This window comes from Ranitomeya variabilis, chromosome 5 (genome assembly GCF_051348905.1).
Source record: "Ranitomeya variabilis isolate aRanVar5 chromosome 5, aRanVar5.hap1, whole genome shotgun sequence".
Lineage (NCBI taxonomy): Eukaryota > Metazoa > Chordata > Amphibia > Anura > Dendrobatidae > Ranitomeya > Ranitomeya variabilis.
The window spans coordinates 420,519,577-420,591,665 of record NC_135236.1 but is presented as its reverse complement, the minus strand read 5'-3'; positions in this window follow the sequence as shown (position 1 = coordinate 420,591,665).

Here is a 72,089-nt window from a genome sequence, read left to right as displayed (position 1 = left end):
CTTTATTATACAGTGAGAATCCCTGATCTTTAAATACTACCATAAGACGCCCATAGAACTTCTCGGCAGTCCAGGATATATTGGTGCCTTGGGGTTAAGGGGCATAGGGCTTACAGTTGGGAGTAGAGGCTTAATTTCCTGGGGAGGGACCATATTATCTAGCAGGGAGACCCCCTGTTCCAGATCATCATTTTTAATTGTTTGCTTTACCGACACATTAATCTCAGTCACTTTCTCAGTTCCTTCTTGCACCACAAAACATCCAGCTTTTGTCATAGTAATAGACAACTTTCCTTTTTTCAACATAATTCACTTCCTCTGTTGATCCTCAATTTGCTATATATCAACCACTCAACTTGAAGCAGGTGAATCTTTTACTAATCTTTCAATTACACTGATAATCAAACAATCTCTTACAAATTTCCTTCTAAAACTAGGTACCATATTTCAACTATTGTTTAAACACAAATCTCCCAGCGTGGCAGAAAATATAGAGAAACTTAGAATACGAGAGGCACAGCAGAGATAAGAAAAATCACAGCATTCCTCAACACAGAGAAAGCAATAGCGCAGCTGTTGGACTCCCCCCTCCCATCGGGTATTTTAGAGATAAACACAGAAACGGAATACAGCAGTTCTCAGACTTAATTAATTTCTACAAAACCTTCATCACACAATTCACATACCAGAACACCTTAGAAAAAACCATAATTGAGAATATTTTCCTTGTCTTTGGGCTAACAATATCAGATTCATCACACAAATTCAAAGTCTTCTTTTCCTTCCACGGAAACTGATTCTCCTTTAGAGCTAAATATCCTTACTTAGTCGTGCATAGTACTAGAGCGGCCGTATAGTCTATTCCACTGGGTCTACCTGTTCCCCGCTGGGACAACCCAAAAACGTTGTACTCAGTGAAAGGAGGAGGGCGTCTTAGACTTTCCCTCCGGACACCTCTGGACATATATAAATATATAATTCCTGAGTTACGCATCCTACCCAATCTTCGATCACCTCACCGCGCCTGATTCTAACAGTGATCAGGAATTCAGGATATTTTGACTATAAAGAGAATTACATCACTGGTCAATCTGGGGTGTTCGTCCCTTATGAGGTACAGTTCAAGCACTGGGCTCCCAACGGAACTACACCTCTATATGATTCCACCCAAAAATCACCCCACCATCGGGGACAAACCTCAGATCCTCTTTGCAGCAACAAACACAGGAAAACCACACCAAACGGTCAGTCTGGACGGTATAACTGCCAACTAACTGTGGTTGTTGTGGGGGATGATCAGTCCCAATTTTCCAGTGCCTGTGTCCGGTTCGAGGGTCCTTTGTCTTGTTGTCCTCTGGGGGGCAGAGGCGTTCCTGTTTGGGGCCCCACGTTTTTGGGCGCCAACTGTTGAGGGAGGATCTAAATTGATCCTTCACGGTTAACTCAGTGATTTCCAAATTAATCTACAGGGCGTTGCCGGCAACTGAAAATGACCAGACGGAGACTTGTGTCTCTGTATGGGGGATCGAGCAGATTTCTGGCCCCCGTTTTATTGTGTATCTCTTTTCATAGCCATAGAAATTATACTTCAACCAATCAGCATAAGAACACACTCACAGTTCTTAACCTATAAGAATGCAGGAAAAACTTAACCCATGAGTATACAGAAAAACCGGAAACTACATATATGGTCATATCTTCTTGGCATAGAAAAACATATACTCACAGGTGCCTCAAAGTCTTATCTAGTGATACACCCCCGAGTCCCTTCCCTGGCTCGAGTCCGAAGACTCAAGGTCTTTATCCCAATTATGAACAATAGCCTAGTTGAATAACAGGCTTGTGAACAACAAGATAAAGTTACTTCATGGCGGCTATAACCTTTTACCTAATTAAATAACAGAATTTATCTTTAAGCAACAATAAAATGGAGTTGAAAACACAAAATGGAGAATCGTTCTTAATTTGTCCCTTCACACTGTCAGGTGTCCCAGGACCAGGGGCTCCTTCCCTGTCATTAACGCTAGGGGTGCCCTAGCTCGCAATGTTCCCCAGATACTTCTGATGGTGAAGATGCCAGAGCCACGTACTTTGCCTTAGCTCCTGAATCTGCCCTCAGTCTGTACCCTTTCCCACCCAGGGAATATGAGAGTAGTAGTGTACTGTAATACACCAATCAGACTAACAATTTAATACAAACAGGGATAAAGGAAAATACCACTCATATAAATATACTCACACAAACAACAGAGGTAAACACCAGAGAGTGGAGGAATAAGGTAAAACCAAAGTAGGAGAAAGAGGGGAATTAGCACCCCCCCAAAACCTAGCAACAGTCTCAGATAAATCCACCAAATGCCTTCTCCAATAACAACCACAAACAACCTCCAGCCATGCAACATAAGCTAGCTCTGACAATGAGTGCTAGCCAGTGCCCAGATTATATAGTAGGTGGGAGTGGCTAACAGTTCACAGCTGAGAGTCTTAATGCAGGAAAGCTTCCAGGAACTATCAAATGAGCAGTTTAACCCCTGCACTGCTAAAAGAAACTTGCACTGTTTAATATGTAAGTGCAGCGCTTCTGGTCCGTGCAGGAGTAGGAGAAAACAGATGCTGTGGTATTCTGGCTTCTCTCTGTCACGGTAAACCCGTGATATACAGTACCGACCAAAAGTTTGGACACACCTTCTCATTTAAAGATTTTTCTGTATTTTCATGACTATAAAAATTGTACATACACACTGAAGGCATCAAAACTATGAATTAACAAATGTTGAATTATATACTTAACAAAAAAGTGGGAAACAACTGAAATTATGTCTTATGTTCTAGGTTCTTCAAAGTAGCCACCTTTTGCTTTGATGACTGCTTTTGCACACTTTTGGCATTCTCTTTATGAGCTTCAAGAGGTAGTCTCTGGGAATGGTCTTCCAACAATCTTGAAGGAGTTCCCAGAGATGTTTAGAATTTGTTGGCCCTTTTGCCTTCACTCTGCGGTCCAACTCACGCCAAACCATCTCGATTGGGTTCAGGTCTAGTGACTGTGGAGGCCAGGTCATCTGGCGTAGCACCCCATCACTCTCTTTCTTGGTCAAATAGCCCTTACACAGCCTGGACGTGTGTTTGGGGTCATTGTCCTGTTGAAAAATAAATGATGGTCCAACTAAAAGCAAACCGGATGGAATAGCATGCCGCTGCAAGACGCTGTGGTAGCCATGCTGGTTCAGTATGCCTTCAATTTTGAATAAATCCCCAACAGTGTCACCAGAAAAGCCCCCCACACCATCACACCTCCTCCTCCATGCTTCACGGTGGGAACCAGGCATGTAGAGTCCATCCGTTCACCTTTTCTGCGTCACACAAAGACACGGTGGTTGGAACCAAAGATCTCAAATTTGGACTCATCAGACCAAAGCACAGATTTCCACTGGTCTAATGTCCATTCCTTGTGTTTTTTAGCCCAAACGAGTCTCTTCTGCTTGTTGCCTGTCCTTAGCAGTGGTTTCCTAGCAACTATTTTACCATGAAGTTCTGCTGCACAAAGTCTCCTCTTAACAGTTGTTGTAGAGATGTGTCTGCTGCTAGAACTCTGTGTGGCATTGACCTGGTCTCTAATCTGAGCTGCTGTTAACCTGCGATTTCTGAGGCTGGTGACTCGGATAAACTTATCCTCAGAAGCAGAGGCGACTCTTGGTCTTCCTTTCCTGGGGCGGTCCTCATGTGAGCCAGTTTCTTTGTAGCGCTTGATGGTTTTTGCCACTGCACTTGGGGACACTTTCAAAGTTTTCTCAATTTTTCGAACTGACTGACCTTCATTTCTTAAAGTAATGATGGCCACTCGTTTTTCTTTACTTAGCTACTTTTTTTTTGCTATAATACAAATTCTAACAGTCTATTCAGTAGGACTGTCAGCTGTGTATCCACCAGACTTCGGCACAACACAACTGATGGTCCCAACCCCATTTATAAGGCAAGAAATCCCACTTATTAAACCTGGCAGGGCACACCTGTGAAGTGAAAACCATTCCCGGTGACTACCTCTTGAAGCTCATCAAGAGAATGCCAAGAGTGTGCAAAGCAATCATCAAAGCAAAAGGTGGCTGCTTTGAAGAACCTAGAATATAAGACATAATTTCAGTTGTTTCACACTTTTTTGTTAAGTATATAATTCCACATGTGTTAATTCATAGTTTTGATGCCTTCAGTGTGAATGTACAATTCTCATAGTCATGAAAATACAGAAAAATCTTTAAATGAGAAGGTGTGTCCAAACTTTTGGTCTGTGCTGTATGCTATACTTATTTATAAAAGATACAAATGTATGTATGTTGTGAGTTTAGTAAGTGGAAGATTTGTATATTTTTCTGATCATAAGTTTGGCCTTTTCTCAGTCTTACTATGGATGTCAATGACAAAATAAGATACAATCTAGGAAATTAGTTCTCGAGTAGTCATCTTGGGCACCACAGCTGGGTAGGACAGCAGTGCTGTCATGGATTTCCAGGGACTTTTGCACCCCAATCGCAGACTGTACAGACTAGGTGATATTGCATTTTTTTAGTGTGATGTATTAATGTCACGTAACTGCACTCTGTGATATCTTTAGTGTCGCTTACACTACCGTTCAAAAATTTAGGGTAACCCAGACAATTTTGTGTTTTCCATGAAAGCTCATACTTTTATTAATCAAATGAGTTGCCAAATGAGTTTAAAATCTAGTCTAGACATTGACAAGGTTTGAAAAAAAGATTTTTATTTGAAATCATAATTTTTTCCTTCAAACTTTGCTTTCTTCAAAGAATGCTCCCTTTGCAGCAATTACAGCATTGCAGACCTTTGCCATTCTAGCAGTTATTTTGCTGAGGTAATCTGGAGAAATTTTACCCCATGCTTCCAGAAGCCCCTCCCACAAGTTGGTTTGGCTTGATGGGCACATTTTGCATACCATACGGTCAAGCTGCTCCCACAACAGCTTTATGGGGTTGAGATCTGGTGACTGCGCTGGCCACTCCATTACAGATAGAATACCAGCTGCCTGCTTCTTCCCTAAATAGTTCTTGCATGATTTGGAGGTGTACTTTGGGTCATTGTTAGTGTTGAGCGATACCTTCCGATATCGGAAAGTATCGGTATCGGAAAGTATCGGCCGATACCGTCAAAGTATCGGATCTAATCCGATGCGATACCCGATCCCAATGCAAGTCAATGGGACGAAAATATCGGAATTAAAATAAACCCTTTCTTAACTTGTAGGTTCATTCTACATGAAGGAAAACAACTAAGAATAATGTAGGATGTATTGGGGGAGGTGGCGGAGACATTAAAGGCACAGAGGTTTAGCCCAATCTAATAGAATAGCAGGATTTTGTTTTGTTTTTTATGACGTTCGGCGTTAGAAAGATTTTGACTATGTTAATTTTTTTTTTATTTTGTCAGATATTGATGTTTCACTACTTCCACGCCCTTCACCTTCTTTTTTACTTCTCCCACACTTTCTTCTTCATTATCCTCATCATCAGCTTCTTTGACATCAACTTCTTCACCTTATTCATCTTCTTCTTCATCTTCTACCTATTATTTTTTTTGTTACATTGTTCATATTCTTTTTATTTTACAATTATCTTCTTCATATTCAACTTCTTCATCATATTCTTATTTGTGACAGGCATTCCCGTAGTTGTTATCTATAAAAGTTTGAAGATTACACCTTCCGTTCTGCCTGTCACAAAACAGTTACATTTGTCCGCGTTCAGTTTGGCCTGCAGCATCAGGCTTTATCCAGGGGCACCACGAGGAGGAACGGACTCACCCCCATACACTGCTTAGTCTTCTTCTGCTTATAATTTAGATAATATCTTTTGCTCTGATATTTAGTCTTATGCTTAATGTTCTTCTGCTCTTTGTTCTGCAGCCTCTTGTTCTTCTGCTTCTCGGTCTTCCAGGTCGTCGTCGTCTCCAGGGTCGTCGTCTCCGGGGTTGTCGTCATCGGGGTGGTCTTCAGGGTCATTGTCTCCAGGGTCGTCGTCATCTCAGTGGTTGTCGTCTCTGGTGTCGTCGTCATCTTAGGGGTGGTCGTCGTCTTTAGGGTCTTGAACTTGGAAATGTAGCAGAAGGTACAAGAAGGCTGAGAAAATGCCGAGAAACAGCTGATGGAACTGAAACTCGGATGGCTACCCGAAGGTCCAAAAGCCAATGGAACTACCGAGGACCAGCTGACGTTACTGGAACCCGGTTACTAAGCAGGAGGTACCCGTGCCTGAAAGCACTACCAAGGACCACCTGACGTTGGTGGAACTCGGATACCCAGAGGGAGGCACCTAAGCCAAAGGCTCTGCCTGGAACCAGCTAACGGTGCTGGAACCAGGATGGGGACCTATTCAAGCTTGTCTTCCTAGAGCCCCAACTAGCGGTGTTGGAGTAAAGGGTCAGCAGGGGGAGCAGAGTGTAGGCCGAAGCCTGCACTGGAGGCATTTGTAGGTCTGTTGTGTCTGCGTGGCTGTTGCAGGACACGTTGCCGGCTACACAGCAGGGGAACAGCTGGCGGTGCTGAACCCCACTGACACATTGGCTGGTGTTTTTCTCTGTGCAGCTAGCAGTACCGGGCCCCAACTGGCGTTGTTAGAGCCCAGGGTCAGCAGGAGGAGAGGGAGCAGAGTGTAGGCCGAAGCCTAATTGAACCAATTTTAAAGGTAACCTTTAACCCCCCCTCAGGTGTTACAAACTAGAAGAGCCACGCCTTATGCAGCAGTAGTGCCGCACAAGTCACAGGTTGCTCTTTTAATTTTGTTCCTTGCACAAGCTGAATGAAACACGTACAACATTTTGGCCCTTATACAGTCAATCTGTCTTGGAGGCGGGAGTTCCCTTTGTAATGAGACGCAGCACAGCTGGCAAAAATACCACCTTGGTGCTGGGCGCGGCCTCCTGAGCATCGCATTTTGCTGTACAGGAGTCTGCGTTGTTGCGTTATCCCTTGGCCATGCGCTGCCCGTCTTCTGACATCATTTCATGTCGGCTGGTGCGGTTCGCGATGCCCATGAATCCCAGCCCCGCAGTGTCTTTACAGTGTTTCACACTGCGGGGCTGGGATTCATGGCCTGGCGCAGTACATATGTTCGCCTCTCGCTCGTATCCTTACACCTGCTACAGACTGTGCGTCGTCAGCTGATCCCTTATCGCATGCCACGGCCATGAAGCCGCACAGTCTGAAGAAGGCGGAAGGAGCTGAGTGACAGCCTGGCAAAGATATGCACTGCTCATGCCCGTCAATCACACCCTCGCAGTCAAAATAAATAAGACACCGAAGGGCGTTGTGTCGGGCAGGGTGGCCGCAGAGACGCAGCCAGCCAAACAATGATGTCAGAAGAAGGGCTGTGCTACCAAGGGGGTTGTTGCGTGTCATTACAAAGGAAAGTCACACCTCAGGGACGTTTTAATGGTCTCAGGGGACACATTGTAGACGTGTTCTGTTCCACGTGTGCAAGGAGAATAAGTTTATGAGCCACCTTGCACACATGCAGCATTACTGCTGTACAAGGTGGCTGTAAAACATACAAACACCTGGGGGAGGGGGGACAGGTTCCCTTCAATTTCAGTTCTTGTGTCTGCGTGGCTGTTGCAGGACACGTTGCCGGCTACACAGCAGGGGAACAGCTGGCGGTGCTGAACCCCACTGACACATTGGCTGGTGTTTTTCTCTGTGCAGCTAGCAGTACCGGGCGCCAACTGGCGGTGTTAGAGCCCAGGGTCAGCAGGAGAAGAGGGAGCAGAGTGTAGGCCGAAGCCTGCACTGGCGGCAGCTTTGTGTCTGCGTGGCTGTTGCAGGACACGATGCTGGCTACACAGCAGGGGAACAGCTGGCGGTGCTGAACCCCACTGACAGAGTGGCGTGTGTTTGGCTCTGTGCAGCCAGCACTTCCGGACAGCAACTAGCGGTGTTGGAGCCCGGGCTCTGCAGGTGGAGCAGAGTGTAGGCCAAAGCCTAATTGAACCGATTTTAAAGGTAACCTTTAACCCCCCCTCAGGGGTTACAAACTACAAGAGCCACAACTTGGGCAGCAGTAATGCTGCACAAGTCAAAGGTTGCTCTTTTAATTTTGCTCCTTGCACACGCAGAAAGAAACACGTATAACATTTAGGCCCTTAAGCAGTCAAACTGTTTTGGAGGCGTGAGTTCCCTTTGTAATGAGACGCAGCACAGCTGTCAAAAATCCCACCTTGGTGCTGGGCGCGGCCTCCTGAGCATCGCATTTTGCTGTACAGGAGTCTGCGCTGTCGTGTTATCCCTTGGCCTTGCGCTGTTAGCGCTGCCCATCTTCTGACATCATTTATTGTTGGACGGTGTGGTTCGCGATGACCATGAATCCCAGCCCCGCAGTGTCTTTACATTGTTAAAACAATGCGGGGCTGGGATTCATGGCCTGGCGCAGTACATATGTTCGCCTCTCACACTCGGGTCCTTACACCTGCTTCAGACTGTGCGGCGTCAGCTGATCCCTTGTCGCATGCCACGGCCATGAAGCTGCACAGTCTGAAGAAGGCCGAAGGAGATGAGGGACAGCCTGGCGAAGATATGCACTGCTCATGCCCGTCAATCACACCCTCGCAGTCAAAATAAATGACACCGAGGGGCGTTGTGTGGGCCAGGGTGGCCGCAGAGGCGCAGCCAGCCAAACAATGATGCCAGAAGACGGGCAGCGCTACCAAGGGGGTTGCAGCGTGTAATTACAAAGGAAAGTCACACCTCAGGGACGGTTTAATGGTCACAGAGGACACATTTTAGACGTGTTCAGTTCCACGTGTGCAAGGGGAATAAGTTTCTGAGCCACCTTGCACACATGCAGCATTACTGCTGTACAAGGTGGCTGTGAAACATACAAACGCCTGGGGGAGGGGGGACAAGTTCCCTTCAATTTCAGTTCTTGTGTCTGCGTGGCTGTTGCAGGACACGATGCCGGCTACACAGCAGGGGAACAGCTGGCGGTGCTGAACCCCACTGACACATTGGCGAGGTGTTTGGCTCTGTGCAGCCAGCACTTCTGGGCCCCAACTGGTGGTGTTAGAGCCCAGGGTCAGCAGGAGGAGTAGAGGGAGCGGAGTGTAGGCCGAAGCCTGCACTGGCGGCAGCTTTAGGTCTGTTGTGTCTGCGTGGCTGTTGTAGGACACGTTGCCGGCTACACAGCAGGGGTACAGCTGGTGTTGCTGAACCCCACTGACACATTGGCTGGTGTTTTTCTCTGTGCAGCGAGGCACATCTGGGCGCCAACTGGCGGTGTTAGAGCCCAGGGTCAGCAGGAGGAGCATAGTGTAGGCCGAAGCCTGCACTGGAGCAAGTTGAAAGGGGACCTTTAACCCCCCCCTCCCAGGGGTTTGTAGCTGAAAGAGCCATATTGTACAGCACTAATGCTGGAAAAGGTAAACTTAGCTCTTTTAATTATGGTCCTTGCAAACGCTGAACTTGACACTTATGAAATGTGTCCCCTCACACCGTTAAACCGTCCGGTCGGAGGGACTTTCCTTTGTCATGTGATGCAGCACAGCTGTCATTCTTACCCCCTTGGCGCCGTGCGCCGCCTCCTCAGCGTTGTTTGAATCTGTCCCGGAGCCTGCGCTGTTATGTTAGCTCTTGTCCATGCACACATTTTGCGCTACCCATCTTCTGACATCATTTGGTGTCAGGCTGGCTGCGCCTGTGTGGCTGCGCTGGCCAAGATCCCGCCTCGCTGTGTCATCTAATGTGATAACTCTGCGGACCTGTGATCCATGGGCATGCGCAGTGCATATCCTTGCCTCTCACTCCCCTCCTTCCAGCTTCTTCAGACTGTGCGGCGTCATGGCCGTGGCATGCTATTAGGGATCAGCTGACGGCGCACAGTCTGAAGAAGGCTGAGGGAGATGAGAGAGAGGCGGAGGTTAAGATATGCACTGCGCATGTCCATGGATCACAGGCCCGCAGTGGGATTAAATCAGAAGACACTACGAGGCGGGATCTCGTCCAGCGCGGCCGCACAGGCGCAGCCAGCCTGACACCAAATGATGTCAGAAGATGGGCAGCGCAAAATGTGTGCATGGACAAGGGCTAACATAACAGCGCAGGCTCCGGGACAGATTCAAACAACGTTGAGGAGGCGGCGCACGGCGCCAAGGGGGTAAGAATGACAGCTGTGCTGCGTCACATGACAAAGGAAAGTCCCTCCGACCGGATGGTTTAACGGTGTGAGGGGACACATTTCATAAGTGTCAAGTTCAGCGTGTGCAAGGAGCACCACAAAAAGAGCCACTTTTTCCTTTTGCATCATTATTACTGCTGAACAAGGTGGCTCTTTCAGTAACAAACGCCTTGTGGGGGGGACAGGTTCCCTTAAATTTAAGTTGCTGTGCCTGCGTGGCGGTCGCATGACACGTTGCCGTATACACAGCAGGGGAACAGCAGGCATTACTGAACCCCACTAACACATTGGCGAGGTGTTTGGCTCTGTGCGGACAGCACTTCTGGACAACAACTAGCGGTGTTGGAGCCCAGGGACAGAAGGAGGAGGAGGTGGAGGAGAGACGAGGGATTGCCACACACACAGCTGGGGAACAGCTGACGTTACTGAACCCCAATAACAGAGGAGCGACTGTTGACTGTGCGTACAGCACTACCAGGCAACAACTAGCGGTGTTGGAGCCCAGGGACAGAAGGAGGAGGAGGTGGAGGAGAGAGGAGGGATTGCCACACACAGCTGGGGAACAGCTGACATTACTGAACCCCAATAACAGAGGAGCGACTGTTGACTGTGCGTACAGCACTACCAGGCAACAACTAGCGGTGTTGGAGCCCAGGGACAGAAGGAGGAGGAGGTGGAGGAGAGAGGAGGGATTGCCACACACACAGCTGGGGAACAGCTGACGTTACTGAACCCCAATAACAGAGGAGCGACTGTTGACTGTGCGTACAGCACTACCAAACAACAACTAGCGGTGTTGGAGCCCAGGGACAGAAGGAGGAGGAGGTGGAGGAGAGAGGAGGGATTGCCACACACACAGCTGGGGAACAGCTGACGTTACTGAACCCCAATAACAGAGGAGCGACTGTGGACTGTGCGGACAGCACTTCCGGACAACAACTAGCGGTGTTGGAGCCCAGGGACAGCAGGAGGAGGAGGTCGAGGAGAGAGGAGGGATTGCCATACACACAGCTGGGGAACAGCTGACGTTACTGAACCCCAATAACAGAGGAGCGACTGTTGACTGTGCGGACAGAACTACCAGGCAACAACTAGCGGTGTTGGAGCCCAGGGACAGCAGGAGGAGGAGGTGGAGGAGAGAGGAGAGATTGCCACACACACAGCTGGGGAACAGCTGACGTTACTGAACCCCAATAACAGAGGAGCGACTGTGGACTGTGCGGACAGCACTTCCGGACAACAACTAGCGGTGTTGGAGCCCAGGGACAGAAGGAGGAGGAGGAGGTGGAGGAGAGAGGAGGGATTGCCACACACACAGCTGGGGAACAGCTGACGTTACTGAACCCCAATAACAGAGGAGCGACTGTTGACTGTGCGTACAGCACTACCAGGCAACAACTAGCGGTGTTGGAGCCCAGGGACAGCAGGAGGAGCAGAGGAACACAGTGTAGGCCGAAGACTGATTGGAGAAAGTCGAAAGGGAACTTTTAACCCCCCCCCAAGGCGTTTGTAGCTGAAAGAGCCAGCTTGTGCAGCACAAAGGATGCAAAAGGAAAAGGTGGCTCTTTTCATTATGCTCCTTGCAAACACAGAACTAAACACTTATAAAATGTGTCCCCTGATACCGTGAAACCGTCCCGGAGGTGGGACTTTCCTTCGTAACATGACGCAGCACAGCTGTCATTCCTACCCCCTTGGCGCCGTGCCCCGGCTCCTCAGTGTTGTTTGATTCCGTCCCGGAGCCTGCGCTGTTATGTTATCCCTTGGCCAGGCACACTTAGCGCTGCCCATCTTCTGACATCATTTGGTGTCAGGCTGGCTGCGCCTGTGCGGCCGCGCTGGCCGAGAGCCCGCCTCGCAGTGTCGTCTAATGTAATCCCACCGCGGGCCTGGGATCCGTGGCCATGCGCAGTGCATATCCTCGCCTCTCACTCCCCTCCCTACGGCTTCTTCAGACTGTGCGGCGTCACGGCCGTGGCATGCTATTAGAGATCAGCTGACGGCGCACAGTCTGAAGAAGGCGTAGGGAGATGAGTGTGAGGCGGAGGTTCAGATATGCACTGCGCATGTCCATGGATCTCAGGCCCCCAGTGGGATTAAATCAGAAGACACTGCGAGGCAGGCTCTCGGCCAGCGCGGCCGCACAGGCGCAGTCAGCCTGACACCAAATGATGTCAGAAGAGGGGCAGTGCTAAGTGTGCCTGGCCAAGGGATAACATAACAGCGCAGGCTCCGGGACCGAATCAAACAACCCTGAGGAGCCGGGGCACGGCGCCAAGGGGGTAGGAATGACAGCTGTGCTGCGTCATATTACGAAGGAAAGTCCCACCTCCCTGACGGTTTTACGGTATCAGTGGACACATTTTATAAGTGTTAAGTTCTGCGTGTGCAAGGAGCTAAACAAAAATAGCTACCTTTTCCTTGTGCAGCATTACTGCTGCACAAGATGGCTCTTTCAGTAACAAACGCCTTGGGGGGGGGGGGACAGGTTCCCTTACATTTCAGTTGTTGTGTCAGCGTGGCGGTCGCAGGACACATTGCCGGCTACACAGCTGGGGATCAGCTGACGTTACTGAAACCCAATAACACTGGGTCGTATGTTTTGACTGTGCAGACGGCACTTCTGAGCCTCAACTGGCGGTGTTGGAGCCCAGGAATGAAAGTTCCGGTGGTAGAAAGATGAACACAACAGGAGACCTGGATACTGTAGACAGTCACCTAATTATTTAATCAGGAAGAGGAGTGGCAAATTCCTGCGAGATCCAGGCCTTGTTCATTTTCAGGAAAGTAAGCCGGTCAACGTTATCGGAGGATAGTCGCATGCGACGGTCAGTTAGTACACCACCTGCAGCATTAATGACGCGTTCCGATAATACACTAGCCGCAGGGCAATCCAGCACCTCCAATGCATACTGGCTTAGCTCTGGCCATGTATCCAGCTTTGAGACCCAAAACTTGAAAGGGGAAGAGCCGTCTGGGAGTACAGCAAGAGGGCAAGACATGTAGTCTGTCACCATCTGACGGAACCATTGCCTCCTGCTGACTGGAGCCGTCTGTGATGGTGTAGACTTTTGTGGCGGGCACACAAAACTGTGCCACAGTTGGGCCATACTGGTCTTGCCTTGGGCAGAGGCACTGCTTCTGCTCCCTCTTTGTGCAGAGCCTCCTCCACTGCCTGGACGCACTGAGCTGCTTTGTAATGCACTAGCAGCACTTCTCTCAGTTGGAATGGAGAAGATGATGGAATTCACCAGTGTCTCTTGGTACTCCCGCATTTTTCGCTCCCGGTTCAACGGTGTGATGAGGCTTTCTACGTTGTCCCGGTAGTGAGGATCGAGGAGGGTGAACACCCAATAATCAGACATGTTGAGAATGTGGGCGATGCGGCAGTCGTTTCTCAGGCACTGCAGCATGTAATCCACCATGTGCTGCAGACTGCCAACTGCCCAAGAAACGCTGTCCCCTGCTGGAGGCATGATCTCTGCCCGCTCGTCATCACCCCACCCTCGCTGTACACACTGAGTACTGGACAATTGTGTAACTCCCTCCTCTGGACGGATGTCTTCCTCCTCCATTGACTCCTCCTCATCTGTTATGATCCTTAGTGGTTGAGGATCACAAATTACTCCAGCTAAGTAACAAACATAGGACAAGCTCTAGGGAGGTGGCAAACTGGACTGACCGCAAATCTGAACCTATCCAAACACACTAGAAGTAGCCGGTGAACGTGCCTAAAAATCCTAGACGTCTCGAGCCAGCCTGAGGAACTAACTACCCCTAGAGAGAAAGAAAAGACCTCTCTTGCCTCCAGAGAAATAATCCCCAAAGATATAGAAGCCCCCAACAGATAATAACAGTGAGGTAAGAGGAAGGCACATACACAGGGGTGAAAGCAGATTCAGCAAATGAGGCCCACTAATACTAGATAGCAGAAAATAGAAAAGGGAATCTATGCGGTCAGTAAAAAACCCTTACAAAATATCCACTCTGAGATTTCAAGAACCCCCACACCAACTAACGGTGTGGGGGGAGAAACTCAGTCCCCTAGAGCAACCAGCAAGCGAGGAAATCACATTTTAGCAAGCTGGACAAGAAACATGATGAACACTGATAATCAAAAAATGATCAAACAAAAACTTAGCTTGTCTTGGAGAGACTGGGAGCAAGGTAGACACAAGGAATCTGAAGAGCACTGAATACATTGATAGCAGGCAAGGAACTGAGTCTCCAGGTGAGCTAAATAGGAAACCAACCAAGGATAACGAACCAGCTGATGCTGCAACCTGCAGAAAGACAACACTACACCGTACCGCTTGTGACCACTAGAGGGAGCCCAAAAATAGAATTCACAACACTCATCCTCCTCACAAAGTGTCCCCTGCCTACGCGTTTGTGAGGAACCACGTGGCGCTGACTGTCCAGAAGATGATGGAAATTGTGAATCCTCATCCTCCACCTCTTCCACATCATCCCTTAGCGCTTGCAGTGATTTTTCAAGCAGGCAGATAAGGGGGACAGTCATGCTGACTAGTGCATCATCTGCACTCGCCATCCGCGTGGAATAATCGAAGGGACGCAAAACCTGGCAGACGTCCTTCATAGTGGCCCACTCTGTGGTTGTGAAGTCTGAACGGCGCGGAGTGCGACTTCTTTGCGCCTGATGCAGCTGGTACTCCATTACAGCTTGCTGCTGCTCACACAACCGCTCCAACATATGTAACGTGGAATTCCACCTGGTAGGTAGGTCACATATGATGCGATGTTCCGGCAGGCGGTGTCGGCGCTGCAGAGCCGCAATGCGCGATTTTGCCGTGCTGGAACGCTGCAAGTGAGCACACTCTAGGCGGACCTTGTGCAGCAGTGCATCAAGATCCGGATAGTCCCTCAAAAAACTCTGCACGACCAAATTGAACACACGTGCCAGACATGGGATGTGAGTGAGGTTGCCGAGGCCCAGAGCTGCCACCAGATTTCGGCCATTATCACACACTACCATGCCTGGCTGGAGATTCGCTGCCACAAACCACACATCGCTCTCCTGCTTGATGGCATTCCAGAGCTCCTGCGCTGTGTGGCTTCGATTCCCCAAAGAAATTAATTTCAAGACGGCCTGTTGACGTTTGGCCACGGCTGTGCTTATGTCGGTCGTAACAGGTAAACGTTCATCACGGGTCCATGTGGAGGTGGACTGTGACGGCTCCTGCAGCGATGATTCTGAGGAACTGGTGTAAGAGGAGGAGTCAATGCGTACAGAATGGATTCCTGCAATCCTTGGAGTGGGCAGGACACGTCCTGCGCCACTCGCACGATCTGTACCCGGCTCAACGACATTAACCCAATGGGCAGTGAGGGAAAGGTATCGCCCCTGTCCATGTTGACTGGTCCACGCATCGGTGGTGAGGTGGACCTTGCTACTGACGGCGTTCAGTAGCGCATGTTTTATGTGTCCCTCCACATGCTTGTGCAGGGCAGGGACAGCTTGCCTGCTGAAGTAAAAGCGGCTGGGCACATTGTACTGTGGGACTGCCAATGACATCAAGTCACGGAAGCTGTCAGTCTCCACCAGCCTGAATGACAGCATTTCCAGTGACAGAAGTTTGGCAATGCCTGCAGTCAGAGCCTGTGCTCGTGGATGGTTTGACGAGAAAGGCTGCCTTTTCTCCCATGCCTGTACTACCGATGGCTGTAGACTGGGCTGGGAGTGTGTGGATGACTGGGAAAGTGGTGCTGCGGGTGGAATTACAGTGGGTCTCTGGACAACAGGGCCAGAGGTTCTTCCACGGCGATCCTGGGAGGAAGCCGAGCCAGCTGCTTGTGAGCTGGAGGAAGAGGCAACACGAGCTAAAGAGGTGGTAGCTGCCGCTGTTGGTTGGCCTAGCTCTTCAGTGTGTTTTTCTAACTCCGCTGCGTGCCTGTTGCGCACATGTTTCCAAATGTTGGAGGTATTGAGGTTGCTGACATTTCGACCTCTTTTGACTTTGTGATGACACACCTTGCATTTGACATAGCAAATGTCATCTGCAACTGTGTCAAAAAAGGGCCAGACACTGCAGGTCTTGGGAGCGCCCTTTTTGGCTTTTGGAACAGACATGCTCCTAACGGGTGCCAAAGTGGAGGCTACAGGCTGCGCAGTCTTCCCCCTCCCTCTACCTCTTTGGCCCGTTCTAGGATTCTCTTCCTCGGAGCTGCTCCCACCACCTTCCTGTCACTCACGCCACGATGGGTCAAGGACCTCATCATCTACACTACCCTCTGCCACCAACTGCTCCTCCTGGGTAGTCTCAGCAGCAGAGCACGCACCAGAAAGTGGCACCTGAGTGTCATCATCAGCGGATGCGGCCTGCGATGTGGTGACCAGAGGCACTGGCCCACCCGCCTCTTCAGACTCAGAGAGAAAAAGCTGTTGGGCATCACTGCACCCTGCCTCTTCTTCCATTTCACCAATGCTGCTTGGCTGGCCCCCTGTTTCCAAGCCAAGAGATTCAGAGAACAGAAGTAGAGACGGCTCCTGTCCTGGGCTCTCTGTCTGCCTGGCCAATTTGGCAGGTGGTGAAGAGACAGATGGCTGCTCTCCAGTGCTCTGTGTCTGAGTGGATGTGGCACTAATTGAAGTCGATGCTTTAGCTGCCATCCATCCGACAACGGCTTCAATTTGGTCTTCACGCAGCAGCACGCTCTGCGACAAAGCTGCGCATGAAGGACTGTTCCCTGGTGAAACTGGGTGCTGAGGAGTCACCGGTGCCCGCAGCAGGCACAGAATCCCCATGTCCTCTCCCTGCTCCGCGCCCACGTGCCTTACTCCCTGCCTTCTTCATCTTGGTTGACTGATAAGGATAAGCAGAAAAGTACTAACGGCTTTGTGTGCTTATTCCTGAACAGCTCCGAGTCCTAACAGGTATAGGAAACACTAATTTTCTAAAGTGTGGACTAGACTTTAATATGAGCTAATGTGGCCTACACAAATGTAAAGTGGTGTGTTTGGTGAACTTTATTATTTATTTATTTTTTGGGGGCTGAACTGACAACAGAGAGAGCTGCAGTCACACGGAGACCGTGCAGACAGCCGTAAACGGCGCTGCAAGGCCCAAAAAACCTCCTCTACTTTATCCTATGTAGTGTTTTTCCACAAGTTAGCTGGATACGGGTGGAAAGACACTAATAGGAATTTTTTGAAAAAATGTGCAGCAGCCTGCACTACTTAAAACAAAAGGAAAATTGATTTTACGGTATGACGCAGTGAAGAACCCTGAGCTGGATACAACCAGGCTATGGCTGCTCACAGACTACAGGGCGAGCTGCAGTCACACGGAGACCGTGCAGACAGCCGTAAACGGCGCTGCAAGGCCCAAAAAACCTCCTCTACTTTATCCTATGTAGTGTTTTTCCACAAGTTAGCTGGATACGGGTGGAAAGACACTAATAGGAAATTTTTGAAAAAATGTGCAGCAGCCTGCACTACTTAAAACAAAAGGAAAATTGATTTTACGGTATGACGCAGTGAAGCACCCTGAGCTGGATACAACCAGGCTGTGGCTGCTCACAGACTACAGGGCGAGCTGCAGTCACACGGAGACCGTGCAGACAGCCGTAAACGGCGCTGCAAGGCCCAAAAAACCTCCTCTACTTTATCCTATGTAGTGTTTTTCCACAAGTTAGCTGGATACGGGTGGAAAGACACTATTAGGAAATTTTTGAAAAAATGTGCAGCAGCCTGCACTACTTAAAACAAAAGGAAAATTGATTTTACGGTATGACGCAGTGAACAACCCTGAGCTGGATACAACCAGGCTATGGCTGCTCACAGACTACAGGGCGAGCTGCAGTCACACGGAGACCGTGCAGACAGCTGTAAACGGCACTGCAAGGCCCAAAAAACCTCCTCTACTTTATCCTATGTAGTGTTTTTCCACAAGTTAGCTGGATACGGGTGGAAAGACACTATTAGGAAATTTTTGAAAAAATGTGCAGCAGCCTGCACTACTTAAAACAAAAGGAAAATTGATTTTACGGTATGACGCAGTGAACAACCCTGAGCTGGATACAACCAGGCTATGGCTGCTCACAGACTACAGGGCGAGCTGCAGTCACACGGAGACTGTGCAGACAGCCGTAAACGGCGCTGCAAGGCCCAAAAAACCTCCTCTACTTTATCCTATGTAGTGTTTTTCCACAAGTTAGCTGGATACGGGTGGAAAGACACTAATAGGAAATTTTTGAAAAAATGTGCAGCAGCCTGCACTACTTAAAACAAAAGGAAAATTGATTTTACGGTATGACGCAGTGAACAACCCTGAGCTGGAGACAACCAGGCTATGGCTGCTCACAGACTACAGGGCGAGCTGCAGTCACACGGAGACCGTGCAGACAGCCGTTAACGGCACTGCAAGGCACAAAAAACCTCCTCTACTTTATCCTATGTAGTGTTTTTCCACAAGTTAGCTGGATACGGGTGGAAAGACACTAATAGGAATTTTTTGAAAAAATGTGCAGCAGCCTGCACTACTTAAAACAAAAGGAAAATTGATTTTACGGTATGACGCAGTGAAGAACCCTGAGCTGGATACAACCAGGCTATGGCTGCTCACAGACTACAGGGCGAGCTGCAGTCACACGGAGACCGTGCAGACAGCCGTAAACAGCGCTGCAAGGCCCAAAAAACCTCCTCTACTTTATCCTATGTAGTGTTTTTCCACAAGTTAGCTGGATACGGGTGGAAAGACACTAATAGGAAATTTTTGAAAAAATGTGCAGCAGCCTGCACTACTTAAAACAAAAGGAAAATTGATTTTACGGTATGACGCAGTGAACAACCCTGAGCTGGATACAACCAGGCTATGGCTGCTCACAGACTACAGGGCGAGCTGCAGTCACACGGAGACCGTGCAGACAGCCGTAAACGGCGCTGCAAGGCCCAAAAACCTCCTCTACTTTATCCTATGTAGTGTTTTTCCACAAGTTAGCTGGATACGGGTGGAAAGACACTAATAGGAATTTTTGGAAAAAATGTGCAGCAGCCTGCACTACTTAAAACAAAAGGAAAATTGATTTTACGGTATGACGCAGTGAACAACCCTGAGCTGGATACAACCAGGCTATGGCTGCTCACAGACTACAGGGCGAGCTGCAGTCACACGGAGACCGTGCAGACAGCCGTAAACGGCGCTGCAAGGCCCAAAAACCTCCTCTACTTTATCCTATGTAGTGTTTTTCCACAAGTTAGCTGGATACGGGTGGAAAGTCACTAATAGGAATTATTACAAAAAATGAGCAGCAGACTACACTACTTGAAAAAAAAAAAAAAAAAAAGAACAGTATGAGGCAATGAACCACCCTCCCTGAACTGAATACAACCAGCTATGGATGGCCTATGGCTGCACACAGACTAGAGAGTGGGCTGCACTCACACACACACTCACACAGACCTTGCAGATCGCTGTGAAAACAGCGCTGCAAGGCAAAAGCAAGGTGATTAGTAGGTGAACACAGCGGTTGCTAAATTAGCCTTGGAAAAGCACAAAGAAGCAAATCGCTATCTCTAAACTGGCCCTCAGTCAGCAAACAGCGTCCTGTCACTAACTGAATTCACAGCAGAGTGAGCGAAAAATGGCGCCAGCGACTTTTAAACTGCATCATGACATCATTTCAGCAGCCAATCACAGCCTTGCCAGTAGTTTCATGCCCTCCATGCTGAACAGGATGTGCCCACACTTGGAATCATTCTCATTGGCTGATTTCGTGCAAATTTGTGCAGTTTGAATCCTGGGAACTTCCGATTCCGGTATCCGATACGCGGCAAGTATCGGATCTCGGTATCGGAATTCCGATACCGCTAAGTATCGGCCGATACCCGATACTTGCGGTATCGGAATGCTCAACACTAGTCATTGTCCTGTTGTAGGATGAAATTGGCTCCAATCAAGCGCTGTCCACAGGGTATAGCATGGTGTTGCAAAATGGAGTGATAGCCTTCCTTATTCAAAATCCCTTTTACCTTGTACAAATCTCCCACTTTACCAGCACCAAAGCAACCCCAGACCATCATATTACCTCCACCATGCTTGTCAGTTGGCGTCAGACACTCTTCCAGCATCTTTTCAGCTCTGTGTCTCACAAATGTTCTTCTGTGTGATCCAAACACCTCAAACTTGGATTCGTCTGTCCATAAAACTTTTTTCCAACATTCCTCTGTCCAATGTATGTGTTCTTTTGCCCATATTAATCTTTTCCTTTTATTAGCCAGTCTCAGATATCGCTTTTTGCCCTGAAGGCCAGCATCCTGGAGATCGCTTTTTGCCCTGAAGGCCAGCATCCTGGAGTCGCCTCTTCACTGTAGACGTTGACACTGGCGTTTTGCGTGTACTATTTAATGAAGCTGCCAATTAAGGACCTGTGAGGTGTCGATTTCTCAAACTACAGACTCTAATATACTTGTCTTGCTGCTCAGTTGTGCAGCCGGGCCTCCCACTTCTCTTTCTACTCTGGTTAGAGCCTGTTTTTGCTCTCCTCGGAAGGGAGTAGTACACACAGTTGTAGGAAATCTTCAGTTTCTTGGAAATTTCTCGCATGGAATAGCCTTCATTTCTAGGAGCAAGAATGGAATGTCAGGTTTCACATGAAAGTTCTTTTTTTCTGGCCAGTTAGCAAACACAAAGTACCATAAGAACACTGGAGTGATGGTTGTTGGAAATGGGCCTGTGAAGATATTGCATTACAAACCATACGTTTGCAGCTAGAATAGTCATTTACCACATTAACAATGTATAGAGTGTATTTCTGAATCATTTAATGTTAGCTTCATTGGAAAAATAACTGTGCTTTTCTTTCAAAAATAAGGAAATTTCTAAGTGATTCTAGTGTAAACTTTTGAACGGTAGTGTATGTGGCTGCTGCTGCTGATGTTAAAGTTTGTGGAAATGTGAACAGTCATGGTTTGTCTACATCTTCTGGGTTAGGTGTAGAGGAAGACGTGTTGGTCCCAATTATACTATCAAGAACCCTGCTGCAGACTTACAGCAGGAGTCTGTGCACGAGATACAGAAGGACAGGGGGGTGAGAGGGGAGCGCTGTGGTGAGCTTATCTGCTGGAGCGCAGGACCTGAAACGTCTACGTGACCCCCGGCGTAGCAGCGGTGACCGGCGAAACCGGAGAGTAGTCTGAATGTGCCGCAGTCAAACCAGGAGGTCACTGAAGTACTAAAGAATGAGACGCTGAGAGTGGTCAGGTTGTAGCAAAAGGTTAGGTAGCCGGAGATAGCGGTGCAATGCAAACGGGGCAGACAGGAGATTAGTAAGAGTACCAAGCAGAAGGTCTTAGCCAGAAACAGACAGTAAGCAGGGAATCACAAAGCAATGCACAGAACAAGAACACGGACTGGATAATACACGAGAAGGCAAGCAGACTACACAGTATGCAAGCACACCAGGGGGACAGACACACAGCCAGAACAGATGTATCACTGACATGGATCCACAGACTAAGGCGGGTAAATATAGCTCTCCCCAAACTAAAAGGAAGCCATACAAAATTAACCCTGAGAGGACAGGGAAGGAACCCTGTCCACAACCATGACAGTACCCCCCTCTTAACGGGGGCCACCGGACCCCCAGGCTTCTCAGGATGCCTGGCATGAAAAGCTCAAACCAACCGGTCGGCATATACTCAACCGGCTGAGACCCAAGACTGATCCTCCGGACCATACCCCTTCCAGTGCATCAAATACTGCAGATTCCGGCGTACCTACCGAGAATCAACAATGCATCCCACCTCATATTCCAGATGGCCCTCCACCAATACAGGAGGACTGATGGATGAGGAGTCCTCCTCGACTGCTCCCAATGGATTCAGTAGAGACCTGTGAAAAACATTAGATATTTTGAAAGAGGTGGGAAGTTGTAACCTGTAGGCCACCGGGTTGACGACCTCCACAATTTTAAATGGGCCAATGAACTTAGGACCCAGTTTGGCTGAGGGGACCTTGAGCTTAATATTGCGGGTGGATAACAACACCTTCTGACCCACAATCCCCGCAGGACCCAATCCCCTTCTCTTGTCCACAAAAAAATTAAATCTTCCCTGGGCCTTGATGATGTTTCGCTGAACACCCACTCACTGGGTCTTTAAGCATTGTACAGTACCCTCTGCCCCTGGACAGCCTGAGTCTATGTGAGAAAACTCCCCAAAATGCGTGTTAAACCCATAATTGACCAGGAAGGGAGACATTCCTGTAGACTGACTCACACGACCATTGAAAGCAAACTCTGCCACAGGTAAGGCATCACACCAATCCTCCTGTCTGGAAGATGCCAAACATCTCAGAATTTGCTCCAGGGACTGATTAGTGCATTCGGTTTGCCCATTAGACTCCGGATGATAGGCAGAGGAAAAAGACAGAGTGATTCCCAACTTCTTACAAAAAGCCCTCCAAAACTTGGCCACAAACTGCACACCTCTGTCAGACAGCACAATCATAGGCACACCATGCAGATGGACCACATGCTGCGCAAACAACCTGGCCAAGGTTTCAGCAGATGGTAAAGCGGGCAGAGGTACAAAATGAACCTGTTTGGAAATTCTATCCACCACCACCCATACAACCGAGTTACCCCTGGATGGAGGGAGATTAGTGATAAAAACCGTGGACAAATGTGTCAATGGTCTATCCGGAATTGGCAAAGGCACCAATTCCCCGGCCAGCTGGCACAAGGTTTGAGGTTGGTCAGCGTAGTGGGACCCTGAGACAACACTGCCCCACTCCCACTTCAGAAGCGTCGACATCCACGATAAAAGGTCTAGACGGGTCTGGCTGAACAAACACTGGGGTGGAAATAAAACACTTTTTTAAAGTCAGAAAATAATTTTTTGCCGACGTAGACCAATTCTTAACATCAGCCCCCTTGAGTGCGAGATCTGTCAGGGGCTTAACTACCTGCAAAAAACCCTTAATGAACTTACGATAGTAATTTGCGAAGCCCAGAAAGCATTGCAAACCCTGTAAATCATGAGGTTGAACCAAATCCGTAATAGCCTGGACTTTTTCAGATCCATGCGCAATCCCTCACAAGAGACAATCAAACCCAAAAAAGACAATTCCTGTACAAAGAATGAGCACTTCTCCAACTTAGCATACAAATGGCTTTCTCTAAGTCTCAGAAGAACCGTTCGCAAATGGTGCAAGTGGGTTTGACTATCAGGGGAGTACACTGAAATGTTATCGAGATAAATGACCACAAAGTGCCCTATCAGATCAGAAAAAATTACATTAATAAAATTTTGAAAGAGCAGGAGCGTTAGTCAGACCAAAAGGCATGATCAGGTTCTCAAACAGTCCTTCAGACGTGAGAAACACCATTTTTCCACTCATCTCCTTCACAAACCCTTATCAGGTTATAGGCCCCCCATAAATCAAGTTTGGAAAACCATTTGGCCCCCAAAAGTTGGTTACACAGATCTGGAATGAGGGGTAGAGGATACGTGTTTCTCACAGTAATCTTTTTAAGTTCCCGAAAGTTGAGGCACGGCCGCAAACCACCATCTTTTTTTTTATGAAAAAGAACCCAGCAGCTACAGGCGAGACAGAAGGATGAATATGCCCTTTGCGGAGGCTCTCTGCAATATATTCCTTCATGGCTTGGTGCTCGGGCCAGGACAGATTAAACAAATGAGCCTTGGGAAGTTTAGCCCCAGAAAAAAAAGGTCTATGTGGTGGAAGCACCTGAGCCTTGCTTTCGGAGAACACATCTTCAAAGTCCTTTAGGTACTCCGGAATACTCTCCAGACTGACAGATGACACAGATACAGATTTTAATGGGGTGGACATTGGTACAGAATTGCAACACACACTGGTACAATTGGACCCCCATTGAACATTTTCCCCAGGTACCCAATTACCCAATCAATAACAGGGTTATGGCATTGAAGCCAAGGCATACCTAATACCAGACCCACAGACAAATTATTCAAGACACAACAGCTTATGTTTTCCACATGAGCAGGGCCCTTAATGAGAAGACCTAGGACACAAAACAGATTCCCTCTTGGGTGAAAGGAGAGGAGTCAATGGCCACCACCTTGACTGGGGAGTCAAGCTTAGCTGTCCTTATCTTATAAAGAGTCACAATATGAGGGTCAATTAAATTGATGGTAGATCCACTGTCAACAAAAGCGGTAGTCAAAACGGGACCACCACCAACCTCCAACTACACCTGGAGAAGGATTTTAGCAAATGAGGAAAATTGTACCTGGGAGTCTGGGCAACCTCCTCGATCATTACCCAGACTTAGGCGTTTCCCAACATCTTATATGAGGAGGGACAAGAAGGACAGTCTTTCTTCCAGTGTCCTGGGGCTCCACAGTAGAAGCACAGCTGGTTATCTCTGCGGCATCTTCTCTCTCTCTCTTTGATCAAAATGGCTCCCACCTCCATAGGTTCTGAGAGGTGTCCCCTGAGCTGGAGTATAAAGGAGTTTTCCTGCTGCATCACCCCTCTGGCACGGAGCCTACGGTCCATACAGACAGCCTGGGTCATGGCATCCTCCAGAGTATCTGGGGAGGATTCAGCGCCAGTGTATTCTGCAAATGGTTGGACAGGCCTCTGCGGAACAACTCTCAAGGCAGCATCATTCCAGGATATCTCAGCTGCCCAGCATCTGAACTCGGAACAAAACCATTGCGCTGAGTGCTTCCCCTGTGTCACACTCATCACCATGTCCTCAGCCAGATGCACTCTATCAGGCTCATCATAAATATGCCCAAGAGCCTCAAAAAACAGATCCACAGACATACGTTCTGAAGCAGAGGGAAAAAGCCTGAGCCTGTGGAGCCCCCCTTAATAAAGAAATAATAATTCCCACCCTCTGACTTTCATTCCCAGAGGCGAGCGCATGCAGAGAGAAAAACAATTTTCACCCCTCTTTGAACACCCTGAATAATTTTTTGTCCCCAGAAAAGGTGTCAGGTAACTTAACAGGTGGTTCAGGGGAAACTAAGGAAACATCTGTGACACCCTCATCCTGTGCCCCAGAAGAAAAAGAAGCCCCCATGGCATCAGCAACCTCCCTCTGAACCTGTTGGTGTGACTGAGCCAGGGTTAGCTGCTCCACAGATAGTTTTTTCATCATTTGAGTGAGGCTATTCACTTGCTCAGAGAGTGCATGAAGTGGATCCATGACCAAAGGAAAAAAATAGACAAAACCTCGTTTAAATGTTCAGGTCAGTGATAATGCAGCGCCCCAGAGTCCTGGTCATTGCAGTAATGTCGCTCTGCCACTAAGGGGAGCGATGTTATGTCTGATTGCACTAAAGGAGTTCACCTGACCAGGTATCACAGTCACACATTACACTTCACACTCCGGCTACCAGGGGGAGCAAAGGGTTCTATGTATTAGGCCACTCCTCACACTCTGGTAAAACTGGGGGTTGGATAGGAAGTTAGGGAGAAGCTGACTGGGTTTTGCCCAGATAACATCTAGTGAGAGGAGAGCGTTACTTGGGAAGATTCAGGGGGGTCCCTGTCAGGGGTGGGATCCTGACAGAGGCCTAGCAAAAGGACAGATTGTTACGGAGCCGTGCCTGCACCTCATTGCGGCGGCATCTTAAGAAAGGACACGAAGCGAAGGATATTGTAGAGAAGTGAGAAACGACATCACAGCACATAGGCGATAGAACCAGTAGGAGTCGTGCCCCGAGATCGGCAACATCCTACTGAGGCGCGTAGCCGGTGGCCGGAACGCCGAGAAAGTAACAGACTCTACGCATTACTTTAAACCAACGGCGGGACAGTTAACTATAGGTTGGCTGTCTCACCTTTTTCACCTAATGAAGACAACGGAGGCAATTGTGGGAGAGGGGCGTCTCTAGGGTCCCTATAAAATAACTCCAGGCCTACCCCGTCATACGGGTGCGTCCTATACATATCATCTGGGGGACGGAGAGAGAAAGAACAGAAACATACACGACAGTTGTGAGGACTATCCCATGGTGCTCAGCAGGGAAGTACTACAACACCCAGGCGCTAGTAGGTAGGCTACTGATTTCCACCTGCAAAGGGAACTCTGGATGTGCCTTCGGACCGGCCGGTCTCAGCCAGCCCTGTTAGCAGTGCTCTGGATTGCGGATGCCGAAGCCTTCAGTAAAGAGGTAAAGAGACTGCAACCCTGTGTCCTCGTTATTTACCGCGACCTACACCATCACATACATCTTTAATTGGGCGCCCCTTAGCAGGGCCACGGACTGGGTCAGGCCACCGTGACATCCCCAGAACCGAGAGAGCGACCCGGTACCGAGTACCCCGCTGCCCTGCGTTTGGGGGCCGCTCCAATAATATCAAGAACCCTGCTTCAGACTTACAGCAGGAGTCTGTGCATGAGATACAGAAGGACAAGGGGTGAGAGAGGGGCGCTGCGGTGAGCTTACCTGCTGGAGCGCAGGACCTGAAACACGTGACCACCGGGGGAAGGGCCCGAGGTGAAGCCAGATGCCGAGTAGTGGCGGTGACCGGTGAAACCAGAGAGTAGTCTGAACGTGCCGAAGTCAAGCCAGGAGATTGATGAAGTGCTAAAGAGTGAGACGCTCAGAGTGGTCAGAATGTAGCAAAAGGTCAGGTAGCCAGAGATAGCGGTGCAGTACAAAAGGGGGGAAAAGGAGATTAGTAAGAGTACCAAGCAGAAGGTCAGAGCCAGAAACAGACAGTAAGCACGGAATCACAAAGCAATGCACAGAACGAGAACACGGACCGGATCATACACGAGAAGGCAAACGGACTACACACGGACTACACAGTATGCAAGCACACCAGGGGGTCAGAAACACAGCCAGAACAGATGTATCACTGACAAGGATCCCCAGACGAAGGCAGATAAATAGAGCCCTTCCCAAACCAAAAGGAGGCCATACAAAATTAACCCTGACAGGACAGGGAAGGAACCCTGTCCACAACCATGACATATACTATTTCTATTCTCGTGACACTTCGGTGATGTTAGGCACTCATTTCTTAAAATGTGAAAACTCCAGGTTGGGTGTCCATCTGCTGGATTGGGTGTAGTGGAAGACCTGTCAGTCCCTATCATACTATTTCTACTGTGGTGAAATTGATGCCACTTTGGTATTATCTGCCAATAATTTTCGGAAATGTGAATACTCCTGGTTGGGTGTCCATCTGCAGGATTGGGTGTGGTGGTGGAAGACCTGTCGGTCCCTGTTATACTATTTCTACTGTGGTGAAATTGATGCCACTTTGGTATTGTCTGCCACTAATTTTTGAACATGTGTAGACTCCTGGTTAGGTCTCCTTCATGCCTGTTGCCTGTAGCAGTAGGCCTCCGAGACCGCCAGACCTCCTCTTCCTTGGACTCAACTACTTGTGTTGCTATCCTTAAATTTTTCTTACAATGGAAGTCTACAAAACTGATGTTTGTGCCACCTGAGTGTGGCTCAGCATGAAAGCAGGTACAGGTGTTGCATGTGGTATCAGGGCTCCCAAGACAGGAGGTCTACACCGATTCCTCACTCACCTCATCTTACGGTGACATTCAGTTGAAAACTGTAAATGTGGCCCAGACCCCGATACTTCATGCCTGGCCGATTGCTGCAGTGCCATGCTAAAATTTGTACTGTGGGTGAATTGAGACCACTTTCCTGTTGTCTGACCCTCATTTGATGTGTTTTGGCAGCATTTTGGGCTGTTATAAGTTGTTGTGCATGTGTTTGGTTTTGCTCTCATTGACATGAATGATGTTCGGTTATGTTCAGTGAATATTCAACGAATAAATCAGCGAATATTGAAAATTTGGCAATCGTAATCCGAACCGAACATTGAAATATTCGCTCATCTCTACCCACCAGTAAAATTGAATCTGGGGGCCCACTCTTCAGTTACATGCATATATTATTTATAAGCAATTGTCAAATGCCACATATTTCATACATTCCAATGGAAAAGTAGCTGAGTTTATACGTATGCTGCCACTTTAGGCTATATTCCCAAACTGAGAATTTGGTGAGTTTTTGATGTTGCAGATATTCTGCACCAATTAGCTAGCTTAGGTGACTTGCGTTTTTTGTTTAATTTTTGACTGCATTTTCCATGCTCTTGTATCACGTTTTAGATGCTGTGATTTTTGTCTCTTGTTGCTTTTTCATGATTTACAGAAAACTGCTTTGTTTTTATATACAGTCTTGTGGGAATTATATGCATATTTAGTATGTTTCTGCAGCTCAAACATACTAAAAACATTTATGCATTTTTTACTTGTGCTTTCCCCACTTCTGATGCAAGTCTATGGAGAAACTTTGCACATAAAACTCAGCATACCCACAAGAGAAATTAACATGTTGTGAAATTGAAAAACACATAGCCGATCAGTTTACACACCATATAGAGGAACAGTAGACATGAGATTTCTTTAAGTCCCATCCACTTTTCTAGAACTGTAAGATGCTGCATTTTTTGATCAACAAAAAAAATATGCAGTGTCAAAAACTCATCGTGGGAACTTAACCTTTAGGTATGTGGAGAATGTTGTAGGTGGAAATTGCCCAATTTGTCCTGTGGGCTTTTGTTCTGACAGATGAACATCTCTGATTTTGCCTATGAGTCGCCCGCCAGGACAGTGGGGTACTCGGTACCGGGTCCAGTACTTAAAGGGATGTCACGGTGGCAGCGACCCGGTCCGTGGCCCTGGGCACCTAAGTAAAAGGGAAAGGTCTTTTAAGGGAGTTGTAATAAAGTTTGTGTTCATGATGCCACCCATGGTTCTCAGTAAGAGGGGACCGACGCTGCTTAAAGGGGTCCTCTGGGGCGATGTTACTGCAGCAAAGATGGTGATGTCACCCACAGGTGAAGCGGGGTCTCCAGGGTTCCCAGTGTGCTGGGTAGGGATGGTGTATGCCGGTAAAAAAATGGAGGGCACAGAGTTGTAACTTCTTTACCTGGTTTACTGGTTGTATCAGGCCACAGTCCAGGATGCCCGGTCACAGTTCCCCTCTAAGCCCTTTCCTTCTCCTGTGTTCCTTTCCTCCGATGCTCACTACATTCCAACCCTTCAGGTTATCTTCCTTTTCTGGAGCTGCAGCTCACAGTCCTGGCTGTACAGCTCCACTCTCTGTTCTCTCCTTCCTCTCTCTTCACTATCTGCTCCAGACTGTTCTAACTCCTCCAGACCAGAATACTTAAAGCTGGGGAAGCTCCCCTGAATCCGGGTTCAGAGCTCCCCCTTCTGGCCTGGTTTCAGAACATATTGCATGTAGGTGCTTTACCTGATAAAGGGTATCCTTCTTGCCTCCATGCATGATATCATCCTCCCGGAAAGGAAGGCAACATCACTGTAACAACCGGTTACCTGGGGTGTTACACTTACATTTTAGCCACACTGTTGCTAATTCAGTATGTGCGTGCTGACCCTTACTAAGGCTGGTATCGCATATCCATGTTTTGCATAAAACTGTAGTACTTAAAGGAGTGAAAATTACATTTCCATGCATATTTCAAAAGATGTTTTAATTTATTTTGTTTCAAGGATAATGCTAATACCGTCATCAAAACTGTGGATAAAGCATTGTAGTGTTATGTAAGTACTTGATAAATTGTTTACAAAGCAAAATTTTAGAAGTGAAGTTAGAATAAGGTTAAAATGCTTGTACACAACCCTAAAGTGTTCACGCTACACTTCTAAGGCACATACAGTCATGGCCGAAAGTGTTGGCACCCTTGAAATTGTTCCAGAAAATCAAGTATTTCCCCCAGAAAATTATTGCAATTACAAGTTTTGTTATACACAAGTTTATTTCCTTTGAGAATATAAAACAAAACAAAAATCTGAAAAAAAAGACAGATTGGACATAATTTTATACAAAACTCCAAAAATGGGCCTTACAAAATCGTTGTTATTATTATTATTTATTATTATTATTTATTTATATAGCACCATTGATTCCATAGTGCTGTACATGAGAAGGGGTTACATACAAATTACAGATATCACTTACAGTAAGCAAACTAACAATTACAGACTCATACAGAGGGGTGACGACACTGCCCTTGCGGGCTTACATTCTACAGGATGGTGGGGATGGAGACAATAGGTTGAGGGTTGTAGGAGCTCTGGTGTTGGTGAGGCGGTAGCTTTGGTAGTGGTGAGGAGGCAGCAGGGTCAGTGCAGGCTGTAGGCTTTCCTGAAGAGGTGGGTTTTCAGGTTCTGTCTGAAGGATCCGAATGTGGTAGATTGAGAAGAGTAGGGGTCCTAGAACAGAGCCTTGGGGGACTCCAACAGAGAGAGGGTGGGATGAGGAGGTAGTGTGGAAGTGGGAGATGCTGAATGTGCGGTTGGAAAGGTATGAGGAGATCCAGGATAGGGTGAGGTCTTTGATGCCAAAGGAGGAGAGGATCTGTAGAAGGAGGCAGTGGTCAACTGTGTCAAAAGCAGAGGACAGGTCTAGAAGGAGGAGTACAGAGTATTCTCCGTTAGCTTTGGCTGTAAGTAGGTCATTAGTGATTTTGGTCAGGGCTGTCTCAGTTGAGTGATGGGGCGGAAACCAGATTGTAGATTGTCTAAGAGCAAGTTAGATGAGAGGTGAGAGGAAAGTTCAGCGTGGACGTGCTGCTCCAGGAATTTGGAAGCGAATGGAAGCAGTGATATTAGGCAATAGCTGGACATAGCTGTTGGATCGAGGGTTGGCTTTTTAATGATAGGTGTGATTGAGGCATGTTTGAAAGCAGAAGGGAAGGTGCCAGAAGTTAGTGATAGGTTGAAGAGGTGGGTTAGGGATGGGATAAGTGTGGTGGTGAGGTTGGGGAGGAGGAGGGATGGGATGGGGTCAAGTGCACAGGTGGTGAGGTGCGATTTGGAGTGGAGACAATTAAGCCCCCCTTCAGTGATCTTGGAGAGGGATGTTTTGGGGTTTGGGCATTGGTCTGGTATACAAAGGGGTTGTGGTTGAACAATGAAAACTTTCCTTGCTGGCACCTTTTCAAAATTGTGGGTAAACAACTTTGTTTCAAGCATGTAATGCTTGTTCAAACTCACCTGTGGCAAGTAACAGGTGTGGACAATATGAAACTCACACCTGAAACCAGATAAAAAGGGGAAAATTTGACTCACTCTTTGCATTGTGTGTCTATGGGTTTCACACTAAGCATGGCAAACAGAAAGATGAGAATATAACTATCTGAGGACTTGAGTAGCAAAATTGTTGAAAAATATCAATAATCTCAAGGTTACAAGTCCATCTCCTGAGAGCTTGATGTTCTTTTGTCCATGGTGCGCAACATAATCAAGAAGTTTACAACCCATGACACTGTCACTAATCTCCCTGGTTCTGGATAGACAGCAGAAAAAAAATTGATGAAAGGTTGCAACACAGGATAGTCTGGATGGTGGATAAGCAGCCCCATTCAAGTTTGAAAGAAATTCAAACTGTCCTGCATGCTTAGGGTGCATCAACATCAGTGAGAACTATCCATCAACATTTGAATGGAATTAAATGCTATGGCAGGAGACCCAGGAGGACCTCATTGCTGACACAGAGACATAAAATATCTAGACTACAGTAAGCCAAAACCTTCTGGGATTTTGAGGCCAGAATAGAGCTTGGGTTGTTTTGCTTCCTCTGGCACTGCTTGACTGTGTGCAAAGCATCATGAAATTATAAGATTACCAAAGGAGTTTGGGTCTCAATGTAGTTCCCGGTGTCAGAAAGCTCGGTTTGCATTCTAGATTATGAGTCTTCCAGCAGGACAATGACCCAACCATACTTCAAGAATAACCCAGAAATGCATGGAAACAAAGCACTGGAGACTTCTGAAGTTGCCGACAATTAGTCCAGATCTAAATCCCATTGAACACCTGTGGAGAGATATTGCTGTTGGGAGAAGCCACCCTCCAAATATGAGAAACTTGGAGCAGTTTGCAAAAGAAGAGTGGTCCAAAATTCCAGTTGAGAGGTGTAAGAAGCTTGTTGATGGTGTAAAGCTGCAGTAGCTTCGTACGCAGTGAAGAAGCAGTGACCCACAAATTCAAACACAAAAGTCTCTTTTATTGTGTTACTTCACACAGTCAATATAGTAAACGGCTTCTTCATACAGTCCATTAATAATGCATGGCTATATGACGCAGTCAATACACAGGCCGAACTTCCCTCTGTCCAGTTTCCCTGGGTGACCGCACACCGGTAACAAGTCTCTGTACTCACTCAGCGCACTGCACTCTTTATCCTCTGGAGTGCAGCCGGGTACACATAAGACAGCCCAAGACGCAGGGTGTCAGTCCTCTGTACTCACTTAGCGCACTGCACTCTTTATCCTCTGGAGCGCAGCCGGGTACATATAAATGCATATAACTTCAGTGATCAGTTTACACCAGTTCAATGCAATACATTTCACATGGCTTTAGATTTGCGGTCCCTAAACAGGCCAGACTTCCCTTGTCCAGTTTCCCTGGGCGACCGCACGCCATCTCAGTCTCTATACGTCTCCATACACACAGCCTCATATGTTGCAGACACTACTCACGCCAGCCCTCCTCTGACTAGTTCTCGTGGGTGTCCTGCATCGCTGTATCACAGTCTCTTACAGACTCTTTACTCACACAGTCGTACACAGTTCAGGATATCCTCCGGATAGCAGCCGGGCACCATATCCACCTGTTTGCAATCGTTGCACATGCTAGTCCTTTTTCAGGCACAGGACATCCACCTCCGGGCACAGAACATCCACCTCCGGGCACAGGACTGTCCACATCTGACTCCTACGGGCACAGGACATCCACCTCCAGGCACAGGACTGTCCACCTCCGGGCACAGGACTGTCTACCTCCGAGACCAGTACCATGGACGACTTGCATCTCTGTGTATGCTGCGGGTGCCAGGCTATTCAGCTGCCCTGGGTGCTGGCTCTGCTGGCCTCCATGCACTCTGCAGACCAGCACACACCAGACTGACACTGACGTGCACCTCGCACACCTGGCCTCACCTGGCCAGACACCTGACATGGCCTGCACGGCCTGACACACCCATACCTCTTACTGCAGGGCTTTTAAACACACACAAACCTGTGGCCTTCAGCCACCTGGAAAACCCGGACGGGAAATCCATGACTCTCATGCACACCTATGGACTTCATCCGTCTGCATGCACATTCTGGGGAGAACAAACAGCGCCCCCTAGCTGTATCAGAGGCCACAGCCTCACAATGGTTATAGGAAGTGATTGATTGCAGTTGTTTATTTCAAAAGGTGTGCAACCAAATATTAAGTTGAGGGTGCCAGCAATTTTGTCTGGTCCATTTTGGGGGTTTTGTGTGAAATTATGTCCAATTTGCCTTTTTTTCTCTTTTTTGTGTGTTGTTATAGTACACACAAAGGAAATAAACATGTGTATGACAAAACATGTGTAATTGCAATAATTTTCTGGAAGAAGTACTTCATTTTCTTGAACAACTTCAAGGGTGCGAACACTTTCGGCCATGACTGTATGCAGCAGTCTGGGGTCTTCTATGTAATGTAGACTGTAGTCCCAGTGTCTCCTATGTGATGTACAGTATATACAGTGGGGAAAATAAGTATTTGATACACTGCTGATTTTGCAAGTTTTCCCACCTACAGAGAATGGAGAGGTCTGTAATTTTGACTGTATTTACACTTCAACTGTGAGAGACAGAATCTAAAAAAAAACAAAAAACAGAAAATCACATTGTATGATTTTTAAATAATGAAATTGCATTTTAGGAAGTGATTGATTGCAGTCATTTATTCCTAAGGGAGCGTAACCAAATATTAAGTTGAGGATGCCAACAATTTTGTTTGGCAATTTTGGGGGTTTTGCGTGAAATTATTTCCAATTTGCGTTTTATTTTTTGTGTTGTTCCAATACACACAAAGGAAATAAACATGTGTATTACAAAATGCGTAATTGCAATACATCATTTTCTGGAACAATTTCAAGAGTGCCAACACTTTCAGTCAAGACCATATTTGCATGATCCATTTGGACATAGTCTTGAACCAATCTACCAACTATTAAATTCTTCATACCATAATCTACTTCTTTGCTGAAATTAAGCAGAAATCATTCTCCTAATAATAGGCAATTTATTATATTATGAATACTTAACATTTCCTTGAAATAACCTCTGTAAAATTTATATTACAATGTGTTATAGATTAAAAAAATAAAAATCAGATATCACTGCCAGCCTAGAAGCATCTCCTCAGTGAGTAGATAATTATATTAGCTAGAAGTCGACAGTCTCAGGTAGAGGAAACTGTTTCTGTGTATTTCCCCAGCAGCAAAGAGGTGCTAATATTAATATGCAGGGGAAGATAATTGCCCCTAACAAAGACTGTTCGTCTACAATGTTCAGCTCCAAGCCACACAAGGGACATCATGTAGTACAATGGAAATGTAATATTTCAGCTGCAAAATTTTCCACATTTCTGCAGTGTCTCTTCCTCGAAGATCACTTACTGATCTAATCCATAAAGCCTTTATTTATCCATTTTTGATTCATACTGTTTTGTCTTGTATGTATTTTGGTTATTTCCTCTTTTTGTAATTTTGTAAGCACTGTAACCTTTTAGGATATTAAATCTAAAATTTAAGAAATGTGTTACGTTCTGCTCTAAACATACCCACAACCTCACAGTATATCTTGATTGCTTTGCCCTGTGTATGCCAAAGAGTATGAAATGTACAGTATTAGCATGGTTCTGGAAAGCTAGGTGTGAAGGGTGTACTGGTGTGTTACGCAGGATAGGCATCTCACTGGCCTAACAAAATGACGAGTAGTGGTAGCAAGAAGTTTAGTGTGGATGTGTGTATGGGTTGTGGAGGGTGCTTAGCTCACAATAAGTGAGAAGACGAGTGAGTGTTAGAAGCGGAGTAGCAAAGTGACGCATTCAGCAAGTGGGCACTGTTTGTGACACAATGTAACAGAAATTATTTTCCAGAATCAATGGTTAAATGGACTTTCTCAAAGCACCATATGATATATGTAGTATATTTTGCATCTTAAAATGCACATTATGCCCGCTGGTGTAAGCAAACTAAATATATTAAATAAAAATGTAAGTATTAAAATTTGGTGTATTTCTAAATCATTGCATTATAATTTTGATTACAGAATGCATCAATAATACAAATATTAAAGAACTAAAAAATTATAGAGCAGGTCTTAATTTTGACAGCTATACATGTGAAATGAGATGTGAAATATTTTTATATTACAAGTTTAATAACAAGTAGCATTGGACTTTCTTTCGGTAACAATGTGCAAGTTCTTTTAGACACATATACATTATCTGTACAGTTACAGTGGGGGAAAAAAAGTATTTAGTCAGCCACCAATTGTGCAAGTTCTCCAACTTAAAAAGATGAGAGAGGCCTGTAACTGACATTATAGGTAGACCACAACTATGCGAGTCAAAGTAAGAAAACAAATCCAGAAAATCCCCTTGTCTGATTTGGCAAGATTTATTTTTCAAATTATTGTGGAAAATAAGTATTTTGTCATTAACAAAAGTTCATCTCAATATTTTGTTATATATCCTTTGTTGGCAATGACAAAGGTCAAATGTTTTCTGTAAGTCTTCACAAGGTTGGCACACACCGTTGGTGGTAAGTTGGCCCATTCCTCCATGCAGATCTCATCTAGAGCAGTGATGTTTTGGGCCTGTCACTGGGCAACACCGACTTTCAACTCCCTCCAAAGGTTTTCTATGGGGTTGAGATCTGGAGACTGGTTAGACCACTCCAGGACCTTCATATGCTTCTTACAAAGCCACTCCTTCGTTGCCCTGGCGGTGTGCTTGGAATCATTATCATGCTGAAAGACCCATCCACGTTTCATCTTCAATGTCCTTGCTGATAGAAGGAGGTTTGCATTCAAAATCTCATGATACATGGCCCCATTCAATCTTTCAGTCGTCCTGGTCCCTTTGCAAAGAAACAGCCCCAAAGCATGATGTTGCTACCCCCATGCTTCAAAATAGGTATGGTGTTCTGTGGATGCCACTCAGCATTGTGTCTACTCCACACATGATGAGTTTTATTTCTACCAAACAGTTCTACTTTGGTTTCATCAGACCATATGACATTCTCCCAATACTCTTCTGGATAATCCAAATGCTCTCTAGCAAACTTCAGACAGGCCCGGACATGGCTTAAACAGGGGGAGACATCTGGCACTGCAGGCTCTGAGTACCTGGTGGCGTAGTGTGTTACTGATGGTAGCCTTTGTTATGGTGGTCCCAGCTCTATGCAGGTCATTCACTAGGTCTCTCCATGTGGTTCTGGGATTTTTGCTCACTGTTTTTGTGATCATTTGGACCCCACGGGGTGAGATCTTGCATGGAGACCCTGATTGAAGGAGATTATCAGTTGTCTTGTATGTCTTCCATTTCTTATTATTGCTCCCACAGTTGATTTCATCACACCAAGCTTCTTGCCTATTGCAGATTTAGTCTTCCCAGCCTGGTGCAGGGCTACAATTTTGTTTCTGGTGTCCTTCAACAGCTCTTTGGTCTTCACCATAGCGGAGTTTGGACTGTGACTGTTTGAGGTTGTGGGCAGGTGTCTTTTATACTGATAACAAGTTCAAACAGGTGCCATTACTGCAGGTAATGAGTGGAGGACAGAGGAGACTCTTAAAGAAGAAGTTACAGATCTGTGAGAGCCAGAAATCTTGCATGTTTTTTAGGTGACCAAATACCTATTTTCCACCATAATTTGAAAAATAAATCTTGCCAAATCAGACAAGGTGATTTTCTGGATTTGTTTTCTCAATTTTGACTCTCATAGTTGTGGTCTACCTATGATGTCAATTACAGGCCTCTCATCTTTTAAGTGGGAGAACTTGCACAATTGGTGGCTGACTAAATACTTTTTTCCCCCACTGTATATGTCCTAATATACGGTCATCATTCATTGTCTGTAAAGATTCTCCATGCAACTAATTCTCTGTATGTTCAACTAATGAAATTATATCTGATTTACGTTTAGGTAGGTCAGTATATTGTATGTTTCCTAATACTCTAATGTCATTAAAAAGACAGCTTTCAACTATATAATCGTCTGTATCTCTGTCTATCAAACATTCCTGTGGTAAAGATTGTGGTTAGATAATAATCTTTTGATCTAGCTGCATTACATGCTACAATTTAAAACTTCCTATCCTATTTTAGATAGAAAAAAATACATTGTAACAAACCGTTATTAGAAAAACATTAATAAGACAAGGTAAAATGGGTAAAGTGACGAAATGCAAGAACAAACAGATATAGCAGGGTCACCCAACATGAATAGAGAGGAAGTCAAACAATATCTGTGCTAAACAACAATGCACAGAAAGTGCATGTGTGACAGGTAACTAATAAGCGCTAGTAAAGTCAGTCCCCAAGTATGAAAAAACATGTAAATGCAAAAGTGCAAAATGACCAACTTGTATAAACAGGTAACAGTAGGGATCAGAATTACCAGAGGTAGAGAGGTGACCCTGAGCTGGATGGCAGGATCTCAATGTATGTTTCGTGTGTTCCAGACACCGCTTTCTCAAGGAGATGCAGTGAGGTGTACCAAAAGAACCTTAAAATAGCCCAGATAATTTGTCACAAGGTTTCTGAGGACCAGTAGCAATCGCGTGTGTGGCGCATGTGCAGGGCATCCAACAGGTCCTAGCAAGTGCGGCACAATCACAGGGTCACAATGGACAAATAAAGGCGGCACTCGCGGCGAATGCGCAATGCGCCCGGTGAGTCCCAGCCACAGAAACACAAGACGTCAAGCGTTACTGTGCGCGTGCAGGGAGGGGGAAAGTCACTGGGTGTGCGCAGGAGGCAGAGAGGAGCAAGTGAAGGAAAAACAGCACGTCCCTCATGGCGCAGCACAGACGAGCTAAACAGAACATAATACATCAAACTACATAAAGCGTTATGTGTCGGCAAGAACATTTGTAGAGCACCATGTAGAAGGCATACAGGTTTTTCCTTCCTTCCCCATACAGGATGAGACTTCTAAAAATAAATGTAAGGAACTGACTAACACATGCTCAAAGGGGTTCATAGTGTTGTTAAAGGAAATGAGCCATAACTCTCTGAGATCTCTTGAAAGTGAAATCGAGGGTTTACATATCACGTTACAGAGAGATATGTCGCCTGATTCCCTAAAAAAATTGAATGATGGGACTAATGCTGAAATACAAAAGTGGGCTAATGAGATTAAATCAATTAAAGCTAAAAGATTTAAAAGAGATGTCCAGGACAAACAACAGTCAAGGATCTACAGATGGCGAAAGTCTGTGATTGCTCTCGCCCACAACATGGCGTGGCTGCAGGCTCATAATCCAGTCCTGGATTGGAAAGCAATGTCTGTGTCAAGTTGGGGTTGCCAGGGAATTCATGGCGATGCTCCTTTGGTGTCAATTGCTTCTTCTACTCCTTCTGAAGTCCCTGAATTTTTGTCGGACTACCAGGATGTATTTGATGAGCCCAAGTCCAGTGCCCTACCCCCTCATAGGGATTGTGATTGCGCCATAAATTTGATTCCTGGTAGTAAGTTCCCTAAGGGACGACTTTTTAATTTGTCTGTGCCAGAACATGCCGCTATGCGGAGTTATATCAAGTAGTCTTTGGAGAAGGGGCATATTCATCCTCGTCCCCTTTGGGTGCGGGGTTCTTTTTTGTGGCCAAGAAGGATGGTTCTCTGAGACCCTGTATAGATTATCGCCTTCTAAATAACATCACGGTCAAATTTCAGTATCCTTTGCCACTGTTGTCCTATCTGTTTGCTCGGATTAGGGGGGCCAGTTGGTTCACCAAGATAGATCTTCGTGGAGCGTATAATCTTGTGCGTATAAAGCAGGGCGATGAATGGAAAACAGCATTTAATACGCCCGAAGGCCATTTTGAGTACTTGGTGATGCCTTTTGGGCTTTCTAATGCCCCTTCTGTGTTCCAGTCCTTCATGCATGACATCTTCCGAGAGTATCTGGATAGGTTTATGAATGTGTACCTGGATGATATTTTGGTCTTTTCTGATGATTGGGAATCTCATGTGAAGCAGGTCAGGATGGTATTTCAGGTCCTGCGAGCCAATGCCTTGTTTGTGAAGGGCTCTAAATGTCTCTTCGGAGTCCAGAAGGTTTCCTTTTTGGGCTTTATTTTTTCTCCTTCTACCATTGAGATGGATACAGTCAAGGTCCAGGCTATTTATGACTGGACTCAACCTACATCGGTAAAGAGTCTTCAGAAGTTCTTGGGTTTTACTAATTTTTCCAGTGTGGTTAAGCCTTTGACGGATTTGACCAAGAAGGGTTCTGATGTGACGAATTGGTCTCCTGCGGCCGTGGAGGCCTTTCAGAAGCTCAAACGTCGGTTCTCTTCGGTTGTCTTGCGTCAGCCGGATGTCTCTCTGCCCTTCCAGGTCGAGGTTGATGCTTCTGAGATTGGAGCAGGGGCTGTCTTGTCACAGAGAAGCTCTGATGGCTCTGTGATGAGGCCATGTGCTTTCTTTTCAAGAAAGTTTTCGCCTGCTGAGTGGAATTATGATGTTGGTAATCGGGAGTTATTGGCAATGAAGTGGGCATTTGAGGAGTGGCGACATTGGCTTGAGGGAGCCAAACATCGTGTGGTGGTCTTGACGGATCACAAGAATTTGACTTATCTCGAGTCTGCTAAGCGGCTAAATCCTAGACAGGCTCGATGGTCACTGTTTTTCTCCCGTTTCGATTTCGTGGTTTCATACCTTCCGGGTTCGAAGAACGTGAAGGCTGATGCTCTTTCTAGGAGCTTTGTGCCTGACTCTCCGGGAGTTTCTGAACCGGCTGGTGTCCTCAAAGAAGGGGTGATTTTGTCTGCCATCTCCCCTGATTTACGACGGGTACTGCAGGAATTTCAGGCCAATAGACCTGATCGTTGTCCACCGGAGAGACTGTTTGTCCCGGATAGATGGACCAGTAGAGTCATTTCCGAGGTTCATTCTTCGGTGTTGGCGGGTCACCCTGGGATTTTTGGTACCAGGGATTTGGTGGCTAGGTCCTTTTGGTGGCCTTCCTTGTCGCGGGATGTGCGTTCCTTTGTGCAGTCCTGTGGGATTTGTGCTCGGGCCAAGCCTTGCTGTTCTCGTGCCAGTGGATTGCTTTTGCCTTTGCCTGTCCCGAAGAGGCCCTGGACGCATTTTTCCATGGACTTTATTTCGGATCTTCCAGTCTCTCAGAAGATGTCTGTTATCTGGGTGGTTTGTGATCGTTTTTCTAAAATGGTCCATTTGGTGCCCTTGCCTAAGCTGCCTTCCTCCTCCGATTTGGTTCCACTGTTTTTTCAGAATGTGGTTCGTTTGCATGGTATTCCTGAGAATATTGTGTCTGACAGAGGATCCCAGTTTGTGTCCAGATTTTGGCGGTCCTTTTGTGCTAAGATGGGCATTGAATTATCTTTTTCATCGGCCTTCCATCCTCAGACGAATGGCCAAACCGAACGAACTAATCAGACCTTGGAGACTTATCTGAGATGTTTTGTTTCTGCTGATCAGGATGATTGGGTGACTTTTTTGCCATTGGCTGAGCTCGCCCTCAATAATCGGGCTAGTTCTGCTAGTTTGGTTTCGCCTTTTTTTTGCAATTCTGGTTTTCATCCTCGTTTTTCCTCAGGTCAGGTTGAGCCTTCTGACTGTCCTGGGGTGGATTCTGTGGTGGATAGGTTGCAGCAGATTTGGAACCACGTGGTGGACAATTTGACGTTGTCACAAGAGAAGGCTCAGCGCTTTGCTAACCGCCGGCGCTGTGTGGGTCCCCGACTTCGTGTGGGGGATTTGGTATGGCTGTCTTCTCGTTATGTTCCAATGAAGGTTTCCTCTCCTAAGTTCAAGCCTTGTTTCATCCGTCCTTATAAGATTTTGGAAATCCTCAACCCTGTGTCATTTCGTTTGGACCTCCCAGCATCATTTGCCATTCACAATGTGTTCCATAGGTCATTGTTGCGGAGATATGTGGTGCCTGTGGTTCCTTCTGTTGATCCTCCTGCTCCAGTCTTGGTCGAGGGAGAATTGGAGTATGTGGTGGAGAAGATCTTGGATTCTCGTGTTTCGAGACGAAAGCTTCAGTACTTGGTTAAGTGGAAGGGCTATGGTCAGGAGGATAATTCCTGGGTTGTCGCCTCTGATGTCCATGTGGCCGATTTGGTTCGTGTCTTTCATTCGGCTCGTCCTGATCGGCCTGGGGGCTCTGGTGAGGGTTCGGTGACCCCTCCTCAAGGGGGGGTACTGTTGTGAATTCCGTCTGGGCTCCCTCTGGTGGCCTTTAGCGATACTGCGGGTCTGGAGCTGGGCTCAGCTGCCTCATTTCCTGCTATGCTGGTTCCTATTTAACTCCACCTGGACCTTTACTTGTTGCCTGCTGTCGTTGTATTCAGTACTGGTTCTGAACTCTCCTGGATCTCCCTGGTGACCTATCTCTTTCTGAGAAGCTAAGTCTTGCTAGTTCTTTTTGCTCATTGTTTCCTTGAATATGTTTTTCAGTATATGATGTGTTCAGTCCAGCTTGCTTATATGTGATTTTTCGCTTGCTGGTAGCTCTGGGGTGCAGAGTGCGCCCCTCACATCGTGAGTCAGTGTGGGGGTTCTTGTACTTTCTGCGTGGATAGTTTTTGATAGTTTTTGTACCGACCGCACAGATCCCTTGCTTTCTTCTGACTATTTAGTGTTAGTGGGCCTCATTTGCTTAAACCTGTTTTTCATTCCTACGTTTGTATTTTCCCCTTAACTCACCGTTATTATTTGTGGGGGGCTGTCTAAACTTTGGGGTTATTTCTCTGAGGCAAGTGAGGCTTTGCTTTCTCTCTAGGGGTAGCCAGTTTCTTAGGCTGTGAAGAGGCGTCTAGGTTTTTAGGTAACGCTCCACGGCTGCCTTTAGTGTGTGTGGATAGGATCAGGATTGCGGTCGGTATAGTTCCCACATTCCCGGAGCTTGTCCTACAATTCAGGTTTACCTATCAGGTCAGTTTTGTGATCCTACCACCGGATCATAACAAGGAATATTGTCATCTGGCCGAATGGCTTTTCGCCACTTAAGGCATCCGAGCACTTATGTTAAATTACCATTCAATCCCGTGTCCTCCTTCTCACTGGAGTCCCAGCACATCCTGATCAGGGATTTTGAGATTGGTGTTATCACCAAGGGAGTTTTTGATGGGCTTACGTTCAGGTCCCCCATAACTCCTTTCACCCACAAAGAAATCTGGGGGATGTGGCTGGTTTCACTCAACAGCTTCAATCACCACCTTCTGATGACAATTTGTTTGAGGGCGGTGATAGAAGCTGTTGAGCAGCTGTTGTTTGGAAAAGATTGAACTAGACCATTCTCTTTTACAACTGTTTGATTTAGTAGTTAAAATACTCTCACTCTTCATAACAGCAGTCTAGATGTGTTGCCTAAACCTCCCCTGTAACAGCACTAGGGTTGTGTAGTTTGCCATTTTCTCTTTGTCAGCAGTCTTGGTTTTTACTCATGACCTTCCCAAAACCAGCAGTTTGACTGTCTAACTACATGCCCCTGCCATACTACCAATCTGTATATAATATGCATTCTATCCCCCATTCATAAATGATAACATTAAGGGAACCCACAAAGGTAATATATAATCATAAATGTTAACTTTTAATATAAATTATTAAAAAGGACTAACAACAACCACGCTACAAAGTGCACTCTAGATAAAATCCCTGATCTATACCTTCACCTTGTAACCTGCCTACAAGCGGAGGTTGGCATCCTGATATAAATACCACGCAAATGGCATCCCCACTTCTCGATGGCTGTTCCTTTCTGCCCTGAAAAGCCCTAGATAAGTGAAGCCAATCACCCACTCATAGCAAATTTGGGGTCAGTCACATATAAGCAATCGGGGCTTGAGGGCAAAAAATAAGTAAACAGGTTTTAATGAATCCTTAAAGAAGTAAACCTAGGTGCATAAACCTGATATGTCATAATTGATTCATAATAAGATGAAACAAGACCCCTCTTTAAATCCTAAACTGTCTCGTCGTCTGGACACCTGCCTAGACAGCGGAGGCTGGCACCTTTACTTAACAGCAGATATGGCGCCCCAGCTCCACGATGGCTAACCCTGGGAGGCCCTATTGTAGATAAATTATTCCAGGGAGTGTAACATTGTATGCAGAAAACACACACTATAACCCCACTTTTAGAAAAAAAAGGAACCAAATGTTGATAGTATAAACCTTCCCCATAAATGCAACAAGGTGAGGAACACTGTTAGTCTTGCCAGTATGCGGAGACGGATGGAAAGGGAGGCATGAATCTATCTTACAACTTGATGACCCTGATTTGGGTGAAACGCATAGAGGTTTAACAAGCTATACATATGATAAGTACCCCTTTCCTTCCTTCATTATTCTTGATGTTTGTCTCTTGTGTGGGTAACATATGCTGTGCCTCAACAGCAAGCCTAGGTTAGGTTCACATTTGCGGTTGAGTCTGCAGCGTATTATCCGCAAACGCATGCAAAAACCCATGATAACGCAGCGTTTTTTATCCGCATCAGCTTACGCATGACAGCAAAAAAAAAAGCTGAGTTTGCATGTGGTTTTGCATGTGTTTGCGCATTTTTATGCGCATGCGTTCAATATTTCCAGGAGAGCGTGTCTCAATGGGTGTGTCTAAATCAGTTCCTGAATTAAGCAGAACCCGGCACTCAACTTTGCGGTAAAGGTAAAGGTGATTTTATTCGATTCCAGTATGTGACAAGACGTTTCGGTCCAAACCATAGACCTTCATCAATTGCATACAGAGGGATGTGGAATGCTGAATGGAAGTGGCTGTTCAAGCCAATAATGTGGATTGTAGATACTTAGGAGTCATCTGTGTGAGGTAGTTGCGGCCTTGATCGTGGTGCCTATCGTGGCGTCCACCGCTCAGTCTATCACTAAATCAGTTCCTGGACATGTGCAGTCCGAAGTACACAAGCGCATCGAACGTATGTGTACACAAAGACATGCGCACGCATGCATTCCCATAGACAGTAATGCGTTTTTTAATGCACTCATCCGCATGCACATGCCTGCGCATATTTGACAGAAATTTGGGTCCTCAAAAATTGCAACATGGTGCGTTAGCCGCACACCACGAAAAAACCCATACGTAAGCAAATGCAGGCGTACGCTTGCAAACGCATGCACCTGAGTCTACAGTGTTAAAGATAGGAAATCAAGATGCATGCGGATGTATGCATCAGAAATGCTGCAGACACAACCGCAAATGTGAAACCAGCCTTAGTGTACAGACAGTTCTGGACTTCACATTGTTGACTATACAGTGATTCTCCAGTCAATGGTTTTATCAAAGAGGGAAATTACCATAAACATGTCACTCTTAACAGGCCCAATTAAAGGGTTAAACTGAAGGATTTTGAGGTCGTACTTTAAAGCAAAAAAAAGATCATCCCACTATAAATTGACCAGGTACAAAACACTTGGTCCCTATGGATCAATGTAAAAAAGCAATTAGGACTTTTGGTCCCAAAGCAGTTTATGGCCACCATATAATGGAGCTGTACAATGTGAATTCATAATAATGCTGGCATGCATGAGCAATTGCTGTTTTGCTTTTTCTTGCCTAATGAGACACACAATTTAGACATTTTTGTTTTTACGAGTCACTAATCTAAAATCTCTTTATTTCAGTCTCTATGGAGTTTCAGAAATGTCAGTGAGCAAACCAAACTTTGCATCTCTTACCACACTGGTTGCAATTGGGATACGGGTTGCAACCTCACATTTCTTATGTATCTAGGACACGATAGAAGAGCAACCAAAGTTTAATAATTCATACAATATAGTCTGGTAATTTAATATGCACTTCTTTATTTCATAAAACAAAATGGGAATAGGCTGGATTCTTTTTTGTCTTTTACATTTCTTTGTTTACTTATAAGCATTATTTTCTCAAAACTGCCTGTGCAGTTCTTACATTAAGGGTATGTTTCCACAGTCAGGAAACGCTGTTGATTGGACGCTGTGTACAGCCGCAGCGTCCAATCCTCAGTGGCCAGATGTTACAGCATAGTGGATAGGATTTTATGAAATCTCATCTCCACTATGTGTGCAGGCACACCTCTGGCTTCCGTACATAAACGGACATGCAGTGCGTCTTTCTAGACCGCAGCATGTCTATTTATCTTGCGGAGATGCTCAGTCTCTGCAAGATAAATATCACAGTCCAATGTATAGGATGCGGTGATCTCACATGGTTCAATAAACACATGCGGAATCACTGCACGTACAAATTCCGGCAGTGCTTTGGACGGAGCTGCGTCCAAAGCGCTGCCAATACTGACAGTGGAAACATACCCTAATAAGGTATCCAATATTAAAAAACAGAAAAATGCCAGTGTTAGTCACAAAACACTGTCATGGTCTTCCAGCAGATTCATGTCTGCCTGTGGTTCCTGTGACTTGTCCTGTCCACCTGCAGTTCCCAGAACCTCTGCTACCTGCCTGCTATCTCCAGGATGTCTCCTGTTTGCCTCTGGCTTCCAGTACCTTAGCTATTTGTTCACTGTCTTCCAGAACCTCTACTGGACTTCATGTCTGTCTGTGGTTTGCAGAACGTCTGATACTGGCTAGCTTCAGTTTAGTGTTTATAAACTCAGGAGAAAAGTTTTCGCACTGAGCAATGTTTGGCCATTGCTGCTAGTCTGCTGTGGGAGCTGAATCCGTTGGTAAGTAACTATGAAATAATAAAGGTAAAATAATAATAATAAAATCTAAATTAGAAACTTGCTTGTTTTAACAAGCAGTCTTCAATTAACCCATCTTTGAAGATCAGAATAACCGTTTTTGATATGGTGCAGGTAAATGTTCATATAATCCTGTAATTCTGATGTATGTTGGGAATCTTTATCTTTTGTTCTTACTTTATTCGAGTTTTACATTTTTTTTCTAGATACAGGGGAATATCACCTGGTTTAGAGAGAAAAGTGAACTTACGACAGTAATATTTCTCAGACTACACACAGAAATACAAACATTATGCAAAGCACTCTGCAATTAATGAATATATGAATTCCACCATTGCTACACAAATAAAAAAATGTGAGGCTCTTAGTTAAGGAGGACTTTTCACCAAAATTTTAGATATTGAACTAGACTCAGAATGCAACAGTGGCTGTATATTGGAATAGTTTATTTTTATTATTTTTGCATCTCCGTTGTGGAAATATTAGCAATCAAAGCATTAAATTTTGTTAAGTGTAGTGGGCATTATAAGAGTAGATTATTTCACTGAGGGGGCACATACTTCTTCTACCTGAGTAATAATCACTAGTGATGAATGAATTTGTTCAGAAAACAATTGCCAAACATAAATTCGGCACTAATATGGCACATTCGGATTTGTCACGTGTTTGATGAGGGTAGGGGTTTTGGAGAGCTCAGAGGTGCGGCGTTCTTGTAAACAGTAGTTTTTTTCCCCTAACTTTCTGTGTGCACATTGCAGCTAGCTAATCAGGGCGCAGGAAACACCCACAATGTCATGACTAGTGTTGAGCATTCCGATACCGCAAGTATCGGGTATCGGCCGATATTTGCTGTATCGGAATTCCGATACCGAGATCCGATACTTTTGTGATATCGGGAATCGGTATCGGGATCGATATTAATGTGTAAAATAAAGAATAAAAATAAAAACTAGATGGGTATTTCCTGAAGGAACAACAGATAGTGCTTTGGAATGGTGCCCGGGCTGCCCCTGCAAGACTTTCACACTTGGGTGCCCCTCAGGTGGTCCGATTTGGTGGGTTGGGTCAATCTGGGTCTGATTTTGTGGGTGGGGTAAATCTAGGTCCGATTCGGTGGGCAGGGTCACTTTTGGTCCGATTCTGGGGGCGCGGTCACTCTGGGTCTGATTCGGTGGGTGGGGTCACTCGGTCCGTTTCGGTGGGCGGGGTCAATCTGGGTCTGATTTTGTGGGCGGGGTAAATCTAGGTCCGATTCAGTGGGCGGGGTCACTCTGGGTCCGATTCAGTGGGCGGAGCCACTCTGGGTCCGATTTGGTGGGCAGGGCACCTCAGGGACCGATTTGGTGAGTGGGGTCACTCAGGGTCCGATTTGGTGGGCTGGGCACCTCAGGGTTCGATTTGGTGGGCTGGGCACCTCAGGGTCCGATTTGGTGGGCGGGGTCACTCTGGGTCCGATTTGGTGGGCGGGGTCACTCTGGGTCCGATTTGGTGGGCGGGGTTACTCTGGGTCCGATTTGGTGGGCGGGGCCCCTCGGGGTCCGATTTGGTGGGCGGGGCCCCTCGGGGTCCGATTTGGTGGGCGGGGCCCCTCGGGGGGCCGACGTTGTCGGCGGGGCCCCTCGGGGGTCCGATTTGGTGGTCGGGGCCCCACGGGGTCCAATTTGTGTGGCGGGGCCCTTCAGGGTCTGATTTGGGGGCGGGGCCCCTTGGAGTACGATTTGGTGGGCGGGGCCCCTCGGGGTCCGATTTGGTGAGTGGGGCCACTCGGGGTCCGAATTGGTGAGCGGGGTAATCTACTATATAATTGTCTAAGGGCACTTCCGTCTTTCTGTCACCGTTATTCGTTCGCTGATTGGTCTCGGCAGCTGCCTGTCATAGCTGCCACGACCAATCAGCGATGCGCACAGTACGGAAGAAAATGGCCGCTCCTTACTCCCCGCACTCACTGCCCGGTGCCCGCATACTCCCCTCTGGTCAGCGCTCACACAGGGTTAATGGCAGCGTTGACCGCAGTGTAACGCACTCGGTTAACGCTGCTATTAACCCTGTGTGACCACCTTTTTACTATTGATGCTGCTTATGCAGCATGAATAGTAAAAATATCTAATGTTAAAAATAATAAAAAAAATAAAAAATAGTTACATACTCACCCTCCGGTGGCCCCTCCGGATCAGGAACCGGCCTTTCCCGCTCCACGCGACGCCCCGGTCACCGCTGCATGCATTGCGGTCTCGCGAGATGATGATGTGCGGTCTCACAACACTGCTACGTCATCATCTCGTGAGACCGCAATGCACTCTTGGGACCGGAGCGCGCAACAAGCATCGGGTACCGGCCGCTCCAGGAGGTGCAACAAGCATTGTGTACCGGCCGCTCTAGGAGCTGCAACAAGCATCAGGTACCGACCGCTCCAGGAGGTGAGTATGTAACTATTTTTTATTTAAATTTTTTTTTTTTTTTTAACAGGGATATGCAGTATACTATGTGACTGGACAATATACTACGTGACTGGGCAGTATAACTACGTGGCTCTGCGCTGTATACTGCGTGGCTCTGCGCTGTATACTGCGCGGCTCTGCGCTGTATACTGCGCGGCTCTCGCTGTGTACTGCGCGGCTCTGCGCTGTGTACTGCGCGGCTCTGCGCTGTGTACTGCGCGGCTCTGCGCTGTGTACTGCGCGGCTCTGCGCTGTGTACTGCGCGGCTCTGCGCTGTGTACTGCGCGGCTCTGCGCTGTATACTGCGCGGCTCTGCGCTGTATACTACGCGGCTCTGCGCTGTATACTGCGCGGCTCTGCGCTGTATACTGCGCGGCTCTGCGCTGTATACTACGTGGCTGTGCAATATACTACGTGGACATACATATTCTAGAATACCCGATGCATTAGAATCGGGCCACCATCTAGTAATAATAATAATAAGACTACAGATAGTGCTTTGGAATTGTGCTGTGCTATCACTTTAAGGGCTGATATTATCTGACAAAACTGTGTCTTGGTGTAGTCATGTACAGTTTGTAGGCCTTGGCATAGTTTACTGTGTCTGACTGCGCATATCAATGAGCTAATCAGCCAGGTGGCAGTTGGCAGTTATTTTTAGAAATTGCCTCAGAAATCAGGCCCATTATAAACGTATGGGAAAATTTCCCTATTGAAATGCATTGAGACACTTTTTTCAAACGCAAGTTGCGCCAAAACTACAAATCCGATCGACACAAAAAATACTTAGCACACCTCTTGGGGACGCTGGCTTCGAAATGACACCTCACTGGAGTCTGTGAGTGCTGCGGTTCGGGCCGCATTAACCGCGGACTGAATAATAATAATAAGAAGAATAAGAAGTTTACCACGATCGGATTACAGTATAGTGCTTTGTTCCAAAGCACTATAAATATTGATACACGTGACCGCTCACACGACCAATCACAAGCCGCGACGTCATCTAAGGTCTTTCAAGCGCTCATTCTTAGGAACGGAAGATGCCGGTTACATCGGTAAGGTCCAGGCTGCGTCGGAGAGGTGAGTATATCAATATTTTTTATTTTTATTCTTTATTTTACACATTAATATGGATCCCAGGGCCTGAAGGAGAGTTTCCTCTCCTTCAGACCCTGGAAACCATACAGGATACCTTCCGATACTTGGTGTCCCATTGACTTGTATTGGTATCGGGTATCGGTATCGGCGATATCCGATACTTTTCAGGTATCGGCCGATACTATCCGATACCAATACTTTCGAGTATCGGACGGTATCGCTCAACACTAGTTGTTAGTTGTGTTTGAGAATTGCTGTGACGCGACACGTCACCAAGTAGCCTTAACCCTGGTTCTTTGAACCCATACTATATAACAACAATCCCGAGAACATTAGACAAGAATATTAACTTCTTATGAACTGTCCATACACTATAAATGCAAAGGAAGTCCACACACATCCCTGCCCTGATGTTCTAAAATGTCAGTGCAGTCTAAGCAGATAGCACTAAATCGTGAAGCTGTGGGAGAGTGAAGCCGGCTGTCAGACATAGCCCGACTTCCCCAGAGAGAATAAACAGGGTTTATGGGGCCAAACATTTTGATCAACAAGGGAATGTCCTAGTAGTGGAAAACCCCTTTAACAGCATTAAACATATTTATGCTGATGTACAATCGACTTCATATATGTATTGATAAAAATACAAGAAATTGTAAATGAATATTGGGAAGTTATTATATGTACTGTATTAAAAAATATTATTATTAAAATGTTAGAATGTATACAGCTCATATTTTGAAAATATTTTTTCTTCATTTTCATTTGCATTACATTGTATTGCATGACTTATGGCTGAACCAAACATAAAGCCACTTGAAAACCATTTGACCCACTTAAAATAAACTAAATTTTTCTCAATTTTGTTTTGATTCATGATTTAAAACTACAGAATCAATAGAGAGTTATACGTTGGGTAGTTGCTGTAAATAAATCTATAAGACCAGAAGCTTGTCTGGAAGGAAGAGGGTCAAAGGGTTTGTCACATCATTAAATTTCATATTCAAAGATCATAAGAAAATGTGTGCAATCCATGTGACATACAAATAACCACATTCACAACATTGTAGCTACATAGTAATCAGGAATACCCAGTGCCACAACAAATGTTATATGGATGTAATAGCGGATTCCATACAAAATTAAAATATCGTCATATAATGAATTAATGAATTAATGAATTCTGTTAACGCCTCTTCTAACCCCCTATCGATTAATGACTGGAGGGAGGAGAGAGAGAGGGTGGGGGAGACAAAGCTACTTATCCTATCACAGATTCCATCTATGGTGATTGCATAGGGGTCCACATCATATACAGTCCATAATGACCCGCCAGTCCAGGTGGGTACACCATGCGGTCGTGTCAAGAAAGGACCTGAGCCAGAGGACCTGCGGAAACCCTGCCCACCAGGTCATGTTGGTGCAAGTCCGGTCATGTGATCCAGGCCGCGAACCTGGAGACGCATGCTGAGATGCCCTGGCCAAAGCCGGTGAGACCCATGCGCACAGGGCTGGAGGAGGGAGCCAGCTGGGGAATCTGCCCAGATAGGGGCAAGAAGGTATGCAGATCACAGTAAATATGTAGAAAAACCCAAAATACAAGGTTACAAATAAAAGGATATGGCCCTTTCATTCATAAGTACATGTGCAGTTAGCATTCACTATGTAATAATTATAGGGGATAACTCAGGAGACTCTTTGCGTGGAACAAGACAACTACAGGACACAGTTTTATAAGTGGTAAAGTCTATATTATCATACGGTGATTCAAACAGGTGCAGAGAGAAACTCAAGTCCACAACACTTGGTGTAAACATTAAACGCCGCTTAGCAGTCTATAGGGAACTTCAGAAGAAAATGCAATCAAGCAGAAAGTCTATGAAGCACAGTTATTCTTGAGTATACTTGACATGAATAAGTCCTTGTCTTAGTCCAAACACAGATAGATATGCTTATCAGGCAGTTCAAATAATATCTTAGCACAACCAGGGAGGCCTGGGTGTCATGATTCCCAATGGCAGGGACATGGGCAAAAACAGGACTAGCTCTAGGAAGATGGAATCTAAGCTGACCGCGATGCTGAACCTAACGCACCACTACCAGTGGCCGGGGAACGTACCTGCGTTTTATCCCTAGACGTCTCGCACCAGCCGGAGATCTAGCTACCCCTAATAGAGGAAACACAGACCTGGCTTGCCTCCAGAGAAAACCCCAAAGTAATAGTAGCCCCCAACATATAATGACGGTTAGTTAAGAAGAAAACACATACGCAGTATGAATACAGGTTCAGCAAAGAGAGGCCCACTAACTAGATAGCAGAAAATACAAAAGTGGACTTCGCGGTCAACTCAAAACCCTACAAAATACCATCCTGATATTACTTTAAACTCCGGTATCAACTCATGACACCGGAGTGGTCATTTCAGTTCACTAGAGCTTCCAGCAGCAAGATTCATATAAATGCACGCTGGACAAAAGGTACAAATGATCAAACTTATCTGACTCAGCAGACTTGGAGCAGGTAGCAAGTAACAGAGGAGCTCTGGTAACATTGATAGCCGGCAAGTAAATGAGTGAGAAGCCAGACTATATAGGAAACTCCCATTTCCTGATGGGAACAGGTGCACTGGAGATAGAAGACAGAAGTCAACCAGTACCACCAGTAGCCACCAGAGGGAGCCCACAAACAGAATTCACAACACCTGGGTAATAGTCTCAGGTTTTTGCAGAGCAGCAACAGCTTACATGTCCAGCAAATGCAGATGGAAGTAAACACGAGCAGCAGATGAAGGAGGATTACTGGAAACTGGTGTATGCAGCAGGAACTCAGAGCAGAGTAGCAGGATCACCACACAGGTTCACAGGAGCAGGTATATAGCCAGGAAGTCACCAGAGGTCAGGAGCTGGATGCAAGGCAGAATACTCTAGCACAGACTGAAGGCTGGGGTGGAGTTTTATAGCAGGAAGACACAGTGCACATGAGACCAAAGACGCCATCTTGGAAAAGGGTAGTAATGCACAAAAGGTAATAAAAAATGTTCAGAGTCCTGACACACTATTTCAATAGACAGAAGAAAGTATGCATAAGAGCAACAAGGTAATTATTAAAGGGATCGATGTACCCCATATGCCCACTTGAAAGTAACAATAGAACTATGAAACCAATACAGGTCTATAAAAAGTGAACTAATATATATAAAATATATGAAGTGTCTAGGCATTGTGCATTGTGGCAGATCACTCGATATTGGGGCATGCCACACACTTACCACAGGGGAAACACCGCCATCTCATGGTTCGTGTATGTGCAAAGGGCATTGTCGACTAAGTACTCTTATTAGGCCGGAGCCACAGTAAATTTGTTTACTGTTAACAAAATCTATAACCCTGTATGTAACCCCTTTTCACATGTACAGCACCATGGAATTAATGGTGCTATATAAATAAATAATAATAAAATAATAACAATCTATGTAATATAAATACATATATATTTATATATATATGTGTGTCACTGACATGTATATATATACAGTATATATATATATATACATATATGTATTCTATGTGTATATATCTATTCTATCTTTTCTATTATAACCTGTCAGTGTGATTTTACAGTAGCCGCATATGAATTCTATCTATCTTATATATACATATATACAGTGGGTATGGAAAGTATTTAGACCCATTTCAATTTTTCACTCTTAGTTTCATTGCAGCCAATTGGTAAATTCAAAAAAGTTCACTTTTTTCACATTAATGTACACTCTGCATCCCATCTTACTGAAAAAAACAGAAATGTAGAAATTTTTGCAAATTTATTAAAAAAAGATATCTGAAATATCACATGGTCATAAGTATTCAGAAACTTTGCTCAGACACTCATATTTAAGTCACATGCTGTCCATTTTCTTGTGATCCTCCTTGAGATGGTTCTACTCCTTCATTGGAGTCCAGCTGTGCTTAATGAAACTGATAGGACTTGATTTGGAAAGGCACATACCTGTCTATATAAAACCTCACATGTCACAGTGCATGTCAGACCAAGTGAGAATCATGAGGTCAAAGGAACTGGCCAAGAAGCTCAGAGAGAATTGTGGCAAGGCACAGATCTGGCCAATGTTACAAATAATTTCTGCAGTACTCAAGGTTCCTAAGAGCACAGTGGCCTCCATAATCCTTAAATGGAAGAAGTTTGGGACCACCAGAAGTCTACCTAGACCTGGCCTTCCAGCCAAACTGAGCAATCGTGGGAGAAGAGCCTTCTTGAGAGAGGTAAAGAAGAACCCCAAGATCACTATGGCTGAGCTCCAGAGATGCAGTAGGGAGATGGGAGAAAGTTCCACAAAGTCAACTGTCACTGCAGCCCTCCACCAGTTGGGCCTTTATGGCAGAATGGCCCAAAGGAAGCCTTTCCTCAGTGCAAGACATATGAAATCCCGAATAGAGTTTGCCATAAAATACATGAAGGACTCCCAGACTATGAGAAATAAGATTCTCTGGTCTGATGAGAAAAACATAGAACTTTTTGGTGATAATTCTAAGCAGTATGTATGGAGAAAACCAGGCACTGCTCATCCCCTGCCCAATACAATCCTCAAAGTGAAACATGGTGGTGGCAGCATCATGCTATAGGGGTGTTTTTCAGCTGCAAGGACAGGGCGACTGGTTGTCATTGAAGGAAACATGAATGCGGCCAAGTACAGAGATATCCTGGATGAAAACCTCTTCCAGAGTGCTCTGGACCTAAGACTTTGTCGAAGGTTCACCTTCCAACAAGACAGTGACCCTAAGCACACAGCTAAAATAACAAAGTAGTGGCTTCAGAATAACTCTGTGACCATTCTTGACTGGCCCAGCCAGAGCCTGACCTAAACCCAATTGAGCATCTCTGGAGAGACCTTAAAATGGCTGTCCACCAACGTTCACCATCCAACCTGACGGAACTGGAGAGGATCTGAAAGTAAGAATGGCAGAGGATCTCCAATTCCAGGTGGGAAAAACTTGTATCTTCCAGAAGAAGACTCATGGCTGTCCTAGCTCAAAAGGGTGCTTCTACTCAATACTGAGCAAAGGGTCTGAATACTTATGGCCATGTGATATTTCAGTTTTTCTTTTTTAATAAATTTGCAAAAATGTCTACATTTCTGGGTTTTCTTCAGTCAAGATGGAGTGCAGAGTGTACATTAATGAGAAAAAAATGATCGTTTTTGAATTCACCAAATGGCTGCAATGAAACAAAGAGTGAAAAATTTAAAGGGGTCTGAATACTTTCCGTACCCACTGTATACCAGTCATGTATATCCTGTATACTGTATGTGGTATGCTACATGCAAAGACATCCAATGTTATATACTAGATCATATTAAAGTGGTATAATATATGATGTCTGTATTCATAACTCTCAAATGAAACAGCTTCTAATACCTCTCTGATCTCTACATTGCTCTGTTGTTCCTCCTTGGGGGCGGGGCAATATATCTCTCTGCTCAGTGCATAAATTAAATTATAATATTTACCCCTCTCCTGTAATCAGGTCTCCCCAGGACTCAAACTCACTTCTCGATGTTTGTAAGTTGCAGTTCTATCTATGAGCCACAGCTCACTATGACAACAAAAAGATTTTGGTAATCTTGACCTGTATTACAGACAGTGAACCCAGAAGCAAGTTATCCATGTCCATAGAGATACATTGCATATAACAATGTATTTCTATGTTTCCTGCATACTAGAGGGAAAGAAAAAGTCAGATTTCTTTTGTTCCTATAAAACTACTAAAAATAATATAAAGCAATTACAAAAATGTTTTTTTTTCTGAGTCTCACTGGTATTTGAACCCACAACGTTCAACATTACAGGCTGGAGATAGAACAATTGAACCCTAGGCTCTGGTGCTGTAACAGGGAGAATTTTGTGTACTTGATCTGTATTGCAGACTGACTTCACAGACAGATTAGATTAATAAATTTTACATAGCAGTGTATTTTTATGTATTTGTATTCTATAGGGAGAATAAAAGAGGTGTTGCCATCTTATAAAATTACTAAAAAATAATGAAAAAAACTTGATTATAAAAGATAATGCATTTTGTAATGCATTTTGATAACAAACATCACAATTCAGCAAATAATAGACATATTTGGTGGCAGTGTAATTGTAATCAAACGATTTACAGGGATCGGTAAATGACGTAAAAAATAGCGTAATTGATATTTAAACCCATGAAAATGTAATGCTGAGGCCGTGTTCACATGTAGTGTAAATACTGCATTCTTTCTACCGCTCTTTTTCTGCAGTTGTCCTCACAACACAGCTTAACAGCTTTCCGACATCGGGCATAATAATACGCCCAATGTCGGACACCCTCCCTTTGATGTGGGCTCCTGTGGTGAGCCAACATCTTTTCTGGCACATGTCGGCTGTTTTTGCAAACAGCCGCGGGAGGAATAGTGATCCACCAGCGGCTGTTAACCCGTTAAATACCACTGTCAAACTCTCACAGCGGCATTTAACTTGCGCTTCTGGTAAGGGCACCGGAAATCCCGCCCATCGTCGCCCATGTCACATGACAGCCAATCGCCGAGGGATTGGCATGACAACCAGAGGTCTCCAGCAGACCTTTATGGTTGTCACTGCTGGATTGCTATGAGTGCGAACTGGTGGTCAGCGCTCATAACAAGTCAGCAATTCTCCTACATACAGGCGATCTGATCATCGCCAGTATATAGCAGAGGCGATTGGATTATGGCAGCCTCCCATGGAGATTATTGAAGCATGCCAAAAGTAAAAAAAATATATTTTTAAAAGTTTAAAAAAAAAAGTTCAAATCACCCCCCTTTTGCCCCATTTAAAATAAAACAATAAAAAAACAAGCATACACATATATGGTATCGCCGCATTCAGAATCGGCCGATCTATTATCCATTAAAATGCAATAACGGGCAATCAAAAGAACGTATCTGCACCAAAATGGTATCATTAAAAACGTCCGCTCAGCATGCAAAAAATAAGCCCTCAACCAACCCCAGATCACAAAAAGTGGAGACGCTACGAGTATCGAAAAATTGCGCAATTTATTTTTTTTTTAGCAAAGTTTGGAATTTTTTTTCACCACTTAAATAAAAAAGAACCTAGACATGTTTGGTGTCTATGAACTCATAATGACCTGGAGAACCATAATGGCAAGTCATATTTAGCATTTAGTGAACCTAGCAAAAAATTCAAACAAAAAACAGTGTAGCATTGCAGTTTTTTTGCAATTTCACCGCACTTGGAATTTTTTTCCTGTTTTCTAGTAAATGACATGGTAAAACCAATGATGTCGTTCAAAAGTGCAACTTGTCCCGCAAAAAATAAGCCCTCACATGACCATATTAATGCAAAAATAAAAAAGTAATGGCTTTGGGAATGAGGGGAGTGAAAAGCAAAAACACAGAAGCGAAAATACCCCGGGTCATGAAGGGGTTAAAAAAGTCAGCTTGGCACGCAGAAAATAAGCCATCATCCAACGCGAGATCACGAAAAATTGAGATACTACGGGTATCGGAAAATGGCGCAATTATTTATTTTTTTATAACAAACTTTGGATTTTTTTTCACCGCTTAGATAAAAAAGATCCTAGACATGTTTGGTGTCTATGAACTCATAATGAATTTAAGGTATTTATTCTGTAGTACGATCAAAAAACGTTTCGGCCTGGTGTGGCCTTCGTCAGTTACGTACAGTAGAATGACTGAGTGTCCACTCAGTAGATCTGATGGTTCTTATAGTTTATCTGAAGTCTGCTTTTTGTAGCGAGCAGAGAGCACGTCTGAGTGCTGACGGTGTGCGGGTCTTGACGCGGTGTCCACCGCTGTCGGAGTGATGCCCGTTGTGTGACACACAACGGGCATCACTCCGACAGCGGTGGACACCGCGTCAAGACCCGCACACCGTCTGCACTCAGACGTGCACACAACGGGCATCACTCCGACAGCGGTGGACACCGCGTCAAGACCCGCACACCGTCAGCACTCAGACGTGCTCTCTGCTCGCTACAAAAAGCAGACTTCAGATAAACTATAAGAACCATCAGATCTACTGAGTGGACACTCAGTCATTCTACTGTACGTAACTGACGAAGGCCACACCAGGCCGAAACGTTTTTTGATCGTACTACAGAATAAATACCTTAAATTCAAGTTGAGTGCCAGGTCCTTTATATATCACATGTATATGGTTTGGGAACCTACCTGTGCACCACCGTAGCAGTGCTCACGTGTTTTGACTTACTATGAACTCATAATGACATGGAGAATCATAATGGCTGGTCAGTTTTAGCATTTAGCGAACATAGTAGAAAAGCAAAACAAAAAACAATTGTGTAATTGCACTTTTTTTTGTCATTTCCATGCACTTGGAATTTTTCCATGTTTTCCAGTACACAATATGTTTAAACCAATGGTGCTGTTCAAAAGTACATTTCGCCCTGCAAAAAACAAGCCCTCGCATGGCCATCTTGACCAAAAAATAAGAAAGTTATGGCTCTGGGAAGAAAGGGAGCAAAAAATTAAGCCGCAAAAACAAAAATACCTCACGTCATGAATGGGTTAAAAAGGGAGTGGCAGATACTTTTGGTGCAGTGTGAATCATCCAAGGAGAAAGGTGGCCGAGGAGAGTTGAGCCAGCTGATGGAGATGGCGGACAAGGAGGTGAGGCCCGATGGTCTGAAAGGGCGGCTGGAGACCGAGCAGGAGTCAAAGCTATTGGACAGCGGCCTGGTTGCTGGAGGGTCCCCCTTCTACTTCAAAGGCTCTTCCACCCAGTCCGGAGGTGAACCCCAACCTGGGGTGCACACCTCTTTCCACACAGCTGAAGTGGATTGCGGGTGTGGTCCAGGCCAAGAAGGAAAGGGAGAAGGGAGCAGTGGGTTCAAGCCTAGTTGGACAGCCACAATGGAGAAGAACTCGATCAACAGATGATCCAGGGTACTTTGATGCATTATGACCATGGGCTGGGCTATGGCTTTGTAATAGAGGAGAGGACGGAACATGAGGTCTATATCAATGCTGGCTTCCTCCAGCGGGAACCTAATAGAGGGTAAACATGTCCAATTCCTGAAGGAGGAGGGGGCTTTTTCATGGTCTCTGGGGTCAGAACAGAGGAGAAAGTAGAGCCGGAGGCAATCCAGCCTCACCAGAAGGTGGAAGCACCCAAGGTCATCACACCCTTGATGGCCTGAACAAAGAACAACAACGGGGAGACTGCCTCAGGTTCCTGTGAAACTTTGGCAAAAGGTAGAGTTACGGGTCTACTGGAAGTAGTGGCCAGGGAGTTCATTCTGCCATCTACGTGCAGAGAATAGAGGCCAAAGAAACCTGGGTCTGAGACCTGCCATTTAGGAACTTGTGGCAAGTAATAAGGAGTCAGAATTTGAGTGGGCATGGTGGGCTGGTTGCATGTGGGTGATGAAGGCTCATAGTTCCAGTGAGTCCAGAATCCGAGTTGTTTCCCCCTTCCCATTTTTGTTGTGCTTGTTGCACATTTTCCTGCTGGATTGCAGACACACTGCAGCTGCTGGAGTGTCCTACACTCTCAGTCCAGGACTCACACATATCCAGTAAGGGGAATGCCTCTAAGGGACTGTGTCTCCATCCTAAGAACTGACAGAGGACAATGGACTTTGCACCTCACAGGCTGTGTCCTTGTCAGAGGACTATTGTTGGGATAGGGAGGATGGAAGACCCAATATCACAACTGAATTGAAGCCAAAGAGACTGTGCCAGTGGAGTGTTGGGACCACTGTTGTGTTGATCTGAGGGCCTCTGTTTATAAAGAACTTGAACTCTATGTTTCTGGTGGATCAAGGTCAGTGTTAACCAGTAAATAATAATCTTTATTTTTATATAGCGCTAACATATTCCACAGCGCTTTACAGTTTTGCACACATTATCATCACTGTCCCCATTGGGGCTCACAATCTAAATTCCCTATCACTATGTCTTTGGAATGTGGGAGGAAACCGGAGTGCCCAGAGGAAACCCACGCAAACACAGAGAGAACATACAAACTCTTTGCAGATGTTGTCCTAGGTGGGGTTTGAACCCAGGACTCCAGCGCTGCAGTGCTATCCACTGTGCCACCGTGCTGCCCAAAGTATAGAAAAGGACACCACATACTCTTTGGAAAAAAGACTGTTATGTGTGTTTTATGCGTTATGCATTGGTTTTTTTCAGATGTCCAAATGATTGAGGACAACTATTATTAAACCCTTCATGACGCAGCCTATTTTGACCTTAATGACCTGGCCATTTTTTTGTTATTCTGACCACTGTCCCTTTATGAGGTAATAACTCAGGAACGCTTCAATGGATCCTAGCGATTCTGAGATTGTTTTTTCATGACATAGTGGGCTTCATGTTAGTAGTCAATTTAGGTTGATAATTTTTGCATTTATTTGTGAAAAAATCGGAAATGTAGCGAAAATTTTGAAAATTTTGCAATTTTCAAATTTTGAATTTTTATCCTGTTAAACCAGAGAGTTATGTGACACAATATAGTTAATAAATTACATTTCCCACATGTCTACAGTACTTTACATCAGCACAATTTTGGAAACAAATTTTTTTGTTGCTAGGAAGTTATAAAGGTTAAAATTTGACCAGCGATTTCTCATTTTTACAACAAAATTTACAAAACCATTTTTTTAGAGACCACTTCTCATTTGAAGTCAGTTTGATGGGTCTGAATGGCTGAAAATGCCCAAAAGTGACACCATTCTAAAAACTGCACCCCTCAAGGTGCTCAAAAACACATTCAAGAAGTTTATTAACCCTTTAGGTGTTTCACAGCAGCAGACGCAACATGGAAGGAAAAAATGAACATTTAACTTTTTAGTCACAAAAATGATTTTTAGCAACAATCGTTTTATTTTCCCAAGGGTAAAAGGCGAAAGTGGACCACGAAATTTGTTGTCCAATTTGTACTGAGTACACTGATACCCCATATGTGGGGGGAACTACTGTTTGGGCGCACGGCAGGGTTCGGAAGGGAAGGAGCGCCATTTGATTTTTTGAATGAAAAATTGGCTCCAATTTTTAGTGAAAACCATGTTGCGTTTGGAGAGCCCCTGTGTGCCTAAAGATTGGAGCTCCCCCACAAGTGACCTCATTTTGGAAACTAGACCCCCCAAGGAACTTATCTAGATGCATAGTGAGCACTTTGAACCCCCAGGTGCTTCACAAATTGAACCGTAAAAATGAAAAAGTACTTTGTTTTTTGCAAAAATTTTCTTTTAGCTTTAATTTTTTCATTTTCACATGGACAACAGAATAAAATGGATACTAAAATTTGTTGGGCAATTTTTCCTTAGTACACCGATACCTGATATGTGGGGGTAAACCACTGTTTGGACGCACGGCAAGGCTCGGAAGGGAAGGAGTGCCATTTGACTTTTTGAATGAAAAATTAGCTCCAATCGTCAGCGGACACCATGTCACATTTGGAGAGCCCCTGTGTGCCTAAACATTGGAGCTCCCCCACAAGTGACCCTATTTTGGAAACTAGACCTCCCAAGGAACTAATCAAGATGTGTGGTGAGCACTATTTACCCCCAAGTGCTTCACAGAAGTTTATAACGCAGAGCCGTGAAAATCAAAAATCCTTTTTTTCCTCAAAAATGATTTTTAGTCCACAATTTTTTATTTTCTAAAGGGTAACAGAAGAAATTGGACCACAAAAGTTGTTGTCCAGTTTGTCCTTAGTATGCTGATACCCCATGTGTGGGGGTAAACCACTGTTTGGGCACACGTCGGGGATCGGAAGGGAAGTAGTGACGTTTTGAAATGCAGACTTTGATGGAATGGTCTGCGGGTGTCACATTGCGTTTGCAGAGCCCCTGATGTGCCTAAACAGTAGAAACCCCCCACAAGTGGCCCCATTTTGGAAACTAGACCCCCCAAGGAACTCATCTAGATGTGTAGTGAGCATTTTGAACCCCCAAGTGCTTTACAGAAGTTTATAACGTAGAGCCGTAAAAAGAAAAAATATTTTTTATTCCTCAAAAATGATTTTTTTAGTCCGCAATTTTTTATTTTCTCAAGGGTAACAGGAGAAATTGGACCCACTGCGCATGCGCCCGCCTTTTTGGAAGATGGTGGCGCCCATGCTACAAGCCGGACAGACACCGGGAGGGACTCCGGGACTCCAGAGGTATAGGGGGGTGGGATTGGACAGCGGGGGGGGGGGTGCCGGACAGGACGGGGGCGGAGGGGAGAGGATGGCGCAGAGGACATAACGGAGGGGTAGGAAAGACTGACGGTGGCGGCAGATCGCCGCTGTCAGCCGGTGGCAGGGTCAGATCGGGGTCTCCAGCCGTGGCCGATGATATTGCAGCATCGGCCATGGCCGGGTTGTAATATTTCACCAAGTTTCATTGGTCAAATTGCTCTGATTGGCTGTTTCACTTTCAACAGCCAGTCAGAGCGATCGTAGCCATGGGGGGGCAAAGCCACCCCCCCTGGGCAGATTACCTTCAGCGTGGGCCTCAAGAGAGCCAGGACTCGGGCACATGCAGGGGACAGCATCGGCTGCTCATGCGACGGCACTGAATGCGTTCCTAGATGCTGGAGGTTCAGACACAGGGGAGCTGCTGATCGGGACAGGAGATGGTGAGCCAGCTGGGAGTGAGGTCGATGGACATGTGGAAGTGGCAGCAGGTATTACAGGAGGGTCTGAAGGAGCAGGGTCCTTTTACAGTGTCCACCTCACAAAATGGGCACTTGGCTTCAGGAGACTGTTCTACATCCTCCCCTCCCCCAGACTGCATCAAACCCCTAAGCCCTCATCGCAGACAGGAAGGAAGAAACTCTCCATACAAAGGGCCAAGGGAGGCTGGGATATAAGAGCCACAGGATCATTCAGAGGCACTTTATTCTACTAATAAAGAAGGGGGCTTGACTAGCACACAGGATGATTCCTCTGGGGATCATGATGTTACTAGATCCCATGTGTAAGAGTTGCATCAACTAAAGCTCCTTCAACAAAAGACTATGAAAGATCTTCAGGTTCAATTAGAGGATCCATATAACAGGGGCAGAAGATGTAATATTAGAGTACAGGGTGTTCCAGAGTCAAATGAACAGGAGAATCCTAAACTAATACTCTTGGAGATCCACCCGCAACACAAATCAAAATGAATAGAGCACACCGAGCCTTACAGTTGAACGGGTCTACTCTATTTCCTCGCGGTATCATCTACTGCCTCCTTGACTACGAGGTTAAAGAAAAGATTATGACAAAGGCCAGGTCTCAGAGGGAACTCTCCTACATGGACTCCGTAATCCAGATATTTCCGGATCTGCCTCATATTACCCTGCAAAAGAGAAGAATTCTTAAACTTTTATTAATCATTTTATATTGTGGTTACTTTATCTACATCAAATTCCTGATGGGCTCATTTTGCTCCACAGGAGTAACCCCTTCCCATGAGTTTTTCCTGGGAAATATAGTTTTATGTTCATTGAAATTTGTACTATTTCTTAAAAATTGTTTGTATCTTTGTGTTCTCCATAAGATTGTGAGTTTACCATCCCCTTTCATTATAGCTCAGATTGTTTAGACGGAGTGGAAGAAGTCCTGTGAAAGTAAGGTAATCTGGCATATATTAGAAGGTCCTGGATGGGAGATAGGTCCAGGATCTTCCACATATGTGAGCAGTGCGCTAGACACTTGCAGACAGTGGTCCTTAGGCTTACACTATGGCTTGTATAATTTCACTTAATTCCCCTAGGAAGAGAAGACTTGCCCTGTAGGATATGAAGTCTCAGAAAGCGGAGGTAGTGTTTCTACAGGAGACATATTATGACCATACAGGCACATTTAAGTTTGCACTAAATTCTTTTCCCTGGGCCTAATCAGCTTGCAATGACAGTAAGAAGGATGGAGTAGCGATTTTGTTATCTTCAAATTGTCCACTACAATTGAAGTTCATAGCGATCCAGGGGGCAGATTTGTTGTCTTGGAAGCACTTCTGAAGGGTAAGCCAACCATTTTATGTAATATCTATATACCAAACATGAGTCAAATCCATTTTCTGCAAAAGGTTTTTTCCTTACTTCAGAAATTGCCTCAGGTGGACCTAATAGTGGGTGGAGACTTTAATGTCCCTTTTTCAAAGGCACCTGAGTTTATTGTCAAGGACCTCAACATTTGGAAAATTCTACTTGAGCATCTGTCTGAATTTTTACACCTAAATGAGAGCTTGTTTCTTCTTCTTCTTCAATGCCGTGGGAGGCTCATAAGGCAGTAATGAGGGGTCATTATATTAAAGAGAGTTCCAAATTGAAAGAAAATGCCAAACTTGAATATAATAATCTATCTTTTCAGCTCAAAAGAGAAGAACATAAACTAACTGCATCTCCTACTCTGCAGATTTTGAGGAGGGTTGGAGACGTTAGAAATAAATTGAAAGACCTATCTATGCGAAAGGTAGAGAAACTACTTTTTTACACAAAGCAAAAATAATAAGAAAAGGGCAATAATATTCATACACTATTGGCGAGGCAATTGACGGAGATGGCTTTGTTCTTGAATCCCCAAGCAATAAGAAGTGAAGATGGCACTATACTCTACAATCCATCTGAGATTTCTAATTTATTTTATAACTAGCTGTACTACCCGGCTTCGCCCAAGTTAATAACTGCTGTTAGCAAAATAGAATGCAAACTATTGTTCCTTTTCTGAATCACAATGTCACGGCTTTGAAAATCATTACCTACAATCAAGATGGCTACCTCATCAAATGTGGGAGCATTGAAGCGTCGCTGATGTTCACCTTGTGGTGTTTTGTCAGCTTGAATGACAACCTTGTAATCGTCATTTGGCATGCATTCAAGTGCAGTCTTGAAAAGTTGAACATATGGATTGTTGGAGTGAAGGAATTGCTGCAAAATAGTGACAATATCAAGGCGAGTGTTAGGAATTAAAGAGCATCTCCGCTGAGCATCTGCTTCTGCATTTACCATGAAGAAGAGTTGAAGAAATTGAGGTTCTTCTTGTAATGGAAGCAGTGAGCCAACTGAGTGGTAAACCTGTCCTTGAACTTTAAATGTTGGCATAAATCCTGTTGGTTGTAAACATTTCTTTTGTTGCACCAAATGATGTCATTTGGAAGCAGGAGTTGTACTTCCTGGTTTAGCCAAGAAATGCTTTGATATTGTACTGGTACCTGTCATCAGAGACTTTAGGGGATCTGGTGGTGACAGGAGAGGTGGAAGTTTTATCTTGCCATTTGCACAGCATAAACCTGGCGGTTCATCTTTCCATTTCAGGGCACTGCAGTACATGCAGACCACATCCATTTTTCCTATCTGAACTTTAGGATTATCCTGATAGTTTATGTGTGACTGGTAACAAAAGGCAGCATGCTTCAAATCTCCTACCATTTCCTGTGCCCTGGTAGAAGAAATCGCAATTCTCTTAGTGGCAAGTTGGCCTTCTCTCTGCTGAGATGGCTCATTGGCCCTTGAGGAAGCAGCTCTTCTTCTCTTATCTGCAAGCCTTGCTTCCCTCTCCTCAGAAAGTTCATTGGCTCTTGAGGATGCAGTTCTTGTTCTCTTGTCTGCAAGCCTCACTTCCCTCTCCTCAGAAAGTTCATTGGCCCTTGAGGAAGCAGCTCTTGTTTTCATGTCTGCAATCCTCGCTTCCCTCTCCTCAGAAAGTTCATTGGCTCTTGAGGAAGCAGCTCTTGTTTTCATGTCTGCAAGCCTCACTTCCCTCTCCTCAGAAAGTTCATTGGCCCTTGAGGAAGCAGCTCCCCCCTGGCAGTATATATTAGCTCACACATACACATAATAGACAGGTCATGTGACTGACAGCTGCCATATTTCCTATATGGTACATTTGTTGCTCTTGTAGTTTGTCTGCCTATTAATCAGATTTTTATTTTTGAAGGATAATAGCAGACTTGTGAATTATAATGTAATTGATACGAATAGGATTAGTTATGGTTACGGCTCATACAAAAAGAAAAACTAATACCTCTAAAAATATCTTTTCATCAAATCTTAAAAAGGGAGTAAAAATAAACCCCCACAATACACCATGTGAAGAAAACCAAACATAAACTAAAAGTATTGCTGATCCATGTCAATTGTAACAACATAGGCTTATATACAACCTATATAGCCCTAGTAATCCCTAGCTGAACCCTTCCTGACAGTGGAGGTTGGCACCCTCTTGAACGCAAATTTTGCCCCCACTCAACAGCGGCTCGCCCTGTTATCCCTAGAATCCCCTAGTCGTTTCTTCACGGACCTTCTTGGCGTATTCTAATTGATTATACAACAGTGGTTTTGGTTCCAAAAAGTTTCTGTAGTATTCCCCAGTCTTGTATATTTTTGGACCTGCTTGGCATATTCTAGTATATTATATGTAGATTTATTGGTATGTACCATTCTAGGGGATTCTAGGGATAACAGGGCGAGCCGCCTTTTTAAGATTTGATGAATAAAAGATATTTTTAGAGGTATTAGTTTTTATTTTTGTATGAGCCGTAATACCTGACTTGTGTGTGTTTTAGGACTAGTTTCATGGGTCAAGTTGTGTGTTTTGCGTTGCGTGTGGCGACATGCATGTAGCGACTTTTGTGAGATGAGTTTTGAGTGGCGACATGCATGTAGCAACTTTTTGTGTGCCGAGTTACATGTGAAATGTTAGTGTAGTGTTGTGAATCCGCTTTTTGGGCTCCCCTGGTGGTTGCTGGTGATACTGGTGACTTGTGTGTGCTTTGCTGTCTCAGTTCACCTGCTCCCATCAGTGTTTGGGAGTTTCCTATTTAGCCTTGCTCTCCAGTCATTTCCTTGCCGGTCATCATTGTAACCAGAGCCTTCGGTTGCATGTTCCTGCTACTAGTCTGCTGATCAGCTAAGTGGACTTTGTCCTTTTGTTTTGTATCTTTTGTCCAGTTTGCAGTTTTTGTTATTCTCTGTAGCTGGAAGCTCTTGCGGGCTGAAATTGCCACTCCTGTGTCATGAGTTGACACAGGAGTCTTAAAGTAATTTCAGGATGGTTTTTTGAAAGGGTTTTCAGTTGACCGTGAAGTCCTCTTTTGTATCCTTCTGCTATCTAGTAAGTGGACCTCTCTTTGCTAAATCTACTTTCATACTGTGTATGTCTTTTCCTCTTAACTCACCGTTATTACATGTGGGGGGCTGCTATCATCTTTTGGGGTATATCCCTAGAGGTAAGCCAGGTCTGTTCCTTCCTCTACCAGGCGTAGTTAGTCCTCCGGCTGGCGCGTGGCATCTAGGAAGTCGTAGGTATGCTCCCTGGCTACTATTAGTTGGGTGGTAGATTTAGCTCACGGTCAGCTCGAGATTCCATCACCCAGAGCTCGTCCATTATTTCTGTGTTCTGATGTTTCCCTGCCATTGGGAATCATGACAGTATGACCGGCCACTGTTAAAGTTATTGGCAGAAGAAAGGAGAGAAAAAAGAAGTCTGTAGATTTTTTTTTTTTTCTCCCCCTCTATGCTTGCTCCATAGTTGGATCAGTTGTATTTCAGCTCTAATTACAGCCTTTGCCTTTCTCTCCTTCTAATCCTTGAATGGCTCTGATCTCACCTGTTTAAAGATGGACCCTCAGAGTTTGGCTGTAGGTTTAAATAATCTTGCTACCAAGGTTCAAAATTTACAAGATGTTGTTATACATACTCCGATGTCTGAACCTAAAATTCCTACACCAGAGGTGTTTTCCGGAGATAGATCTCGGTTCCTGAATTTCAAATATAATTGTAAATTGTTCCTTTCTCTCAGACCTCACTCCTCTGGAGATCCTGTCCAGCAGGTTAAGATTGTAATCTCTTTGCTGCGAGGTGACCCTCAAAATTGGGCATTTTCATTGACACCAGGGGATCCTGCGTTGCTCAATGTGGATGCGTTTTTTCTGGCTTTAGGGTTGCTTTATGAGGAACCTAATTTGGAGATTCAAGCTGAAAAAGCTTTGATAGCCCTATCTCAAGGGCAAGATGAAGCTGAGATATACTGCCAAAAATTTCGTAGATGGTCTGTGCTTACTCAGTGGAATGAGTGCGCCCTAGCGGCAAATTTCAGAGAGGGCCTTTCTGATGCAGTTAAAGATGTTATGGTCGGGTTCCCTGCGCCCACAGGTCTGAATGAGTCCATGACAATGGCTATTCAGATTGATCGGCGTTTGCGGGAGCGCAAACCCATGCACCATTTGGCGGTATCTTCTGAAGAGACGCCAGAGGAAATGCAATGTGACAGAATTCTGTCCAGAAGCGAGCGGCAGAATTATAGGCGTAAAAATGGGTTATGCTTCTATTGTGGTGATTCTGCTCATGTTATATCAGCATGCTCTAAACGTACAAGGAAGGTTGACAAGTCTATTTCAATTGGCACTTTACAGTCTAAATTTATTCTGTCTGTAACCTTGATTTGTTCATTATCAGTTATTACCGTGGATGCCTATGTGGACTCTGGCGCCGCTCTGAGTCTTATGGATTGGTCCTTTGCCAGGTGCTGTGGGTTTGATTTAGAGCCTCTGGAAGTCCCTATACCTCTGAAGGGTATTGATTCTACGCCTTTGGCTTGTAATAAACCACAATTCTGGACGCAAGTGACTATGCGTATGACTCCAGACCATCAGGAGGTGATTTGCTTCCTCGTGTTGTACAATTTGCATGATGTTTTGGTGCTTGGATTACCATGGTTACAATCTCATAACCCAGTCCTTGACTGGAAAACAATGTCTGTGTTAAGCTGGGGATGTCGGGGGGCTCATGGGGACATACCTTTGGTTTCCATTTCGTCATCTATTCCCTCTGAGATTCCGGCATTTTTGTCTGATTATCGTGATGTTTTTGAGGAGCCAAAAATTGGTTCACTCCCTCCCCACAGAGATTGTGATTGCGCCATAGATCTGATTCCTGGCAGTAAATTTCCAAAGGGTCGTTTGTTTAACTTATCTGTACCTGAACATGCTGCTATGCGAGAGTATATTAAGGAGTCCCTGGAAAAGGGACATATTCGTCCTTCTTCATCTCCTTTAGGAGCTGGTTTTTAATTTGTATCTAAAAAGGATGGCTCTCTGAGGCCTTGTATTGATTATCGACTCCTGAATAAAATTACAGTCAAATATCAGTATCCGTTGCCTTTGCTGACTGATTTGTTTGCTCGCATAAGGGGGGCTAAGTGGTTCTCTAAGATTGATCTTCGTGAGGCGTATAATTTGGTGCGAATTAAGCAGGGGGATGAGTGGAAAACCGCATTTAATACGCCTGAGTGCCATTTTGAGTATTTAGTAATGCCTTTCGGCCTTTCTAGTGCACCTTCAGTCTTTCAGTCCTTAATGCATGATATTTTCCGTGAATATTTGGATAAATTTATGATTGTGTATTTGGATGATATTTTGATTTTTTTCTGATGACTGGGAGTCTCATGTTCAACAGGTCAGGAGGGTTTTTCAGGTTTTGCGGGAGAATTCTTTGTGTGTAAAGGGTTCAAAGTGTGTTTTTGGGGTTCAAAAGATTTCCTTTTTGGGGTACATTTTTTCCCCTTCTTCTATTGAGATGGACCCTGTCAAGGTTCGGGCTATTTGTGACTGGACGCAGCCTACTTCTCTTAAGAGTCTTCAGAAATTCTTGGGCTTTGCTAATTTTTATCTTCGATTTATAACTGGTTTTTCTGGCGTTGCTAAACCTCTGACGGATTTGACCAAAAAGGGTGCTGATGTTGCCAATTGGTCCCCTGCTGCTGTGGAGGCCTTTTGGGAGCTTAAGCGCCGCTTTTTGTCTGCCCCTGTGTTGCGCCAGCCTGATGTTTCTCTTCCCTTTCAGGTTGAGGTCGATGCTTCCGAGATCGGAGCGGTGCGGTTTTGTCGCAGAAAAGTTCCGACTGCTCAGTGATGAGACCTTGTGCGTTCTTTTCTCGAAAATTTTTGGCCGCCGAGCGAAACTATGATATTGGTAATCGGGAGCTTTTGGCCATGAAGTGGGCATTAGAAGAGTGGCGTCATTGGCTTGAGGGTGCCAGACATCAGGTGGTAGTTTTGACTGATCACAAGAATCTGATTTATCTAGAGTCTGCCAGGCGCCTGAATCCTAGACAGGCACGATGGTCGTTGTTTTTTTCTCGGTTTAATTTTGTGGTTTCATACTTACCGGGTTCTAAAAATGTTAAGGCAGATGCTCTTTCTAGGAGTTTTGAGCCTGACTCTCCTGGGGATTCTGAACCTGCTGGTGTCGTTAAGGATGGGGTGGTTTTGTCTGCTGTCTCCCCAGATCTGCGACGTGCTTTGCAAGAATTTCAGGCGGATAGACCTGATCGTTGTCCGCCTGGTAGACTGTTTGTTCCTGATGATTGGACCAGTAGAGTCATCTCGGAAGTTCATTCTTCTTCGCTGGCAGGTCATCCTGGAATTTTTGGTACCAGAGATTTGGTGGCTAGATCCTTCTGGTGGCCTTCCCTGTCTCGGGATGTGCGTGTTTTTGTGCAGTCTTGTGATGTGTGTGCTCGGGCCAAGCCTTGTTGTTCTAGGGCTAGTGGGTTATTGTTGCCCTTGCCTGTTCCGAAGAGGCCTTGGACGCACATCTCTATGGACTTTATTTCTGATCTCCCTGTTTCTCAGAAGATGTCTGTCATCTGGGTGGTGTGTGACCGTTTTTCTAAAATGGTTCATTTGGTACCATCGCCTAAGTTGCCTTCCTCATCTGAGTTGGTCCCTCTGTTTTTTCAAAATGTGGTTCGCTTGCATGGTATTCCGGAGAACATCGTTTCTGACAGGGGAACCCAGTTCGTGTCTAGATTTTGGCGGGCATTCTGTGCCAGGTTGGGCATTGATTTGTCTTTTTCGTCTGCATTCCATCCTCAGACTAATGGCCAGACGGAGCGAACTAATCAAACTTTGGAGACTTATTTGAGGTGTTTTGTGTCTGCGGATCAGGATGACTGGGTTGCCTTTTTGCCGTTGGCAGAATTTGCTCTTAATAATCGGGCTAGTTCTGCCACTTTGGTTTCTCCTTTCTTTTGCAATTCAGGGTTTCATCCTCGTTTTTCATCTGGTCAGGTGGAATCTTCGGATTGTCCTGGAGTGGATGCGGTGGTGGATCGGTTGCATCAGATTTGGGGACAAGTGGTGGACAATTTGAAGTTGTCCCAGGAGAGGACTCTGCAGTTTGCTAACCGCCGTCGTCGTGTTGGTCCTCGCCTTCGTGTTGGGGACTTGGTGTGGTTGTCTTCCCGTTTTGTCCCTATGAGGGTTTCTTCTCCTAAGTTTAAGCCTCGGTTCATCGGTCCTTATAGGATTTTGGAGATACTTAACCCTGTGTCCTTTCGTTTGGACCTCCCGGCATCTTTCGCTATCCATAATGTATTCCATCGGTCGTTGTTGCGGAGATATGAGGTACCGGTGGTTCCTTCTACTGAACCTCCTGCTCCTGTGCTGGTGGAGGGTGAATTGGAGTACGTTGTAGAGAAGATCTTGGATTCCCGTATTTCCAGACGGAGACTTCAATATCTGGTTAAATGGAAGGGCTATGGTCAGGAAGATAATTCTTGGGTAACTGCCTCTGATGTTCATGCCTCGGATTTGGTTCGTGCCTTTCATAGGGCTCATCCAGATCGCCCTGGCGGTTCTCGTGAGGGTTCGGTGCCCCCTCCTTAAGGGGGGGGTACTGTTGTGAATCCGCTTTTTGGGCTCCCCTGGTGGTTGCTGGTGATACTGGTGACTTGTGTGTGCTTTGCTGTCTCAGTTCACCTGCTCCCATCAGTGTTTGGGAGTTTCCTATTTAGCCTTGCTCTCCAGTCATTTCCTTGCCGGTCATCATTGTAACCAGAGCCTTCGGTTGCATGTTCCTGCTACTAGTCTGCTGATCAGCTAAGTGGACTTTGTCCTTTTGTTTTGTATCTTTTGTCCAGTTTGCAGTTTTTGTTATTCTCTGTAGCTGGAAGCTCTTGCGGGCTGAAATTGCCACTCCTGTGTCATGAGTTGACACAGGAGTCTTAAAGTAATTTCAGGATGGTTTTTTGAAAGGGTTTTCAGTTGACCGTGAAGTCCTCTTTTGTATCCTTCTGCTATCTAGTAAGTGGACCTCTCTTTGCTAAATCTACTTTCATACTGTGTATGTCTTTTCCTCTTAACTCACCGTTATTACATGTGGGGGGCTGCTATCATCTTTTGGGGTATTTCCCTAGAGGTAAGCCAGGTCTGTTCCTTCCTCTACCAGGCGTAGTTAGTCCTCCGGCTGGCGCGTGGCATCTAGGAAGTCGTAGGTATGCTCCCTGGCTACTATTAGTTGGGTGTCATGATTCTCAATGGCGAGAGAACATAGCCCAGCATATATGAGAACTAGCTCTTGGAAGATGGAAACTATACTGACCATGAACTAAACCTGCCGCACAACTAGAAGTGGCCGGGTAGCATGCCTACGTTTTTTATCCCTAGATGCCCAGCGCCAGCCGGAGAACTACCTAATCCTAGCAGAGGAAAAGACAGTCCTGGCTCACCTCTAGAGAAATTTTCCCAAAAGGCAGACAGAGGCCCCCACATATATTGGCGGTGATTTTAGATGAAATGACAAACGTAGTATGAAAATAGGTTTAGCAAAATCGAGGTCCGCTTACTAGATAGCATGAAGACAGAAAGGGCACT